The 72,089-nt window shown below is 38.9% G+C and overlaps 2 protein-coding genes across 2 annotated transcripts in view; both read right to left on the bottom strand.

Moving 5' to 3' along the window:
- Nucleotides 1-8,876, bottom strand: part of HYAL4 (hyaluronidase 4) — a 17,952-nt gene extending 9,076 nt beyond the window's left edge. Inside the window, 1 exon segment of the mRNA XM_005550649.4 lies at nt 7,923-8,876. Within this exon segment, the coding sequence (XP_005550706.3) occupies nt 7,923-8,876 (954 nt within the window).
- A 32,157-nt stretch (nt 8,877-41,033) lies between these two features.
- LOC102119956 (hyaluronidase-1-like) lies at nt 41,034-54,713 on the bottom strand. Its single transcript, XM_005550647.4, has 3 exons — nt 53,791-54,713; nt 49,097-49,186; nt 41,034-41,474 (listed from the first exon to the last, which is right to left on the bottom strand). Exons 1-3 carry the CDS (start codon nt 54,709-54,711, stop codon nt 41,034-41,036), a joined length of 1,452 nt encoding a protein of 483 aa, XP_005550704.3. The 5' UTR covers nt 54,712-54,713.
- Between the last annotated feature and the right edge of the window lie 17,376 nt (nt 54,714-72,089).

Genomic DNA, 72,089 nt, shown 5'->3' with positions numbered 1-72,089 from the left:
CTCACACTGACAACTGTCGGCTCCAAGAGCCAGACCTCCAGGAAGGCATTAGAGCAGTTCCCCAAGAGGATCCCCAGTGGAACTATCAGGCAGATTCCCCAGGTATACCTAGGTGAGATAACATGACTTCCTGCCTAGCTGAAGGGCTTAAAAGGGCAGCTTACAAAGCTGTTAATTATAACAAGCTTAAAGAAACTACCCAAGGTAAAGATGAAAGCCCAGCCCAGTTCATGGCTCGTTCGGCAGCAAACCTGAGCTTTACAGCCCTAGACTCTGAAGGGTCAGAAGGCCGTCTCATTCTAAATATGCATTTTATCACCCAGTCAGCTCCTGACATTAGAAAAAAGCTTCAAAAATTAGAATCCAGGCCTCAAACCCCACAACAGGAATTAATTAACCCAGCCTTCAAGGTGTACAATAATAGAGAGAAGGCAGCCAGATGGCCACGCATTTCTGAGTTACAATTACTTGCGCCTGCTGTGAGACAAAACCCATCTGCACCTCCAGCACACAGGAACTTCAATTGCCTAAGCTGCACATCCCTAAGCCACAGCAGTCAAGCATTCCTACAGGACTTCCTCCATCAGGATCTTGCTTCAAGTGCCAGAAATCTGGCCACTGGACCAAGGAATGCCCACAGCCCAGGATTCCTCCCAAGCCATGTCCCATCTGTGGAGGGACCCACTGGAAATCAGACTGCCCAGCTCGCCCGGCAGCCACTCCTAGAGCTCCTAAAGCTCTAGTACAAGGCTCTCTGACTGACTCCTTCCCAGATCTGCTCAGCTTGGCAGCTGAACACTGACACTGCCTGATCGCCTTGGAAGCCCCCTGGACCATCACGGACACCAAGCCTCGGGTAACTCTCACAGTGGAGGTTACGTCCATCCCCTGTGTAATCGTGTAATCGATACAGGGGCTACCCAGTCCACATTACCTTCTTTTCAAGGGCCTGTTTCCCTTGCCCCCATAACTGTTGGGGGTATTGACAGCCAAGCTTCAAAACCTCTTAAAACTCCCCCACTCTGGTGCCAACTTGGACAACATTCTTTTATGCACTCTTTTTTAGCTATCCCCACCTGCCCAGTTCCCTTATTAGGCTGAGACATTTTAACCAAATTATCTGCTTCCCTGACTATTCCTGGACTACAACCACATCTCATCGCCACCCTTCTTCCCATTCCAAAGCCTCCTTTACATCTTCCTCTCATATCCCCCCATCTTAACCCACAAGTATGGGGCACCTCTACTCCCTCCCTGGCAACCAATCACATGCCCATTACTATCCCATTAAAACCTAATCACCCTTACCCTGCTCAACACCAATGTCCCATCCCACAGCATGCTTTAAAAGGATTAAAACCTGTTATCACTCACCCGCTACAGCATGAGCTTCTAAAACCTATAAATTCTCCTTACAATTCCCCCATTTTACCTGTCTGAAAATTGGACAAGTCTTACAGGTTAGTTCAGGATCTGCACCTTATCAACCAAATTGTTTTGCCTATCCACCCTGTAGTGTCCAACCTGTACACGCTTTTGTCCTCAATATCTTCCTCCACAACTCACTATTCCGTTCTTGATCTTAAAGATGCTTTCTTCACTATTCTCCTGCACCCCTCATCCCAGCCTCTCTTTGCTTTTACCTGAACTGACCCTGACACCCATCAGTCCCAGCAGTGACTACCTGTGCTGTGCTGCCACAAGGTTTCAGGGACAGCCCTCATTACTTCAGCCAAGCTCTTTCTCATGATTTACTTTCTTTCCACCCCTCTGCTTCTCACCTTATTCAATATATTGATGATCTTCTACTTTGTAGCTCCTCCTTTGAATCTTCTCAACAAGACACCCCCCTGCTCCTTCAACATTTATTCCCCAAAGGATATCAGGTATCCCCCTCCAAAGCTCAAATTTCTTCTCCATCCGTTTCCTACCTCGGCGTAATTCTTCATAAAAACACACATGCTCTCCCTGCCGATCATCTCCAACTGATCTCTCAAACCCCAACACCTTCTACAAAACAAAACTCCTTCCCTTCCTAGACATGGTTGGATACTTTTTCCTTCAGATACCTGGTTTTGCCATCCTAACAAAACCATTATATAAATTCACAAAAGGAAACCTAGCTGACCCCATAGATCCTAAATCCTTTCCCCACTCCTCTTTCCATTCCTTGAAGACAGCTTTAGAGACTGCTCCCACACTAGCTCTCCCTGACTCATCCTAACCCTTTTCATTACACACAGCTGAAGTGCAGGGCTATGCAGTCGGAATTCTTACACAAGGACTGGGACCATGCCCTGTAGCCTTTTTGTCCAAACAACTTAACCTTACTGTTTTAGGCTGGCCATCATGCCTCCATGCAGCGGCTGCTGCCCCCCTAATACTTTTAGAGGCCCTCAAAATCACAAACTCTGCTCTCACTCATAACTTACAAAATCTATTTTCTTCCTCACACCTGATGCATATACTTTCTGCTCCCTGGCTCCTTCAGCTATACTCACTCTTCATTGAGTCTCCTACAATTACCATTGTTCCCGGCCCTGACTTCAATGCAGCCTCCGACATTATTCCAGATACCACACCTGACACCCATGACTGTATCTCTCTGATCCACCTGACATTCACCCCATTTTCCCATATTTCCTTCTTTCCTGTTCCTCACCCTGATCACATTTGGTTTATTGATGGCAATAAACCATCAGTTTATTCTGTTCCACCAGGCCTAATCGCCACTCACCAGCAAAGGCAGGCTATGCTATAATATCTTCTACATCTATCATTGAGGCTACCACTCTGCCCCTCTCCACCACCTCCCAGCAAGCTGAACACATTGCCTTAACTTGGGCCCTCACTCTTGCAAAGGGACTACGTGTCAATATTTATACTGACTCTAAATATGCCTTTCATACCCTGTACCACCATGCTGTTATATGGGCAGAAAGAGGTTTCCTCACTACACAAGGGTCCTCTATCATTAATGCCTCTTTAATAAAAACTCTTGTCAGGGCCACTTTACTTCCAAAGGAAGCTGGAGTCATTCACTGCAAAGGCCATCAAAAGGTGTCAGATCCCATTGCTCTAAGCAATGCTTATGCTGATTAGGTAGCTAAAGAAGCAGTTAGCATTCCAACTTCTGTCCCTCATGGTCAGTTTCTCTCCTTCTCATCAGTCACTCCCATGTATTCCCCCACTGAAACTTCCACCTATCAATCTCTTCCCACACAAGGCAAATGGTTCTTAGACCAAGGAAAAGATCTCCTTCCAGCCTCACAGGCCCACTCTGTTCTGTCATCATTTCATAACCTCTTCCATGTAGGTTATAAGCCACTAGCCAGTCTCTTAGAACCTCTCATTTCCTTTCCATCGTGGAAATCTATCCTCAAGGAAATCACTTCTAAGTGTTCTATTTGCTATTCTACTCCCCCTCAGGGATTGTTCAGGCCTCCTCCCTTCCCTGCACATCAAGCTCAAGAATTTGCCCCTGCCCAGGACTGGCCAATGACTTTACTCACATGCCCCGAGTCAGGAAACTAAAATACCTCTTGGTCTGGGTAGACACTTTCACTGGATGGGTAGAGGCCTTTCCCACAGAGTCTGAGAAGGCCACCACAGTCATTTCTTCCCTTCTGTTAGAGATAATTCCTCAGTTTGGCCTTCCCACCTCTATACAGTCCGATAACGGACCGGCCTTTACTAGTCAAATCACCCAAGCAGTTTCTCAGGCTCTTGGTATTCAGTGGAAACTTCATATCCCTTACCATCCTCAATCTTCAGGAAAGGTAGAACAGACTAATTGTCTTTTAAAGACACACCTCACCAAGCTCAGCCTCCAACTTAAAAAGGACTGGACAGTACTTTTACCTCTTGCCCTTCTCAGAATTAGAGCCTGTCCTCGAGATGCTACAGGGTACAGTCCATTTGAAATTTTATATGGATGCACTTTCTTGCTCAGCCCCAACCTTGTCCCAGACACCAGCCCTCTTGGCAACTATCTTCCAGTCCTCCAGCAGGCTAGACAGGAAATTCACCAGGCTGCTAATCTCTTGCCTACTCCAGATTCCCAGCCATATGAAGACACCCTAGCTGGACGATCAGTTCTTGTTAAGAATCTGACCCCTCAAACTCTACAACCTTGATGGACCAGACCTTACTTAGTCATCTATAGTACCCCAACTGCCATTTGTCTGCAGGATCCTGCCCACTGGGCTCACCGTTCCAGAATAAAGCTGTGTTCATCAGACAACCAGCCTAATACCTCCTCTTTCTCCTGGAAGTTGCAAGTACTCTCCCCTATTTCCCTTAAACTCACTCGCATTTCTGAAGAACAGTAATAGCCCTTATGAGCCTAATACATCCCTTTATTCTATTAGGTCTGTTCATTCTTACCCTACTTTTTTAACAGGGCTTTACACAGTCACCCCCACTACTTGGATTGAGCCCCAAAAACTAGTCATCCCTGCTATCTTCTGTCTAGTCATACTCCTATTTATCATTCTCAACTACTCATAAATGCCCTACTCTTGTTTACACTGCTGGTTTACACTGTTTCTCTAAGACATCACAGCTGATATCTCCTGGTGCTATCCCTAAACCACCACTCTTAACTCCTTCTTAGAGTGGATAGATGATCTTTGCTGGCAGGGCACCCCCCAATACTTTCACCCTGATGAAATTCTATTGTTTACTTTTACACTCACTCTTATTCTCATTCCCATCCTTATGCCACCCTCTACCTTTCCCCAGCTATCTCCACCACACTATCAACCTTACTCACTCTCTCTTAGCTATTTCTAATCCCTCCTCAGCAAACAATTTTTGGCTTTGCATTTCCCTTTCTTCCAGCACCTACACAGCTGTCCTCACCTTACATACAGACTGGGCACCTGTCTCCCTACACCTCCAAACTTCCTTTAACAGCCCTCACTTTTACCCTCCTGAAGAACTTCTTTACTTTCTAGACAGGTCCAGCAAGATCTCCCCAGACATTTCACATCAGCAAGCTGCCACCCTCCTCTGCACTTACTTAAAAAATCTTTCTCTTTATATCAACTCTACTCCCCTCATGTTTGGAGCCCTCACAACACAAACTACTATTCCTGTGGCTGCTCCTTTATGTATCTCTTGGCAAAGACCCACTGGAATTCCCTGGGTAACCTTTCACCTTTTTGATGTTCCTTCACTCTTCATCTCCAAAGCCCAACTACACACATCACTGAAACAATTGGAGCCTTCCAGCTCCATATTACAGACAAGCCCTCTATCAATACTGGCAAACTTAAAAACATTAGCAGTAAGTATTGCTTAGGAAGACACTTGCCCTGTATTTCACTCCATCCTTGGCTACCTTCCCCTTTCTCGTCAGATTCTCCTCCCAGGCCCTCTTCTTGTTTACTCATAGCAAGCCCCGTAAATAACAGTGAAAGTTTGCTCATAGACACTCAATATTTTCTTATACACCATGAAAATCAAATCTCCCACTCTACGCAGTTACCCCATCAGTCCCCTTTACAACCTCTGACAGCTGTCGCCCTAGCTGGATCCCTAAGAGTCTGGGTAGAAGACACCAATTTCAGTACTCCTTTTCATCTTACTTTGCATTTCCAGCTTTGCCTCGCACAAGCCTCGTCTTCCTCGTGGCTTTCTACCTACATGTGTCTACCCGCTAACTGGACAGGCACATGCACACTAGTTTTCCTTACTCCCAAAATTCATTTTGCAAATGGACCAAAGAGCTCCCTGTTCCCCTCATGACACCAACATGACAAAAAAGAGTTATTCCACTAATTCCCTTGCTTGTCAGTTTAGGACTTTCTGCCTCCACTATTGCTCTTGGTACTGGAATAGTAGGCATTTCAACCTCTGTCATGACCTTTCATAGCCTTTCTAATGACATCTCTGCTAGCATCACAGACATATTATAAACTTTATCAGTCCTCCAGGCCCAAGTTGACTCTTTAGCTGCAGTTGTCCTCCAAAACCGCTGAGGCCTTGACTTACTGCTGAAAAAGGAGGACTCTGTATATTTTTAAATGAAGAGTGTTGTTTTTACCTAAATCAATCTGGCCTGGTGTATGACAACATAAAAAAACTTAAGGATAGAGCCCAAAAATCCGCCAACCAAGCAAGTAATTACGCTGAACCCCCTTGGGCACTCTCTAATTGGATGTCCTGGGTCCTCCCAATTCTTAGTCCTTTAATACCTGTTTTTCTCCTTCTTTTATTCAGACCTTGTATCCTCCATTTATTTTCTCAATTCATCCAAAACCGTATCCAGGCCATCACCAATCATTCTACATGAAAAATGCTCCTTCTAACAACCCCACAGTATCACCCCTTACCACAAAATCCTCCTTCAACTTGACCTCTCCCACTCTAGGTTCCCACATGATCCCTAATCCTGCTCAAAGCAGCCCTGAGAAACATTGCCCATTATCTCTCCATGCCATCCCCCAAAACTTTTCACTGCCCCAACACTTCAATACTATTTTATGGTATTTTTCTTATTAATATAAGAAGGCAGGAATGTCAGGCCTCTGAGCCCAAGCTAAGCCATCGTATCCCCTGTGACCTGCATGAATATATACATCCAGATGGCCTGAAACAAGTAAAGAATCACAAAAGAAGTGAAAATGGCTAGTTCCTGCCTTAACTGATGACATTCCACCACAAAAGAAGTGAAAATGGCTGGTCCCTGCCTTAACTGATGACATTATCTTGTGAAATTCCTTCTCCTGACTCATCCTGGCTCAAAAGCTCCCCCACTGATCACCTTATGACCCCCACCCCTACCCACCAGAGAACAGCCCCCTTTGACTGTAATTTTCCACTACCCACCCAAATGCTCTAAAATGGCCCCACCCCATCTCCCTTTGCTGACTCTCTTTTTGGACTCAGCCCGCCTGCACCCAGGTGATTAAAAAGCTTTATTGCTCACACAAAGCATGTTTGGTGGTCTCTTCACACAGATGCATGTGAAACTCAGAACATCTTTAACAGATATTGGTGAGTTGAAATTTGTAATGGTGCAGAAAGGAAAAATGCCTCCATTAAAATATATTAAACCACTGGTGTCCAGCAATACCTGAAAACATCACTGCATCACACGTGAAGCCCTCCACAAGTCCCAAGGCTTCTCAATGTAGAAAGGTTACACAAAATTGTCCAAATCCAAAGATTAGGCTGGGCACGGTGGCTCATGCCTGTAATCCCAGCACTTTGGGAGGCCAAGGCTGGTGGATCACCTGAGGTCAGGAGTTCAAGACCAACCTGTCCAACATGGTGAAACCCCATCTTTACTAAAAGTACAAAAATTAGCTGGGCATGGTGGTGGGTGCCTGTAAACCCAGCTACTTGGGAGACTGAGGCAGAAGAATCACTTGAACCCCAGAGGTGGAGGTTGCAGTGAACTGAGACTGCATCATTGCACTCCAGCCTGGGTGACAAGAGCAAAAAACTCCGTCTTGAAGAAAAAAAAAAAAATTAGGATACGCACTACTTTCCCTAGAATTTTTCGTTTAAGTGGCTAGACAATTCTGCTTCCACATGTACGAGCAAACACTCCATTTCAAAACATCCTTTTTGATTATCTAACCTGCTCACTGCTGATCATTTCGATAACCTTCCAAAATGCCCAATTGTGAATATAGTTAAAGTTGGTGTGAAGGAAATGTAGTAGTTGCTGGTATCTACTTTAACCCTTTCTCGCCTTACTTTGTTCCTTAAGAGAATAATAATGAATAAGATAATCAAAATTCAGTTTTCATAAATGAAGAGTCTAAACGCATGACTAGTCAAGGAAGAATAATGCTCCTATATAACAGACCATTAATTGAAATCAATTCTTCAAAGAACATAATTAACAAAGAAATGTCCTTTTAGAGATAAGGAGGAAACTCCCCACTATTGGACAAGAAGCTTCTTACCTTAGAAAGAAAAAATAAAGGTTCATCTCTGTACCCTAGCCTTGTGTAGACAAATACAGGCAGAGCATAATCATGAGATGTCATGGTGGAGATCCTCATGGATTCATGTACCCGAAATTGGGAGAAGCGCAAAATGTTTTCACTGTCTCCAAGGGATTTCCAGACACCGATAGAAGGATATAAAGCAGCACTGCTGTTCCAGAGCCAAGAGAGCTCATTGTTCCTCAAGACTTCCTCTTCTGGGCATGACCCAGTATAGTTTGGGGCATAAACATTATAATTGTGACAATCAGGATATAAATAATAACCCCAAAGACCTTTGGGTCGACTCTTAATTCCCAATTTGATGGTTTCCTTCATGAAAGCTTTTGCGCTTTCTTCAAAGGTCACTTTAGCTAAATATTCAATATCCGTAGCTGATACATTCTTTCCCATATCGGTAATAAGCTTTCTTGACTTCTTTCTGTAGACGTCTTTTGCATTCCAGTTCCGGGCCCACTGTGGTCGCCAATATTCCCAATCTATAACAGCAAGTCCACTGAAATCTTCAGCAGGGATGTAATAATTAATATCTTGGTCAGCTTTTTCCAGATGTACTTGTAAACTTATGTTCTGTGGGAGACCTCCATTAATGGGGACCCCTTGTGATGTATACCATGGATAGTATCCCAATCTGTTGACATAAAATATAGTGACATTTTGCCCCCTGGCCTTGGCCAGTGGGCTTCCAATCACAGGAAACATTTTCAAATTTAGTCTTAAATTATATTTTATCAAACACTGATCTGTTGGAGCATTCCAAGCAGCTATAAAAGGTTTCCTTTGATAAATTGGAAGTCGAGCAGGTTTTAGACAAGAGATAGACTTTAGAATAAAAAATACAAGGAGCCATAAAGTGAGATGTACTCGTTGAACAAAACAAAGCCTTAACTGTCCTTCAGGTAACACTTTCATGGTAAGATAAAAATCTTATGTTATCTTCTGCTTTAGTGCACTCTAGAAGACCTGTGGAGAGATTTAATTTTCTGTTAGTCATAGTTTTGAGGAACAAGACTCAAATAATAAATAGATATTATTATTATATATGTCTGTTTTTAAAGTGTATCACTTAGAGGTCTCAAAGAGGCCTATAAATAAATGGTGATATAGAAACAGATGTAGAGACCTAGCTTCTATTCAGGGGCAGGAAATGCAATTCAACAGACATTCATGGAGCACGAGATCCTATGTCCAGAAAATAAAATGAATAAGATGTGGTCCTTGCCTTTAAGGAGTTCATGATCAGATAAAGATGTGAAATAATATTCACTATCATTTTGGAAAACTCATCAAATCCCAGGTATTGTCCTTAAGTGCTTTGTAAATATTTATTTTTTAAAAACTTGTAATAACTATGTAAGGCTTATAATTACATTTCCATTTTACAAATGGGGAAACTGAGGCTTAGAGAGATGAAAAGGCTTGTCTGATGTCACATTATATGGAAGGCAAGGTAATGTAAAATTTAAATAATAAAAATGCATAATAAGTACTACATGATAATTTATTGGAGCATTTACTTCTGGCAGTAAGCAGTAGGTAGGAATGGAGAGGAAAGTGATTGAGTGGCAAGAAATTAAAACCAGCCCAACTGTCCCAAAGAATAGCTGTTTTGGGTTTCTTTTGAATAAACTTAGAAATTGACTCTCCCAGGGTAATTGTAACTTAAGAAAGTTACATTTGTCTTATCAGGGTTCCTTTCTGTAAACCAACCATCAAGCCTCCCAGAAAGTTTCAAGGAACTGAAACTTACCAGATTATCACATCTAAACAATGAGACACCAGACACCTCACTCATCATGACTGCCTAACTGACCACTTGCCTGTTGACCAACTCCTCTTTCTTACCCCTCCTTAATTCCTATTTTCCCACACATAGTTACTTTTCTTCCCTACTTTATAGACCCCAAATTTTAGTTGCTTGGGGAGATGAATTTGAGACTGATCCTTTATTCTCCTTGGCCGCAGCACCCAAATAAGGCCTTGTTCCCCAGCAAGAAGTGATTGGCTTTCTGTGCAGCAAGCAACAGGACCTAGACCAAACCCCTGGTGTAACAGAATGTCTCAGGGAAGACACTGGAGTTGAAAGAGAAGATAGGGCCAGGCAGGGTGGCTCACACCTATAATCCCAGCACTTTGGGAGGCTGAAGTGGGTAGATCACAAGTTCAAGAGATCAAGACCATCCTGGCTAACATGGTGAAACTTCATCTCTACTAAAAATACAAAAATTAGCTTGGCATGGTGGCACACGCCTGTAGTCCCAGCTACTCAGGAGGCTGAGGCAGGAGAATCGCTTCAACCTGGGAGGTGGAGGTTGCAGTGAACCGAGATCACACCACTGCCCTCCAGCCTGGCAACAGAGCCAGATTCAATCTAAAAAAAAAAAAAAAGAGAGAGAAAGAGAAAGATAGGTAGGTGTTTGGATAGTACGAGAGGGAAGACGATAGTGGTTATTTTGTCAAGTTATTTTTCAGTCATCTCTTTGTAAAACTACTACAAAATTATTTTTGTAAAAGCTCATCAAAGGGTTTGACGGCATAAAACATTTGCAGTCTTGTGTGTCATTAAAAGGAAAGTGCATTGTGGTTATGCCTGATGCCTAGTGAGATTAAGGTGTCCAGTAGACATTTGTCCTTTGGTTGTGTGCTCAGGATACAGACCCCTTTCCTCAGTAGTTAATTCTGTACCATAAATACCTTGGAAGGCAAAGTCCATATTTCATTAAATAAGCCAAAATGTCCCAGCATTCCTCGCAGGTTTGATATTCGTCTATGACCGTGGTCAGCCCAATTAGATGCATCCTAATCTAGGCTTTGAATTGGGATATTGAGATTCAAGGAGGCTGAGGTTACATTGCCAGTGGTGACATAAATTCCAGTGTCAAGGAGCACCAAGCTGGGGCATCCAGAACCTGAACCTGATGCCCATAATGTTACTGTTAAGTGGAGACATTGTCCTCATGAGACACCGCCTTTCTGCTCAAGTAAGCAAGGTTTGTTTTGGTTGCTTACAACCAGGAACTCTGATTGATGGAGAAGTGATATGGTTTGGCTGTGTCTCCACCAAAATCTCATCTTGAATTGTAGCTCCCATAATCTCCCTGTCATAGGAGGGAGGTGGTGGGAGGTAATTGAATCATGGGGGCAGATTTCCCTTGCTGTTCTTGTGATAATGAATAAGTCTCATGAGATCTGATGGTTTTATAAAGGGTCGTTCCCCTGCGCATGCTCTCTTGCCTGCCTCCATGTAAGACGTGACTTTGCTCCTCCTTCGCCTACTGCCATGATTGTGAGGGATCCCCAGCCATGTGGAACTGTGAGTCCATTGACTCTCTTTTTCTTCTGGGTATGTTTTCATTAGCAGTGTGAGAATGGACCAATACAAGGCGCTTCTGTGCTTGGTAGTAAAGCCTGTGCTACATGTTGTGTGTAATTATCATGTTTAACCACCAGGTGTCACCAGCCAAACCTTATAGTATTTCTCAGGCCTCAGACACTGCTGTAAAAAAATTTTTAAGTAATTCACAAAACTTCCTCCAAAGACATTTAAGAAGTCCTAAGTAAATGGATAAACACAAAACACCAGTTTTTAAGAGCTATGGAGGTAGATATTTTCATTTATTGAATAAATATACTCCTCCATGCACAAAGCTGAATAAAATTACCCCACTTAGTAGCATGAAATATATCCTACTGCAGCTCTAAATTATGATTTGAAGAGAATAATATTTTCAAGGGAATCTAATTTTATGAGTAAGAAAAATTGTGGTACTCAAAACTTCTCCTTTTCTTTGATTTTTTTATTATATTTTGCCTCCAGGTAAGAAAAATAGATTTGCATATGCATTCCTTAATAGAAGGGGGAAGAAGCTTTCCTTTAAAATTAAAATTCAGTTCTATTAGAAAGGACTATATTTGTGTACCAAAAAAAGAAAAAATCTACTCTGCCAGACACTTCCTGCTTTGGTCTCATTCAGAACATAGTTTTCCACTGACTATTGTTTCCCCTTTGGTCAGCTCCCTCATCACCACCATAGAACATCCTGGTTCATTTATTACAAAGTTACCAAGTGATTCTCTTCTCCTATCCTGGAATGTTATTATTCTCTTTGTTCTGGTGAACTGGAGGTGCACCTTACATGGCAGATGGCAGACATAGCTCCTGATAAAATGTGTGGGTGCACGACCAAAGAAGGAAAATAAATAAGTAAAATCCTGTGCCCGTGTCTTCTGCTTGCTGTATGTCAGGTTTCTGCTTCCTTTGCAGCCAGGTCAGGGCACCGGTGTGCCCTCCTCGTTAAACATGGCTTGTTGGGAGGAGATCCCCTCACGTGACCCCTCTCAGAAACTGTTTTCCCTTCCCTGTCCCACCATGCAATCTCTGTGTGTTTCTCCTGTCCTTCCTTCACCAAGGAAACTCCCCAAACCTGCCCTTCCAAAAGCGCCCTTTGCTTCAGAGCTTCTCTAGACCTTATTCCCTCACCCCACCTATGCCATTAAAATCCCCACCGCTGAGCTCTGCCTTATCTTGACTGGTTCGTGTAGCATAGCAACCGTGTAATTATCCACAGTTAACCGTGTGTGTGTCACCAGCGATAGCAACCTTCCTTTTCTTTCTCCCTTCCCCCTTCCATAATCTGCCTAGGAAAATGTGCTCCTGTAAACAAAGCTCTAAATGACAGAATGTTTAGAAAGAGTTAGCAAGATATTGGAGGTAGAGGTGAATGAGGAATTTAACCTGGACTTGGCCCTTAAATTGTATCGCCCAGTTTTCTCTTCTTAGAAGTAAGGTCTGTCCTGGGAACATATATGAAGGACTAGTTCCCTTCCTTCAACAAGGAAACTTCTGTGAAGACATTTTAAAGGCTGCTGGACAAATGATTTTCAATGAAATGACATGCTCATTAAAGCCATAGGTAAAGGGAAGTAGCTTTCTCCTGACTCCTCCTCTGGTGAAAGAAACTGAGGAAGGTTAAGCTGCTACTAGGTTGACCTTGGCTTCATAGTTCTAATCTTCTTGCCCTGACCAGAGACAAATGTGGCAAAAGCAGCAAACAGACAGGGCCTATTTCAAGTCGGCTCAAGGACCTCACCTCATCACTGCGCCTTCCTCCTGACAGTGAAGGAGACAGTGAAGAAGGTGGCAGGAGGGGTGTTCTTGTGGGGAGACAGGACCACCATGTACAGCTACAAGAGTCTGCAAAAAAGGCTCTATCCCCTGTCCTCTGCTTCTTCCTATCTCCCTTCTCACTCCTTCCCCAAAGAAGCTTACTTGCTTGTGATAAATTAAAAGAAAAAAAAGAGCAACCCCTGGCATTCGGAAACTGTGAGTACTACACTCACAGCTAGGCAGCATAATGCTTCTCTTAAACAATGTCACAGAATACCAGTCTGGACATGTTTACTTTCAGACCACAATCAAATGAGACAAAGCCAGGCCACTTTTAAATTTTGTCTAAGATCAGAAAAGAAGGTCACTGTGCAACCCACAAAATACCAAACATCCCTCTCTCTTGCTGAATGAATGACTGCTATTCTTTACCCAGTCACAGGAACGCCTCTGCTTTCTGACAACGTCTAATCTAGAGAAAATCCCTGCCTTCTTAGACTCTCCCCCAAATCACCCAACCAAAACCTAAATAGTATGATAGTTTCCTCCTAATACCCTCTTACTGAGACACCCCATGGTTTCCCACGGTGTGCACCCTCCCTTCCCACAATAAGTAAGAAAGTCAACTGACTTAACTGCAGGTGTGCTCCTGGTGGTCTTCGGAGCACTGACACTGTATGAAGGCAGAGGCACTTAGGGTTTATTCTTATAAGAATTCAGAACATTTTTACTGAGCATTTTCTATGTACCAGGCTTCCGTCTAAGTACCAACAATACAATAGTGAGCAAAACAAACAAAAGCCCCTGCCCTCACTGAGTTTAAATTCTTGTGGGGGAGGGAGATAATAAATAAGAAGAGGAAATAAAATATTCAGTGTGTTGCATAGTGATGATAACAAAGAAAAATAAATAAGGTAGGGATTTGTTTCTAGATGGTAACAAGCCTCACCGATCCCAGGGATAAGAGGAGTCAGCCTGGAGGATGTCGGGGGAAGTATGAGGGAAAGCAGGTGCAAAGGCCCTGTGGCAGAGCATGCCTGCTGTCTCCAAGGACCTTTGAAGAGGTCAGTGACTAGGTAAAAGGAGCCAGAGAGGAAAGAGTGAAGGTCTTGTGGGGGCTTATAGGTACTCAGGCTTTTACTCTAAATGAGATGGGAAAGACATGGTAGGCTGTGAAAGAAGAATGACATTATCTGCCTTGGGCTTAACTGGATTCCTCTGGCTGCTGTGTTGAGGCAAGCCTGAAAGGGAAAAGACACAAGAGAGAAGCAGGAAGAGTGTAAGAAGCTCTTGCAATAATCTAAGACAGAAATGAGAGCAGTTCAAACCAGTTATTTATAAGATCATAATATTTTAAACAATCACCACAAAGGAAAAGGATGCTATAAATCAATAAATTAATTGCACTAAGTTGTTTTCATTTTGATTGCAACTCTAAGTGCTTGTTCTCAAACACCCAGTGCAATGTTTTTTAACTTCACACAGCGTGATGATCCATACTGATCTTTACGATCAGAGTGAATGCTCTGGAAAAGTTTTTCAAAGCATATACTCTTTTCTTAATATTCATGTATTAGTGAAACAAATTGATTTTCCAAATCTACAAGTCTTCTATTTCTTTTTTCATGATATTGGGGTTCTGTTTTAAAAACCTTTAAGATGCCAAGTGTCTGCTCCTAAAACCATGAGAGTTTGAAGAGATATCCTGAAGGTCATGGTCCCTAAGGAATTTAATAAATGCACTGTTTTATTTCCAAGCCCTTAAGGAAAGTACTGACCAAAGTGATATTTTGTTGCCAATGATGAAAAATATATATACTCATATACATTTATCGGCCTAAGAGACAGAGCAGAACTATCAAGTTCAAAGCTATGTGCTCAATTTTGCAGAACTAATTGCTAACCTATTTTCTAATAAAAGCTTATTAGAGCAACAGCCAATAATAGGCTTCTATTTTTTTCTCTGATGAACTTTTTCTCTTTGGAAACATCAGTGCTCTGCAAGCTGACTCTTTAGTATTCCAGCAGAAAAAGCAAAATATTTTAATGTTAGAGGTTTCTCAATTAAGTATTTTTCATACATTTTTCTTAAAAACTTGTTGCCTATGGGTTTACAATACAATCAACTTTATAACAGTATTTCTTAAGGCTCATAATTCATCATTAGATACTGAATTTTATGATAACACTATTTTATGTTATTATCAAAGAACACAGTGTCCCTCCATCTGAACAAATTTTAGAACTCCTATACTATCTTGATTGTATAAAATTGTTTCCTTTCCAGTCTTCTTAAATATAGGCTTAAGTTTTGTAAATATGTGAAAATGACTATTTCAGTGTCACTTTTGCTCATGGAAAATTCACTATATTATTCAATCTCAAAGGCCTTGTTTTTTATGAAGCAAGCAAATTTTGCAGTTTTAAGAAATACAACCCAAAAGAGATTAAAATTGTCTTTGTATAAAAGTGCACACTTAGTCTTTGTCTAAAAGTATTACTTCTCTTTTAGGACTTGAAATTTCTTACAGCCAAGATCAACAGATTTCTCGGAAAAGCACACTGAGTCTTAGGATCACATTTTGAATAAAATGTTCCTTCTGTCAACCTGTTTTTAACCAAGTTCCTTAAGATAACATTAAGTTGATTTATGTCTTCAGGTTTTTAATTAAAGTTGTTGAACTAAAAAGTCATCCAGTGGTCTGTGAAATGTTATTTAAGTCTTTCCAATGTCCATAGTGAAGATTACAACTTAAAATACTTCCTTCTCCATAAAAATGACCCAAGTCATTGATTAGGAGTGCTGGGATACTAGTCAGGGTTATCAGACAGAAACTAGGGATGGGGAGCTGGGGCCCCAACCTCAGGCCTGAGGACCAGAACAATATTTAAACAGGAGAGTGTTGGATCCCAGTTCCTCAGATCCTAGCTCTCAGTGTTAGAGTACAAGACCGGAGAGGAAAGGCAAACATTTGAGAGGTGAAAAACTATAGCCATATCACATTGTCTTGTCTCTGGTAAACATGGCTTAATTTCAAATTTTGCCTCAGTCCTGACTGGAGTGGCTTGAAAACTAGGTTTCCCCTGGCTTTACAAATGGCAACCCATCATCTGTCTCTCTGTACAAGCATATATATTTTAGCAGGATAAGAAATTTGAGCAAGGTGAAATGTGCAGGGATTGACCCCAACCTGAATGAAGAAAGAGTACATTCCTAGTGGAAACAGAAGACTGGAAATTTCTATCTAAATTATCAATGAATAAAATCTTTCACCAAGAAATTCTGCTTCTATGTAATTCATTGTAGCACTTCTTATAATTAGGAAGACAAAATTAATGTCTTCCTAATTCTTATAATTAGGACAACAAAATAAATGTCTACCATAAGGGAAAGGCCACATAAGGCATGGCCTTGTATACAGTGGAATGCTATGCACTATAACAAAGAATGAGGTTTCTTCTACATATTCATAAGGACATTCACCAGATACTAAAATATTCTTTAAAATATATATTTGTTTTACACCTGTGTCTGTACACAAGCTACACATTCTAATAAAGTGTGTATAGATTGTTGCCATTTTTCAAAGAAAGGAATGTATACATATATAATATATACACACATACACCTACACCACAAATTACATATGTACACGGTATAATAATTTGTATACTGAGGAATATCTCTGGAGCTGTATTTGTCCGTTCTCACACTGCTATGAAGAAATACCTGAGACTGGGTAATTTATAAAGGAAAGAGGTTTAATTTACTCACAGTTCCCTATGGCAAGGGAAGCCTCAGGAAACTTACAATCATGGCAGAAGGCAAAGGGGAAGTAAGTGCCTTCTTCACAAGGTGGCAGGAAAGGGAAGGACTATGAAGGAGGAACTTCCAAACACTTAAAAAACCATCAGATCTCGTGAGAACTCACACACTATCAGGAAAGCAGCATGGGGGAAACCGCCTGCATAATCTGATCACTTCCCTCCCTCCACACATGGGGATTACGGGTCCCTCCCGCAACACATGGAATGATAATTTGAGATGAGATTTGGGTGGGGATACAGAGCCAAACCATATCAGGAGGGATACTCATGAAAGGTTACATTGCTTGCTTCCAGGGGGGAAAACAGGGTGGCTAAGTGAGAGAAGTGAGCAGGGGCAAGATTTATTTGAGAAGGAAGTTCTGTTGGGATTTTGTACTACGTTTTTGTAACAACTAATTCAAAACCATCAATCTGATTTTAAAAACTCAAAGTTCTTTGGATATATAAGAGAAGATGCAAATCGATTCTGACTATAGTATAAGGAATCCAGTTTTCCTAAAGAAAGTTACATCTCACTTGGATATTGTTATGAAGATGATTTTTATAATTTTATTTGAGAAATTGTATGCTTATCTGCAATCTGACAAAAACATCCCTTTTCAGGAAATAATAATGATTTTTTTAACTGAAATGAACACTATCAGCCAAAGCTTTAAGTTAAGGCTCTATTCTGACATTTGATTATCAAAAGCTGATTGTTGATTGGTTACTATCTATGGCAAAAGAAAACTAACAGTGGTTAATGGTTTAGGAGGTGTTTCGTAGGAACACTGATGATAAGCTTGAAGAAACTGATTAGTATTATTATTCTCCACAAAATGTAATGCATAATACCAGTGAATTATTTAATACTAGTGGAAAATATACTTTAGAGTAATAGGCCTTCTCTGACTGTAAACAAGGCAAAACTCTAGTTACAAAAGATAAATGTATGCGGAGAAACTGGGTATGAAAAAATGATTGTTCTTTCTTTCTTATTTCTTTGACTATATATGAGTTTTGGTGATTTATTCAGCATAATGTTAAATAACTCAGGAAGCTAGATTGTTTGTTACTTCTTCAGCATCAGATAACTTTTTTCCTTGGAGTTTCTTAAAGACTTCAATTCAATTTTATTTCATCACTCATACCTTTTTGATGAAGACTAACTTCTGATCTTATTTTTTATTCTTCAATGTCTATGGCATTATTCTTATTTCTTTTTATTCTTCTACACACTTTTCTTTTCTAAATCCTTCTCAAATCTGATTGCTTTATTTGAATTATGTCGAGCTACCCTGGTGTGTTTAGAACACAAAATATCTCAGTGCAATTTAACAGAAGCCAGTAAAAAGTGCAGGTTAAAATCTTATACTCTGGAGCCAGTTACCATAAACAGCACACTAGAAAAGGTTTCATTGTTTTTCCTATTCAATTTTTATTTCTATTGTTTTAACTTGCCTTCCCAGCATATCACAATACTGTCTTTTTGGGCAGAGAAGTGCAATGATAATAGTAATGGCCTTTTATCTATCTAAATATAGTATTGATGTCTATTCTCTTCTTACAAACTAAAGTCTCAACTTTTGAAAATTATATTTATGAACTAGAACTTAAATTCTAATTTATAAATATGGGACAGGATCTTGCACACTACCCTTTCCCCATGCATCTCTGCACCCTTGCCTTTCTCTGGTTGACATTTTCACATAAGACAGATCTTCTAACCTAGACAGCAATCCCACTATACGGCTCAATGGACATAAGACGTCAATATGTGGCGCTGACTGCCACATAGTTGATTAAGTCATGCCTGAGTTTGCAGTGCCTTTTGGTATTGCACCTAATGTTTTCTACCTATAATATCTCTGTCAATCTTCATTAAACTTGACTATGAGATTTCAAGCCCATCAAATTAAGCAATCTGAGAAGATTTTGGCTTATAAAGAGCTGGTTGGATTATGTCTGTATATAATTTTCTTCACTTTTTGGTTTACATCTTACATGATTAGCTACATATACATTTCTTTTCTTTTTTTGAGACAGAAATATGCTGAAGTGTAGTGGCACAATATCAGCTCACTACAGCCTCGACCTCCTGGGCTCAAGTAATTCTCCCACCTCAGCCTCCTGAGTAGCTGGGACTACAGGTGTATGCCACCAAGCCAAAGCTAATTTTTATATTTTGGCAGAGACAGGATTTCACCATGTTGCCCAGGCTGGTCTCGAACTCCTGAGCTCAAGTGATTCACCTGCCTCAGCCTCCCAAAGTGCTGGGATTACAGGAGTGAGCCACCACATTTGATCTATATAGACATTCCATATCTCCATTTAAGAGCCTAGTCTTCCACTTCAGGTACACCCTCTGGATAAATGATGATGTTCTTGATGTTGCAACTGAATGTGTCAATCAGCCTGATCATTACCAAGTTTTAATAACAAATAGTATATGTTATCATGTGACCAACTGAATTATGTTTTGTTTCTATTTAAAAAAAAAAAAAAAGAAAGAAAGGCAGCTGGCAAGACGGCCCAATAGGAATAGCTCCGGTCTGCGGCTCCCAGTGAGATCAATGCAGAAGGAGGGTGATTTCTGCATTTCCAACTGAGGTACCTGGCTCATCTCATTGGGACTGGTTAGACAGGGGTTCAGCCCATGGAGGGCAAGCAGAAGCAGGGTGGAGCATCACCTCACTCAGGAAGCACAAGGGGTTGGGGAATCCTCTCCCCTAGCCAGGAGAGGCCATGAGGGAGTATGCGGTGAGAGACAGTGCTATGCGGTGAGAGATAGTGCTATCCAACCCAGATACTATGCTTTTCCCATGGTCTTCCCAACCTGCAGACCAGGAGAGTCCCTCAGGTGCCTACACCACCAGGGCCCTGGGTTTCAAGCACAAAACTGGGCAGCCATTTCAGCAGACAACAAGCTAGCTCCAGGATATTCTTTTTTGTACCCCGTGGCACCTGGAACACCACCGAGACAGAACCATTCACTCCCCTGGTAAGGGGGCTGAAGCCAGGGAGCCAAGTGGTCTAACTCAATGGCTCCCACCTCCATGGAGCCCAGCAAGCTAAGATCCACTGGCTTGAAATTCTTGCTGCCAGCACAGCCATCTGAAGTCAACCTGGGATGCCGGAGCTTGGTGGGGGAAAGGGCGTCTACCATTACCCAGGCTTGAGTAGGTGGTTTTCCCCTCAAAGTGTAAACAAAGCCACTGGGAAGTTCGAACTGGGTGGAACCCACCATAGCTTGGCAAAGCCACTGTAGCCAGACTGCCTCTCTAGATTCCTCCTCTGTGGGCAGGGCATCACTGAAAGAAAGGCAGCAGTCCCAGTCAGGGGCTTATAGATAAAACTCCCATTGCCCTAGGACAGAGCAACTGAGGGAAGGAGTGGCTGTGGGTGCAGCTTCAGCAGACTTAAATGTTCCTGCCTGCTGGCTCTGAAGAGAGCAATGGATCTCCCAGCACAGTGCTCAAGCTCTGCTAAGGGACTGACTGCCTCATCAAATGGGTCCCTGACCCCTGTGCCTCCTAACAGGGACACCTCCCAGCAAGGTTCAGAAGACATCTCATACAGGAGAGCTCTGGCTGGCATCTGGCAGGTGCCCTCTGGGATGAAACTTCCAGAGGAAGGAGCAGGTAGCAGTCTTTGCTGTTACGCAGCCTCCTGGTGATACCAGGCAAACAGGGTCTGGAGTGGACCTCCAGGAAGCTCCAGCAGACCTGCAGAAGAGGGTCCTGACTGTTAGAAGGAAAACTAAAAAACAGAAAACAATAACATCAACATCAACAAAAAGGACACCCATGCAAAAACCCCATCCAAAGGTCACCAACATCAAAGATCAAAGGTAGATAAATCCATGAAGATGAGGAAAAAACAGTGCAAAAATGCTGAAAATTACAAAAACCAAAATGCCTCTTCTACCCCAAAGTATAACAATGCCACACCAGCAAGGAACAAAATTGGATGGAGAGGGAGTCTGATGAATTGACAGAAGTAGGCTTCAGAAGGTGGGTAATAACTAACTCCTCTGAGCTAAAGGAGCATGTTCTAATGTAATGCAAGGAACCTAAGAACCTTGATAAAAGGTTAAGGAACTGCTAAATAGAATAATGAGTTTACAGAAGAACATAAATGACTTGATGGAGCTGAAAATCACAGCACGAGAACTTTGTGAAGCATACACAAGTATCAATAAAATCAATCAAGCAAAAGAAAGGATATCAGAGATTGAAGATCAACTTAATGAAATAAAGTGTGAAGACAGATTAGAGAAAAAAGAATGAAAAGAAACAAACAAAGCCTCCAACAAATATGGGACTATGTGAAAAGACCAAACCTATGTTTGATTGGTATACCTGAAAGTGATGGGGAGAAAGGAACCAAGCTGGAAAACAAACTTCAGGATATTATCCAGGAGAACTTCCCCAACCTAGCAAGGCAGGCCAACATTCAAATTCAGGAAATACGGAGAACACCACAAGATACTTCTCGAGAAGAGCAACCCCAAGACACATAATTGTCAGGTTACCCAAGGTTAAAATGAAGGAAAAAATGTTAAGGGCAGCCAGAGAGAAAGGTCAGGTTACCCACATGGGGAAGCCCATCAGACTAACAGCAGATCTCTCTGCAGAAACTCTGCAAGCCAGAAGACAGTGGGGCCAATATCGACATTCTTAAGAAAAGAATTTTCAACCCAGAATTTTATATCCAGCGAAACTAAGCTTCATAGAGAAGGAGAAATAAAATCCTTTAAAGACAGGCAAATGCTGAGGGATTTTGTTACCATCAGGTCTGCTTTACAAGAGCTCCTGAAGGAAGCAAAACATATGGAAAGGAAAAATGGTACTAGCCATTGCAAAAACATACCAAAATGTAAAGACCATCAACACTATGAAGAAACCACATTGATCAACGGGCAAAATAACCAACTAGCATCATAATAATGGGATCAAATTCACACATAACAATATTAACCTTAAATGTAATTGGGCTAAATGCCCCAATTAAAAAACACAGTCTGGCAAATTGGATAAAGAGTCAAGACCCATCGGTGTGCTGTATTCAGGAGACACATCACACATGCAAAGACACACATAAGTTCAAAATAAAAGGATGGAGGAATAAGCCAAAAAGGCAGGGGTTGCATTCCTAGTCTCTGATAAAACAGACTCTGATAAAACCAACAAAGATCAAAAGAGACAAAGAAGGCCATTACATAATGGTAAAGGGATCAATTCAACAAGAAGAACTAACTGTCCTAAATATATATGCACCCAATACAGGAGCACCCAGATTCATAAAGCAAGCTCTTAGAGACTTACAAAGAGACATAGACTCCCACACAATAATAGTGGGTTACTTTAACACCCCACTGTCAATATTAGACAGATCAGCGAGACAGAAAATTAACAAGGATATTCAGGACTTAAACGCAGCTCTGGACCAAGTAGACCTAATAGACGTCTACAAAACTCTCCACCCAAAATCAACAGAATATACATTCTTCTCAGTACCACATAGCACTTATTCTTAAATTGACCACATAATTGGAAGTAAAACACTCCTCAGCAAATGCAAAAGAACATAAATCATAAGAAACAGTCTCTCAGACCACAGTTCAATGAAATTAGAACTCAGGATTAAGAAACTCATTCAAAACCACACAACTACGTGGGAACTGAACAACCTCATCCTGAATGAATATTGGGTAAATAATGAAATGAAGGCAGAAATAAATAAGTTCTTTGAAACCAATGAGAACAAAGACACAATGTACCAGATCTCTGGGACACAGAGAAAGCAGTGTTTAGAGGGAAATTTATAGCACTAAATGTCCACATCAGAAAGCAGTAAGGATCTAAAATCAACACCCTAACATCACAATTAAAAGAACTAGAGAAACAAGAACAAACAAATTCAAAAGCTAGAAGAAGACAAGTAATAATTAAGATCAGAGCAGAACTGATGGAAATAGAGACATGAAAAACCTTTCAAAAACTCAATGAATCCAGGAGCGGGTGTTTTGAAAAGGTTAGCAAAATAGACCACTAGCCAGACTAATAAACAAGAAAAGAGAGGAGAATCAAATAGACACAATAAAAAATGATAAAGGGGATATCACCACTGATCCCATAGAAATACAAACTACCATCAGAAAATACTATAAACACCTCTACACAAATAAAATAGAAAATCTAGAAGAAACAGCTACATCCCTGGACACATACATCCTCCCAAGACTAAACCTGGAAGAAGTCAAATCCCTGAATAGACCAGTAACAAGGTCTGAAATTGAGGCAGAAATTACTAGCCTACCAACCAAAAAAAACCCAGGACCAGAAGGATTCACAGCCAAATTCTACCAGAGGTACAAAGAGGAGCTGGTACCATTCCTTCAGAAATTATTCCAAACAATAGAAAAAGAGGGAATCCTCTCTAACTCATTTTATGAGGCCAGCATCATCCTAATGCAAAAACTTGGCAGAGACAGAGCAACAACAACAAATTTCAGGCCAATATCCCTGATGAACATTAATGCAAAAACTCTCAGTAAAATATTGGCAAACTGAATCCAGCAGCACATCAAAAAAGCCTATCTACCACAATCAAGTTGGCTTCATCCCTGAGATGCAAGAGTGGTTCAACATATGCAAATCAATAAACATAACCCATCACATAAACGGAACCAATAACAAAAACCACATGATTATCTCAATAGATGCAGAAAAGGCCTTCGACAAACTTCAACAGCCTTTCATGTTAAAATTCCCAATAAACTAGGTATTGATGGAATGTATCTCAAAATAATAAGAGCTATTTATGACAAACCCACAGTCAGTATCTTACTAAATGGGCAAAAACTGGAAGCATTCACTTCGAAAACTGCCACAAGACAATGATGACCTCTCTCACCACTTCTATTCAACATAGTATTGGAAGCTCTGGACAGGGAAATCAGGCAAGAGAAAGAAATAAAGGGTATTCATTTAGGAAAAGAGGAAGTCAAATTGTCCCTGTTTGTAGATGACATGATTGTATATTTAGAAAACCCCATCGTCTCATCCCCAAATCTCCTTAAGTTGATAAGTAACTTCAGCAAAGTCTCAGGATACAAAATCAATGTGCAAAAATCACAAGCATTCCTATACACCAATAATAAACCAACGGAGAGCCAAATCATGAATAAGTTCCTATTCACAATCGCTACAAAGAGAATAAAATACCTAGGAATCCAACTTACAAGAGATGTGAAGGACCTCTTCAAGGAGAGCTACAAACCACTGCTCAACAAAATAATGGAGGGCACAAACGAATGGAAAAATATTCCATGCTCGTGGATAAGAAGAATCAATATCATGAAAATGGCCATACTGCCCAAGGTAATTGATAGATCCAAGGCCATCCCCATCAAGCTACCATTGACTTTCTTCACAGAATTAGAAAAAAACTACTTTAAATTTCATATGGAACCAAAAAAGAGCCTGTATAGCCAAGACAATCCTAAGCAAAAAGAACAAAGCTGGAGGCATCACACTACCTGACTTCAAACTATACTACAAGGCTACAGTAACCAAAATAGCATGGTACTGGTACCAAAACAAATATATAGACCAATGGAACAGAACAGAGGCCTCAGAAATAACACCACATGTGCAACCATCTGATCTTTGACAACCCTGACAAAAACAATCAATGAGGAAAAAATTCCCGATTTAATGAATGGTGCTAGGAAAACTGGCTAGCCATACACAGAAAACTGAAACTAGACCCCTTCCTTAAACCTTATACAAAAAAATAACTCAAGATGGATTAAAAACTTAAACCTAAGACCTAAAACCATAATAACCCTAGAAGAAAACCTAGGCAATACCATTCAGAACATAGGCATGAGCAAAGACTTTATGGCTAAAACACCAAAAGCAATGGCAACAAAAACCAAAATTGACAAATGGGATCTAACTAAACTAAAGAGCTTCTGCACAGCAAAAGAAACCACCATCAGAGTGAACAGGCAACCTACAGAATGGGAGAAAATTTTTGTAATCTATCCATCTGACAAAGGGCTAATATCCAGAATCTACAGAGAACTCAAACAAATGTACAAGATAAAAACAAACAACCCCATCAAAAAGTGGGCAAAGGATATAAACAGAAACTTCTCAAAAGGTGACATTTATGCGGCCAACAAACATATGAAAAAAAGCTCATCTTCACTGGTCATTAGAGAAATGCAAATCAAAACCACAATGAATTATCATCTTACACCAGTTAGAATGGCAATCATTAAAAAGTCAGGAAACAACAGATGCTGCAGAGAATGTGGAGAAATAGGAACACTTTTACACTGTTGGTGGGAGCGTAAATTAGTTTAACCATTGTGGAAGACAGTGTGGAGATTCCTCAAAGATCTAGAACCAGAAATACCAATTGACTCAGCAATCCCATTACTGGGTATATACCCAAAGGATTATAAATCATTCTACTATAAAGACACATCAACACGTAATTATTGCAGCACTATTCACAACCGCAGAGACTTGGAACCAACCCAAATGCCCATCAATGATAGACTGGATAAAGAAAATGTGGCACATATACACCATGGAATACTATGCAGTCATAAAAAAGAATGAGTTCATGTCCTTTGCAGGGACATGAATGAAGCTGGAAACCATCATTCTCAGCAAAATAACACAGGAAGAGAAAACCAAACACCGCATGTTCTCACTCCTAAGTGGGAGTCGAACAATGAGAACACATGGACACAGGGAGGGGATCATCACACACAGGAGCCTGTAAGGGGGCAGAGGGCTGGGGGAGGGACAGCATTGGGAGAAATACCTAATGTAGATGACGGGTTGATTGGTGCAGCAAACCACCATGACACATGTACACCTATGTAAAAAATCTGCACATTCTGCAGATATTTTTTAAAATATAATTTTAAAAAATTTTGTTGAAACATCAAATGTAGTATTTAACTAATCATTAATTTGCATGTTTTTTTAAAAGATCATTAGATAATTTGTTGTCTGCTTTGTTTTCCTATTCACATGGTGTGAGAACTGTGTTGCACTTGGATCTTAGTAAAGTAAGTTGAGTTCCTGCATTAATTCATAGCAACATATATTAACCACAAATGTGAAGGAATACGTTTTCATACAAATACTTTTTAATTCCTTAAAAATAAGTTTATTTGTCCAAGACTGCTAATTGCATGCAGTCTAATTACACAAACCTTATAACTTCAAAATGTTTCACAATAGGTTTTAATTTCCAGATGTAATCTTGAGAGAATTTCCTAATACAATAAGGAAATTTGGAAATGTTCCAATCATAGATTTTGGGTTAGACTAAGGATGCAATAAGGTCATTCTGGAATTCTCTTGACAAAGGCAGAGGAACTCCAGCCTAGGATTGTAGCCAGTTCTTGAACCACCCAGTATATTGTATCAAAGAAATATTGCTCCTTGAAGAATGAGATTTAGATTTTTCACATATTCATGATAAGACAGAGCACAGGATTCATGCATTTGGGCCTATTATGAACATTAGACCCATGTTTAGTACTTAGGTAAAGAGACTTCAGTCTATAAACAAGACAACTAGAGGTTGTTCTTGTTAGAAATTCACAGTATCTGTAATTCTATTATAAGTAGAGTGGCGCAGTGGCTCACGCCTGTAATCCCAGTACTTTGGAAGGCCGAGGCCGAGGACTGCTTGAGCCCAAGAGTTAGAGACCAGCTTGAGCAACATGGTGAAAACCTGTCTTTACAAAAAAATTAGCCAGCGGGTGGTGTGTTCCTGTGGTTCCAGATACTTGGGAGGCTGAAGTGGGAGGATCATCTGAGCCCAGGAGTTCAAGGCTGCATTGAGCAGTGATTGTGCCACTGCACTCCATCCTGAGTGACAGAGTGAGACCCTGTCTCAAGAACAACAACAAAAATCTAAGTATTCATATTTCAACAAGAGCTCTTCTTTCCATCATCAAACTAATTCTAATTTATAAGCAAGGCTGAAATAAATCATGTGACTAAGCTCTCTTAGATATTGCTACAATTGTATTGCGTTTATCAGTACAATAAGTATCTCAAGTAACAAGGATTCTAACATGTGTCACATTTGTTGGAAGAATTCCCAAAGCTTTGAAACAAACAGGTAAATCCAGTGTCACTCTAATTCTACCTGACTGGTATGTAAGAGGGTTGCATGCTACTATGTAAGATAAAACATATGAGAAATATAGAAAGGAAAGTTTTGTATAAACAGGTGAAATAGAGAATCAAGTTTTTTGTCTGTTTGTTTGTTTATTTGTGATAGAGTCTGGCTCCATCGCCCAGATTGGAATGCAGTAGCAAGATCTCAGTCCACTGCAGTCTCCACCTCCTGTGTTCAAGCAATTCTCCTGCCTCAGCCTCCTGAGTAGCTGGGACTACAGGAACGTTCCACCATACCCTGCGGCAAACCAAGTGTTATGAAGATGAATCAAGTCAGCATGTCTATGAAGGAACAAAATTTTGTCTTAAAAGGTTTCCCTTTTGTTTTGTTTATATACATTGTTTTAAAAAAGAAAGCCTGGACCAGTTGCCATGGCTCACACCTGTAATCCCAGCACTTTGGGAGGCCAATCACTTGAGGCCAGGAGTTCAAGACCAGCCTAGCCAACATGGTGAAACCCTGTTTGTACCAAAAAATACAAAAATTAGCCAAGCGTGGTGGTGGGTGCCTGTAATCCCAGCTACTTAGGAGCTGAGACAGGAGAATCACTTGAACTCGAGAGGCAGAAGGTGCAGTGAGCCAAGTTCACACCACTGCACTCCAGCTTGGGTGACAGAGAGACCCTGTCTCAAAGAGAGAAAGAGAGAGAGAGAGAGATTGTGCATTAGTTATTCAGGTACTCAGGATCTAGAGATAACAAGTTTTATTAGCTCATAATTTTTCAAATTTTCACTTTATATACCTACATACAGTCATATACATAGCCACTAAACAGCATTTTCCGCATCATTATTACATTTCTCAACTTTAAGATTTCTCTTTAATAGGTTGAATGATTTAAGATTTACCTTTCTTGTACTGTTTTGGTACTTGTTCTTTCTTTTCTGGAAAATCTAAATCTATCCATATGTACATATATGTATACGTTTATTTATCTTCTCTCCAATTACTAAGATTTGTCTTTTTTGAAATGCCAGATGATTGTTATCTCTAAATATTCGGCCACTTTAACAATATTTGGAAAGAAAATGTACAACCCAGTTTTACAATCAAAAATCATCCACTTTCTGAGCCCTTTTAAATGTTGCATGCTTCCTAAAATCTGCAATACTTATTCCAACAAACAGTCCTCTTGCATTGACCATCATAGTACGTATAACTATAAAATTAGGTATGAAAAACATGCTTCATTAAAGATGTTGCAAAAGTAAAATCTTTGTCAAAATAAGCACTTATACTTTAATGGAAAACATTTATGTTTATAAAGTTAGCTTGACGAATGCTTCACATCTATTGATTCAAAAAAATATTAAAGTTGTGGCTCTCTCATAAAGTCATGTGTTCTTATGGCTTATTTGTAGTTAATTGACTAACCTGCCTCATGGAATACATTTTGATGTGATCACAAGTTCAGGTTAGTGATGCAATCACAGAAACTATGTGCACAAAAAAAAATGAAGAAAGCCTTGAGTAGTCACTAAAGTGGGAATTATTTTCAAAGGTAGATTTATAATAAATAAAAAGTTAACTGAAATTTAGCTCATAACTATCAGTGACAAATGTGTATTTTAGGCTGCTTGGTTCATAAAAACAAACTCACATTTCAAAAGGTACTGCATTTGAAAATTAAGTAAAGTTAGGCTGCAAAAGAAATTGAACATTCCAACAAATTAATATTGGCTTTTTTCTAACTCTTCAAATTTCTAAAACAATTAAAAAATTTTTTACAAACAAGAAAAAAAGTCTATTTTACCTTTGCTTTTGTTTGCTGCTGGTCCTTTAGTCACCTTGTGCAAATCAGAGGTTGAATGGCAAAGGATGCCCCGTCCACGGTTCAAACATGTTATTACAGGGGTGACTCAGTCCTCCAAGTTAAACTGGAGGCTTGCATTAAATCTCTTTATAACCAAAGTCAGGTCTCTTAAAAGCATCTTGGTATACGTGCCCATCGCTTTCTGAAAATACCCAGTTTAAATTCACTAACTTAAGATGGAAGAAAAAAACTTTGACTCTTTAGTTGGAAAATAAGGAAGAAAAGAAAACTGTATACATAAGACTTCCAGAATAAAGAGAAAAAAGGGGGTCAAGTGCTTTGTGTACTAAAGCATGTATTATTATCATTATTTTTTAGACAGAGTCTCACTCTGTCACCTAGGTGGAGAGGAGTTGTGCAATCTCAGCTCACTGCAACCTCCATCTGCCAGGTTCAAGCCATTCTCCTGCCTCAGCCTCCCGAGTAGCTGGGACCACAGGCGCCCGCCACCATACCCGGCTAATTTTTTTGTATTTTTAGTAGAGACAGGGTTTCTCCATGTTATCCAGGATGGTCTTGATCTCCTGATCTTGTGATCCGCCTGCCTTGGCCTCCCAAAGTGTGGGGATTACAGGCGTGATGATAATGGAATCATTGACTCTTTTTAGAGAATTAGGTATCATCCTGAGTAAATACAACATGAATTTACTAGACCTAATGGCTCAAGATGGTGAACTGAACATGTCTATTTATTTACTGTGTTATTTTCAGCACCTATGATTAGAAAAAAGTACACTATAAAGCTGGAAATGAAAAGGGGTAACATGACTCAAAGACTGAAAACAACTAGAAGTATACCTCAGAAATTTTTTTAAAAGTGGAAAGACAAAAACAAACAAAACCCATAGTAGAAAGTTATTCTAGGAGATCATGGCAGACAAGAGGCAGAACTAGACTGCAGCTCTCACGTGGACAGATAGAGCAGTGTGTGGAGACTTGCATCATGAACTTTTGCTCCAGTACAACTGCAGAAATTAACCAGGAAAGCTGAGAGAACCCACAGACCCTCTGAAGGAAGCAGATTGCTCCTGGAGGACCCAGGAGACACCCCAAATACAGCCCAAGCTGGGGAAGTGGGAAATGGAGATTGTCTGCCCCCAAACACACACCCTCAGTGGGGAACCTTGAGGTCTAAATCACGGGAGAAGATTCTGACCTTACCTGGAGCTGGGTCAATTTAGAGAGCTGAGTGAAATACAGAGGTAGAGGAAGCAGCAGGAAAAGTCCTGTGGGCTCTCTGAGTCCCCTGGAAAGCTATTTCTGCCTTGTCTCATAGGGGTCCTCAGGGAGAGCTGCCAGAGGTATTTGGAAAAGACTACAGGGAAAAGGAAACTTCCAGCTGAACTTTGTAACAATTCCAATGGAATGTGAAGTCTTCTGTCCAGACCTAGGGGGAGAGTGTGAATCTGGTGTGCGGACTCCACAGACAGGGAGGCACGAAAGCCAGGTTTGCTTTCACAGCTACGAGGCTGGTAGTCTGGGGCAAGTTCTCAGCCCTGCTTGCCCACTGCTTGGAAATAGACTCGGTGCTGTTTGAGAGGGCAAAGTGGGAGTGAGACTGGCCTTTTGCGTTATGTGAGAGCTGGGTGAGGCCTATGACTGCCAGTTTTCCCCCACTCCCTGCATGACAGAGCAGAAGAAACCCTAATCCTCCTGGGACTATAACACCATTGGCCTGGGAACCACACCCCCATCCCCCACAGCAGCTGCCATAAGACCCACCCAAGGAGAGTCTGAGCTCACACACGCCTAGCCCTGCCCCGACCTGATGGTCCTTCCCTACCCACCCTGGCAGCTGAAGACAAAGAGCACGTACTCTTGGGAGTTCTAGGGCCCTGCCCACTGCCTGTTGCCCCTATGCTACTACAGCTGATGCTCTCTTCAAAGTGCCACCTCCTGGCAGGAGGCCAATACAAAAATAGTGCATTAAGCAACCAAAACTAAGAACCCTCACAGAGTCCATTTCACCCCTCTGCCACCTCCACCAGAGCAGGTGCTGGTATCCACGGCTCAGAGACCTGCAGATGGTTTACATCACAGGACTCTGTGCAGACAACCCTCAGTGCTAGCCTGAAGCCTCGTAGACCAGCTAGGTGGCTATATCCAGAAGAGAGATAACAATCACTACCACTCAGCTCTCTGGAAACCACATCCATAGGAAAAGGGGGAGAACACTACAGCAAGAGAACATCCCGTGCATCAAAAAAATCTGAACAGCAGCCTTGAGCCTTATACCATCCCTCTGACATAGCCAACCCAAGTGAGAAGGAACCAGAAAAACAATTCTGCTAACATAACAAAACAACTTTCTTTAACAGCCCCCCCAAAAAAATTACACTAGCTCACCAGCAATGGCTCCAAACCAAGAAGAAATTCCTGATTTTCCTGAAAAAGAATTCAGAGGGTCAGCTAATCAAGGAGGCATCAGAGAAAGGTGAAGTCCAATGTAAGGGATTTTTAAAAAATGATACAAGAAATGAGGGGAGAAATCTTCAGTGAAATAGATGGCATAAATAGCCAGGCACGGTGGCTCACCCCTGTAATCCCAACACTTTGGGAGACTAAGGCAGGCGGATCACTTGAGGTCAGGAATGCAAAACCAGTCTGGCCAATATGGCGAAACCCTCTCTCTACTAAAAATATAAAAATTAGCTGGGCGTGATGGCATGCTCCTATACTCCCAGCTACACAGGAAGTTGAGGCAAGAGAGTCACTTGAACCCGGGAAGTAGAGGTTGCAGTGAGCTGAGATCACACCACTATACTCTAGCCTGGGCAACAGAGCAAGACTTCATCTCAAAAAAACAAAACAAAATAAAACAAAACAAAAAGGGAGGGGGAAGAAACAGCATAAATAAAATAAAAAACTATTGAAACTGGAAGATGGCCAAATAGGAACAGCTCCGGTCTGCCACTCCCAGTGTGACTGACACAGAAGACGGGTGATTTCTGCATTTCCAACTGAGGTACCTGGTTCATCTCATTGGGACTGGTTGGACAGTGGGTGCAGTCCACGGAGGGCGAGTTGAAGCAGGGCAGGGCGTTGCCTCACCAGAAAAGCACAAAGGATTGGGGGATTTCCCTTTCCTAGCCAAGGGAAGCTGTGACAGACTATATGAAAAAAACAGGACACTCCTGCCCAAAAACTGTGCTTTTCCCAAGGTCTTAGCTGTCAGACCTCTGAGCCCAAGCTAAGCCATCATATCCCCCATATCCCCTGTGACCTGCATGTATACATCCGGATTGCCTGAAGCAATTGAAGATCCACAAAGGAAGTGAAAATAGCCTTAACTGATGACATTCCACCATTGTAATTTGTTTCTGCCCCACGCTAACTGATAAAAGTACTTTGTAATCTCCCCCACCCTTAAGAAGGTTTTTGTAATTCTCCCCACCCTTGAGAATGTACTTTGTGAGATCCACCCACTGCCCACAAAACATTGCTCCTAACTCCACCGCCTATCCCAAAACCTGTAAGAACTAATGATAATCCCACCACCCTTTGTGAACTCTCTTTTCGGACTCAGCCTGCCTGCACCCTGGTGAAACAAACAGCCTTTTTGCTCACACAAAGCCTGTTTGGTGGTCTCTTCACATGGACGCATGAAACATTAGCAACCTGCAGACAAGGTGATTCTCTCCCATGCCTGGCTCAGTGGGTCCAGTGTCCACAGAGCCTTGCTCACTGCTAGTGCAGCAGTCTGAGATTGACCTGTGAGAAGGCAGCCTGGCTTGGGGAGGGGCATCTGCCATTGCTGAGGCTTGAGTAGGTAAACAAAGCAGCCAGGAAACATGAACTGGCCAGAGCCCACTGCAGCGCAACAAGGCCTATTGCCTCTAGACTCCACCTCTGTGGGCAGGACATAGCTCAAAAAAAGGCAGCAGACAACTTCTGCAGACTTAAATGTCCCTATCTGACATCTCTGAAGAGAGCAGTGGTTCTCCCAGCACCGTGTTTGAGCTCTGAACACAGACAGATTCCCTCCTCAAGTGGGTCCCTGACCCCCATGTAGCCTATCTGGGAGACACCTCCCAGTAGAGGTGGACAGACACCTCATATAGGTGGCTGCCCCTCTAGGACGAAGCTTCCAGAGAAAGGATCAGGCAGCAATATCTGCTGTTCTGCAGCCCCCGCTGGTGATACCCAGGCAAACAGGGTCTGTAGTGAAACTCCAGCAAACTCCAACAGACCTGCAGCTGAGGGACTTGACTGTTAGAAGGAAAACAAACAGAAAGGAATAACATCAACATCAAGAAAAAGGTCATCTACACCAAAACCCCATCTGTAGGTCACCAACATCAAAGACCAAAGGTAGATAAAGCCACAAAGATGGGGAGAAACCAGAGCAGAAAAGCTGAAAATTCTAAAAATCAGATTACTTCTTCTCCTCTAAAGGATCGCAGCTCCTTGCCAGCAATGGAACAAAGCTGGATGGAGAATAACTTTGGCGAGCTGACAGAAGTAGGCGTCAGAAGGTCAGTAATAACAAACTTCTCCGAGCAAAAGGAAGGTGTTCAAACCCATTGCAGGGAAGCTAAAAACCTTGAAAAAAGACTAGATGAATGGCTAACTAGAATTAACAGTGGGGAGAAGACCTTAAATGACCTGATGGAGCTGAAAACCATGGCACAAGAACTTTGTGACGCATGCACAAGCTTCAATAGCCAATTTGATCAAGTGAAAGAAAGGGTATCAGTGATTGAAGATCAAATTAGTGAAACAAAGTGAGAAGACAAAGTTAGAGAAAAAAGAATAAAAAGAAATGAACAAAGCCTCCAATAAATATGGGACTATGTGAAAAAAAAACAAATCTACGTTTGTTTGGTGTACCTGAAAGTGATGGGGAGAATGGAACCAAGCTGGAAAACAGTCTTCAGGATATTATTCAGGAGAACTTCCCCAACTTAGCAAGGCAGGCCAATATTCAAATTCAGGAAATACAGAGAACAACACAAAGATACTCCTCGAGAAGAGCAATCCCAAGACATATAATTGTCAGATTCACCAAGGTTGAAATGAAGGAAAAAGTGTTAAGGACAGCCAGAGAGAAAGGTCAAGTTTCCAACAAAGGGAAGCCCATCAGACTAACAGCGGATCTCTCAGCAGAAACGCTACAAGCCAGAAGAGAGTGGGGGCCAATATTCAACATTCTTAAAGAAAAGAATTTTCAACCCAGAATTTCATATCCAGCCAAACTAAACTTCATAAGTGAAGGAGAAATAAAATCCTTTACAGACAAGCAAATGTTAAGAGATTTTGTCACAACTAGCCTGCCTTACAAGAGCTCCTGAAGGAAGCACTAAACATGAAAAGAAACAATGAGTACCAGCCACTGCAAAAACATGCCAAATTGTAAAGACCATTGATGCTATGAAGAAACTGCATCAATCAATGGGCAAAATAACCAGCTAACATCATAATGACAGGCTCAAATTCACTCATAACAATATTAACCTTAAATGTAAATGGGCTAAATGCCCCAATTAAAAGACACAGACTGGCAAATTTGATAAAGAGTCAAAACCCATCAGTATGCTGTATTCAGGAGATCTATCTCACGTGCAAAGATGCACATAAGGTCAAAATAAAGGGATGGAGGAAGACCTACCAAGCAAATGGAAAGCAAAAAATAAAAGTAGGGGTTTCAATCCTAGTCTCTGATAAAACAGACTTTAAACCAACAAAGATCAAAAGAGACAAAGAACGCCATTACATAGTAGTAAAGGGATCAATTCAACAATAAGAGCTAACTATCCTAAATATATATGTATCCAATAAAGGAGCACCCAGATTCATAAAGCAAGTCCTTAGAGACCTACAAAGAGACTTAGACTCCCACACAATAATAATGGTATGATTGCATGCCTAGAAAACCCTAAAGAATCCTCCAAAAAGTTCTTAGAGCTGTTAAAAGAATTCAGCAAAGTTTCTGGACACAAAATCAATGTACACAAATCAGTAGTTCTCCTATAAACCAACAGCAACCAAGCTGAGAATCAAATCAAGAACTCAACCCCTTTTACAATAGCTGCAAAAAAAAAAAAAAATTAAAATACTTAGAAATATACCTAAGGAGGTGAAAGACCTCTACAAGGAAAATTACAAAACACTGCTGAAAGAAATCATAGATGCCACAAACAAAAAGAAACACATTCTGTGCTCATGGATGAGTAGAATCAATATTGTGGAAATGACAATACTGCCAAAAGCAATCTACAAATTCAATGCAATTCCCATCAAAATACCACCATCATTCTTCATAGAACTAGAAAAAAGAATCCTAAAATTCATACGGAACCAAAAAAGAGCCCATACAGCCAAAGAAAGACTAAGCAAAAAGAATGAACCTACAGCATTACATTACCTGATTTCAAACTATACTATAAGGCCATAGTCACCAAAACAGCATAATACTGATATAAAAATAGGCACATAGACCAATGAAACAGAATAGAGAACTCAGAAATGAACCCAAATACTTACAGTCAGCTTATATTTGACAAAGCAAACAAAAACATGAAGTGGGGAAAGGACATTCTTTTCAACAAATGATGCTGGGATAATTGGCAAGTCACAAGTAGGAAAATAAAACCGTATCCTCATCTCTCACATTATACAAAAATCAACTCAAGATGAATCAAGGACTTAAATCTAAGATGTGAAACTATAAAAATTCCAGAAGATAACATTGGAAAAATCCTCCTAGACATTGACTTAGGCAAGGATTTCATGACCAAGAACCCAAAAGCAAATGCAATAAAAAAACAAAGATAAATAGGTGGAACTTAATTAAACTAAAGAGCTTTTGTGTGGCAAAAGGAACAGTCAGCAGAGTAAAAAGACAACCCACAGAGTGGGAGAAAATTTTAAAAATCTATACATCAGACAAAGGACTAATATCCAGAATCTACAACAAACTCAAAAAAATTAGCAAGAAAAAAAAATCTCATCAAAAAGTGGGCTAATGACATGAATAGACATCTCTATCTTCTTTCAAAAGAAGATATACACGGGCCATCAAACATATGAAAAAATGTTCAATATCACTAACGATGAGGGAAATGCAAATCAAAACCACTATGTGATACCACCTTACTCCTGCAAGAATGGCCAAAATCAAAAAATAATGGAGGTCCATGTGGATGTAGTGAAAGGGAACACTTCTATACTGCTGGTGGTAACCTAGTACAACCACTATGGAAAGCAGTGTGGAGATTCCTTAAAGAACAAAAGTAGAACTACCATTTGATCCAGCAACCCCAACACTGGGGATCTACCCAGAAGAAAAGAAGTCATTGCACGTGTATATTTAGGGGAGCACAATTCACAGTTGCAAATATGTGGAACCAACCCAAAAGCCCATCAACCAACAAGTAGATAAAGAAATTGTGGTATTTATATATGACAGAATACTCAGCCTTGAAAAGGAAAGAACTAATGGCATTCGCAACAACCTGGATGGGATTAGAGACTATTATTCTAAGTGAAATAACTCAGGAATGGAAAGACAAACATGTATGTTCTCATTCATAAGTGGGAACTGAGCTATGAGTATGCAAAGTTATAAGAATGACACAATAGGCTTGGCATGGTGGCTCACACCTGTAATCCCAGCACTTTGGGAGGACGAGGCAGGGCAGATCACCAGGTCAGTAGATTGAGACCATCCTGGCTAACACGATGAAATCCCATCTCTACTAAAAATACAAAAAAATTAACTGGGCATGGTGGCGGGCGCCCGTAGTCCCAGTTACTGGCGAGGCTGAGGCAAGAGAATGATGTGATCCCAGGAGGTGAGCTTGCAGTGAGCCTAGATGGCGCCACTGCACTCCAGCCTGAGAGGCAGAGCGAGACTCCGTCTCAAAAAAAAAAAAAAAGAATACAAATTGGGTTCAGTGATTACAGCTCGGGTGATGGGAGCACCAAAATCTCACAAGTCACCACTAAAGAACTTAACTCATGTAACCAAATACCACCTGTTCCTCAAAAACCTATGGAAATTTTAAAAAAAAATTAAGAAAGAGAAAGTTACTTTAGCTCTATGAGCTGCTCCCTCCATTAGAAAGAGAAGCTCTAATATTCAAAAAACGGAAATGGGTGGAGGCCAAATTATCAGATCAAGGAAAATATTTATTTCAACATGGCAGAACCAGTTCGACCATTTAACTTACCAGAGCATGTACTGCAAGCAGTAGAGACATTTGACCTCCAAGACATTTAAGTAAAGAGAAAGCTCTTCCTACACAGGTTCAGAATTTGTATGTTGAACCAAATATAAAAGCAGACCTAAAATGAATATATCTAGATCTTTCCAGTGGGCATGGAAGGGAAAAAAAAAAAAGGATAGGCTGCTCAACCCAGGAAAGAATTACACTCCTTTTCCATGATAATTTTCTACTTATTTTGATAATAATTATGGGGGTTTCTACTAACCTGCCTGGTTTCTACTCATCTGCTACAGATGCACTCTTACTTGTCAGTATGTCCCAACCACTTTCAGAATCTACTGTCCATCCTTTCATTCAATGAAATAATCTGTTGAGTAAATATGCCCAACAAATGCATGGGTGGTGGGGGGTGCAAAAATCCCTATGACAGATTTTTCAATTACTCTGGTCCTTTATAAATATAAATGGATGACCAAAGATCACAAGATCACAAAACATTTGATACAGACCAAAAGTATAAAGGAAATTAACAAAGGGAACATTCTATTCTCAAAGGAAATGGAATAGAATAAAATGTGTAACAATAGAAACAATTTTCAAAAATCTAATTAACAGCCTCAGAGAGATTTAAGAAGCTGTTGAACGAAACCAAAATAAGAGTACTATAACAAAGGAGCAATCATATTACACACACAGAAAAAGGGTTCTTTGAAATTAAAACAAATATCAAAATATGGTGGTGTCTCAGTTCATTTAGCATTGCTATAGTCAAATACCCGAGGCTGGGTAATTTATAAAGAAAAGATACAGGCTAGGAAGCTCAAGATCATGGCCCTGGCTTCTGGTGAGGGCTTTCATGCTGCATTATAACATGGCAGAGAAGGTCAAAGGGGAAGGAGACATGTATGAAGAGGCAAAACTCAAGGGGTAGCCTGGCTTTAAAACAACCCATAGTCAAGGGAACTCATTCACTCCCATGAGAACTAATCCAGTCTTGCCAGAGCAAGAACTCAGTACCACAACAATGCCACTAAGCCATTTATGAGGGATCCATTTCCGTGATCCAAACACCTCCCATTAGGTGTCACCTCCCAATACCACCACATTTGGGATCAAATTTCAACGTGAGTTTTGGTGGGGACTAATAAATCATAGCCAAACCATTGCAAGTGCAGAAGAAACTAGTATTCTAGAAAAAGAGGTGAGCAAATCCATACTACAAGGCAAAAAAGACAAAGACTTAGAAATGTGAGAGGAAAGCAACACAGGGTTCAGATGTAAAAAATCCAAGATCTATCTAATAGTCATTTTATAACTGAACAGTGAAAATTAGCTAACTATTTGAAAAAAAAAATTGAAAGCAAACTATCTTGAGACAAAGATGAGAGTCTAAATTAGAAGATAAAGTCAAAAGACTTTGTAAAGAATGTCTCCAATATAAAAATAGCCATGACATGAATCTACTAAAGACCAGAAAGACTGATTATAACATACTGCTTGTGAAATGAAGACATAAGTTCCTTCCGATTCAAAAAATTGTGGGTCACATGGAACAGTAAGAGACTGGGAAAAACAAGTGTCCCATGAAAAAGTTTACGTCCAGATAAAGAGTGCTGTGTTTTTTGTTTTTATTTTTTTAACAGTAATGGGAGATAAGAAACAATACTGCCCTAAAGAGCAGACAAAAGTGTCATTTTTCAGGTAATTTGGGACAGAAATAAGCCCTCTTTGTGTTTGTGATAGACATTACCTATCATCTTAGAAGATAGGTTTTATTTGTTAAAGTGAGTTGTGGTATTTATAAGATGATATTTTGCTTACAGGTGTACCTTTTACTAATTTCTCTTGAAAAATTATCATAGGCATAGGAAGAGTTTAAATTTTAATTTTTTTTATTTTAGAAAAAAAAATTTGTCTTAGCATAAGACATAATTGATGACACTCATTTTTATGAGACCACTGACAAAGTATTATAGTCTGGAAGTCCAAAATTATTCAAGTTAAAATAAGCTACAACAAAACCTGAATGCTTTTCATGATCCGTTTTTAACTTGAGAAGATTTTTTTTTTTTTTTTACAAATTTTGAAGACTCCATTGCAATAAGTGTGGCAGTTTCTTTGGTTTTAGTTTATTTCGCTTGCTATTAAAATTCAGTAAAATAAAATTCAATAATCTTTTCTTATTTAGAAAAAGTTAAATGATTATCTATGGGTAATAGGATTGCAGTGTTTCCTAATTTTTTCTATGTATTTATGTGTATTGTCTCTTTTTCTTTCATCTACCTTGAATCTTCTTATGCCCTGATTATTTTGAAGGCACTGTAAGGTTAAACAGTGGCCTGATATGTATCCTGTCTTTGAGGTATTCATTGACTGTTGGACAAAATTGGCTATGCCTCTCATTCTTTTCTTATTTTCTTCATCTTCAAGATGTTAATAATATTATTAATATTGCCTGCCTTATTCGAGTTCATTGAATATCAAAACCCTGACATAATAATTGTTGAAGAACTTATCATCACTGTAAGGATAAAAGCAGCTATTTTTTTTTTCTCTTATAAAGTCTCAATACCAACTTTACTCATTGTAAAAATTATGTCATGCCTAGGCACAAGAATCTAATTACTCAAAGTACAGCCTTACTGGAGCAGGACACCAATAAAATAGGAAAAGTTATCAAATAGCCCACAATTGAGTTTACTATATTTCACTGCCCCTTAAACTTTTACTTCTCCCCAAAAAATGAATGAATAATGAATGAATGTACCAGCAAATGAATCAAAATAGGAGTTCAAGTGTGATCTGCCTATCAAAGCTCTATATGTATGCCAGTATGAAATATATGTGGATGTGCAATATTTGGAAGGCCTCAGACTGGGAAATATCTTCCCTAAACCAAGGGGAGAAATAGCATTGGGGACATTATAGTATCTTTTGAGTCTTTATGATAGAAGATGATCTGGATTACAACCAGATCAGTTAAGTGACCACGTGAACTACATGCATTGAAAACTGATGAATTACTTAGATACAGTACTTAGATACAGACCAACAAGTATCACATAAAAGGATTTCTCATATAAATTCTATTTTATGGGAGTCTAATACAATTTATCTTCTGATATTGATGATTGCTATATGAATTTCCAAGGGTGCTGGTGATACTTGGGTAAAGTTGAACCCCCCACAGCATTCATATAGGTTCGCTTTCACCCATATAACTTAGCATCCTGTGATCACTTATAATATTTAGGGATCCCCAATTACTGGAGTGCAAACAGCGATTTGCTTTTGCATCTGCTATTCCCTATTCCAAGAATGTATTTCCTAGGATATATTTGTGACTGCTCCTGCCTTCAAGATATCCCATCAGAGAGGCTTTGACTCTCTTATATTTCCAGTGTTCCCTCAAACTCCCTAATCCTTTTACCCCTCATTATTATTCTCCAGAGCACTTGCAACCACCAAATATATGTGTGTTTGTTAGTGTATTGGGTTAAAAAAAATTTTTTTTGAGACAGGGTCTCACTTTGTCACTCAGACTAGAGTGCAGTCACACAATCGTAGCTCCCCACAGCTTTGAACTCCTGGGCTCAATGATCCTCCCACCTCAGCCTGCAAAGTAGCTGGGACTACAGTCTACACCACCACACTCAGCTATTTTTTACATTTTTTGTAGAGATGGGATATTGCTATGGTGTCCAGACTTGGTTATTGCTTATTTATCATTGTTCATTTTCCCACAAGTATTTAAGCTCCCTGAGAGCAGGTATATTCAATTTATTTTCCCTATTGCCTTGCATGAGGTAAACACCCAGTAAATAATTGCTATTTCAATGAATGGCATCAATGACTACCTTTTTTATTTTTATTTTTTACTTTAAAGTCAATACATATTTTGGGAGAGGTTTGAGGTTGAAAAAAATCAACACTTGCTACTGTTTAGTATTTCAAGGAAAAACTGGCATTGTAGTAAGGGCTAAAAAAATTTTTAGCAGGATCACAGGAAAAGCCATACTGAGAAAAACTAATAAATTGAAGTTAACAGTAGGAGCCTTATTCATCTCTCTTAGGAGATCTGAAGAGTGATCCTGACAAGATGGTCCATGCCAGCCGTAATAGCAGTGACACACAAATCCATTCTTCATGGCTGTTATTGTCTTCTGTTTATTGTGTTCAGAAATGATGAATCTGAAACTCTTGTTTAGAACATATTTCTTACCACTGCTTTCAGGCATATGCAGATAGAAGGAGGACTCAGGTGTTTTTCGAATACATCTTCCATGATTGTTACATAGACTCTGACTGCAGAGCTTGGCTGCCGATGTCACATTCACAGCATAACGGCCCAAAGGCCCTCGGATAGATTGTTGCATAGATAAGCAGTTCTCCTGTAGGAAAAACAGAAATCTACTTAAAGCACTCTCAAAGTGTGCTTCCATTATCCAGGCAGTATTAATGCCTGAAGTTTTGCATTTGGTAAGGCTGAGGAGGAAGAGCATTTCTGTGGATTAGCTATTTAAAGGAGGGACAAGCCTTTATAGGGTCATGTGAGCATGAGCCATGCCTTCAATTGGGAAGACTATGAACCAACCAAATTCATATCATTTCTAGGTGAAGATGATCTCACAGTGTCCCAGTAGAGACTGGTCCTTAATGTAAAGACATATTTGTAGTAATACTTTTAAAAGATATCATTAATATGGGGATGGTTTGTTAAAATTTAACTTCACTTGTGAAACATTTTCAATGCTGATACTCAATATATTTTAACATTAGGTCAGATTTTTCAAAAACTACCAAGTCATCCTATTCTTCTCTCTACCTCTAATGAGATAATTCTCCTAAAGTTGATGAGTTCTCATCCACATTTTTATAACTTTACTAGGGGTGTGTGTGTGTGTGTGTGTGTGTGTGTGTAATTATGAACAAGAGGGGGTATTATTTTGTGCTTTTGAATCATTTACATACATATATCATGTAGGATATTTTTGCAACTCGCTTTTTGAACTTAACATTTTCCATTTTTTATGTTGATGCATGTAGCATTATTTCATTTTAATTGCTGTTTAGTATTTCATAATATAAATATAACATACTTTACTTGTCCATCAGTCAGTTTTTAGGACGTAGAATATAAAAGATCATTATTTACACAAAATGCTAGTGTTACTTGTACATTGTATATAGGGTCCAATGATAGTAGGTAAGAATGTCTTCCCACAAGTCTACCATTGGGTATTTCATTGATGTGTCCACAGAATTGGGCTTTAACTTTAGGACACATTTCTGTACATTAATGATCATATTGTGCAGTTAGGATGGGCAAACCTAATTGAAATGATGTTATCAGCTAACCCAGAAGAGCCTGGCTGGAATCTTGATAAATGTCTGCCTTGATCCACACAGGTAGGACCATGGAAAAATTCTAGTAAATTAATTAGTAACATAAATTGAGTTTTCTATTAGCATTTAATTATTTATTTTATCAATATTTAAACTCATGCATAATTTAAAACCAATTAAGCTTAGAACAGTGGGATATTTTCTCAGTGAGAGGAGGCCCCAGAACTGTGACTCCATCTGGTAAAGATTTGGGAGATTCAAATTGAAAGTCATAAGGCAGAATAAAGCTCTTAATTGACAGGTAGTTGAACAAGGCCAGCACTTTGGCAATAGTAAATTCTGAAGATCATGTAAGCAATATTATTTGTTACAGACACATTCAATCTGCGGCAGTCTCATACTATATTTAGAAACACACGCTGTTTTTAGTCAGGACAAGACTCCTTGTCTGAGGCATCTGAGGAGGTTTCTAAGAAAGACACAGTAAAATAAAACATCAAACAATTGAAGCAAAGGAAAGAAGAGAAAAGGGAGGCTGGGAAGGAAAAAAGAGGAAGGATGAAAAAGCAACCAAGAAAGACAGAGGTCAGGAGGAGTCAAACGAAGACAACATAGAACACTGGCAAATATAATCAACTTCAACTTGGGCATTCCCTGTTCTGTCACAGCCGTCCTCCTTGCTTCCAGAAGATCACATCCCTGTTTTGTCCCCAACCTCACTAGATGTCCCTTCTCAGTCTTCTTTACTGGCTCCTGTTCATCTTTCCTACATTTAACACTGGAGTGCCCCTGGCTTAAATCTTAGACCTCTTCTCTTCTATAGCTGTACTATTTCACTGAATAAACTCATCCCATCTCATTACTTTAAATACAATCCCCAAATATGTATCACCCAGACCTTATCCCTGAATTGATTGTGTACCCACCTACTTACTTGACATCTCTGCCTGGATGTCTTACAAGCATTTCAAACTTAACGTACTCCAACATAATCTACTGACCCTCTTCCCAGAGTTCCCCATCTCAGCATAAGCCAACTTCCTCTTTCCAGTGCCTCAGGAGCAAAACCTTGGAGTTATTCGTCACTCCTTTTCCCGCTTACAGTTAATCCATCAGCAAGTCCTTTTCAGTCTACCTTCAAAATATATCCTGAATTCAACCCTTGCTACCATTCTGTTTCAGGTCACTAATAGCTCTCGCCTGGATGATTACCTCCCAACTAGTCTCACACAATCTGTTCTAAATACAGTAAGCATACATATGTTTCTCTCTATAATTAAGTAAAATAAGAATCAACAATAAAAGAAGTAGACACAAAAATCCTAGTTTTTTACAGATTAAAAATACCCTCCCAAGTAGCAATTTGGTCCAAAAGGAAATCTTTTAAATTACAATTTCAAATTAATTAGAAAAATAAAAACAACTGGAATACTACATGTTAAAATACGTTAATACATCCAAAGTAATTTTCAATGTCAATGCCTAGTCATAAGTGCTTTTGTTTACTGGGTGATCCAATTATCAAACCAGAAACAAGGCATTTTGGCATTGGCTTTCACCTGGACTCCCATTCAGCTATACAGCAGTGTGCACTAGTAGCTGATGGGGTGCTGAGTGGCACGCTTTCCACTTAAGCTTTTTTCTATGCTTCCTATTCCCTCAACTTTCTGCATCTTCTCAGTCACTTTTCCACTTTTAGAAGCTCCACCTTAGTGGCTACCTGCTTCATTGAATCAGTGCATTTCCTATCTCTGTCTATTATCAGAAGCTGGTCACCAATTTCCTAGAACCCAGCAAGTGATATTCTACCTATTATGGCAAACTTTCTTGACTTTCGGTGTATCTGGAGCATTCACTAAATTTCTGAAATTAGCTTCTAATTTTAAATCTTTATCCAAAGAAATGTGCACCTTTTTGTGGAAGTTTATCCTCTACTCTGTCTTTGGATCTGAAAGAAATGTCCTAACATTTTAAAGCATGCTAATACTAGATTCAAAAGTAATACTTTTTATTGCAACAGCTTTGATTATTTAACATAGAGGAATAAAATAATAAATTAAACAAGCATTCAATTCAAGAACTTAGAAAAATAATTTTTTAGAAAGCAATCTCATGAAAAGAAATAATAAAGATAAAAGTATAAATTTTTGAATTAGAAAATTGAATTGATAAAGAGTGGGTCTTCAAAAAAAGAAAACCATCAAACACTTATATCTGACAAGCCTAACTAATCAAAAAAAGAAGAGTCATGATTGATTGATTGATTAAGTGGTTGAACTCAGTCTCCAATTCATTGATAATGCATAGCTTGAAGCATCTACCCATTGTTTCACCCTTTGTGAAATGGTTGGTTCTTGAGGCATGGTCAGCCCTCATCATAAAACTATTAGGTGTGATTATATCCACCCTAAACAAAGATATTCCCAGATTACCACCCAGAAACCAAGGACAAAGGCCAGATCTCTCTTTGGGAAAAGCCAGATTCTTTATAACCCATTGTCTCTCCATCTCACTACCTCCTCTTCTATTTTACTATGAAAGTTTTGATTATATCAACCTTAATTATTGCTTCTAGAGTTGGATTTGTCAGCCTTTTGGATGTGATTCCATGACTATTTCAGCTGCTCTAAGGAAAGATGATCTGTATTTAAAGATTCACATCAGGAATCTAAAAGAGAATTTTGTCTATGTGACAGCTTGGATTTAATCAGACCATCCCAAATACATGCTTCAATTAGGAGAAACCTGTTAAACCATTTATATGTAATGTGGTTAAAAAAAGACAGGAACTTTACATATAATTTATAAAAATGTGATATACTACATAAACAGTAAGAAAAATAAAAATCATATGACCATCTTACTAGATGCAGAAAAAGCATTTTTTAAAAATTTAACACCCCTTCACAGTAAAAACTCTTACAACAATAGGTATAGAAAGAATGTATCACAACATATAAAGGCCATATATGACCAGCCCATAGCTAACATCATAGTCAATGATGAAAAGTTGAAGCTTTTTCTCTAAGATCAGAAATAACACAAGGATACTCACTCTAATCATTTCTCTTTTATTCATTTTAGTTTAATTATTTTCCTTTAAGAGATGGAGCCTGTCACCCAGGCTGAAGTGCAGTAGCACAATCATAGTCCATTACAGCTTTGAAATCCTAGGTTCAAGTCATTCTCCTGCTGTAGCCTCCTGAGAAGCTAGGACTACAAGCACACACCAACACACCTGGCTAGTTTTTTCTTTTTTACTATTTGTAGAGATGGTGTCTCATTTTGTTGCCCAGGCTGGGTTTGAACTCATGGCCTCAAGCAACCTTCCTGCCTCAGCTTCCCAAAGTACTGGGATTATAGGTATGAGCCATCTCATCCAGCCAACTCTGACCACTTCTATTCAACATAGTACTAGAAGTCCCAGCTAGAGCAATTAAGCAAGAAATAAAAATGAATCTGAATTTAAAACTATCCTTGTTGCAGATGATATAATTCTATATATAGAAAATCCTAAAAACTACAAAAAAATGTCATAAGTAATAAAGAAATTCAGTAAGGTTGCAGTATACAAAACCAACATATACAAATTAATTGAATTTCTATTCATTAATAGTGAGCCATCTGAAAAGGAAACTAAGAAAACAATTCCATTTACAATACCATTAAAAATAATAAAATCCTTAGGAATAAACTTAACCAAAAAAGTGAAAAACTTGTACATCGAAAACTACATAATATTGATAAAAGGCGTTAAAGGAGACATAAATAAAAGATAACTTATGTTTATGGACAGAAAAACTTAATGTTGTTAAAATGTCCACACTGCCCAAACTGATCTGCAAGTTCGATGCTATCCCCATCAAAATCCCAATGGCAATTTTTACAGAAATAGAAAACAAAAAACTAAACTTTATATGGAACCACAAAAGGCCCAGAAGAGCCAAAGTAACCTTCAGAAAGAACAAAACTGGAGGTTTCACATTTCCTCATTTAAAAATACATTACAATTCTACAATAAATAAAACACTATGTTACTGGTATAAAGGAAGATATACAAGTCACAAGTCACAGGAACAGAATAGAGAGGCCAGAAGTAAACCCACACATATATGATCAACTGATGTTTGACAAGAGTGCCAAGAACACAACAGAGAAAAGATAGTCTCTTCAACAGATGGAGCTGGGAAAACTAGATATCCGTATGCCCAGAAACGAAATTGGATCCCTATCTTACACCACACACAAAAGTCAATTCCAACTGGACTAAAGACTTACTTAACATTAGACCGAATACTCTAAAATGCCTAAAAGAAAACACACGGGGAACGCTTCTTGACACTGGTCTTGGCAATTATTTCTTAGACATGACACCAAAAGGACAGGCAACAAAAACAAACATGGACAAATGGGATGCATCAAACTGAAAAGCTTTTGCACAGCAAAAGAAACAGCAGTGTGAAGAGATAACCTATAGAATAGTAGAAATATTTCCAAACCATATATCTGATAGAGGTCAATATCCAAAATATATAAGGAACTTCTATGACTCAGCAAAAAATCCAAATAACCCAATCAAAAATTAAGCAAAGGACCTGAACAAACATTTCTCCAAAGAAGACATACAAAGAGCTAACAGGTATACGAAAAGATGCTCAAAATCATTAATTATTGGGGAAATATAAATCAAAACAATGAGCTGTCACCTCACACCTGTTAGGATGGGTATAATTTAAAAAATAAAAGATAGCAAGTGTTGAAGTTGTAGAGAAGTGGGAACCCCCAAATCCTGTTGATGGGAATGTTAAATGGTACAACAGCTATGGAAAACAGTATGGAAATTCCTCAAAAAATTCTAACTATAACTACTATGTGATTCAGTATATATGCATATACACTTCTGGATATATAAAAGAAGTGAAATTGCAATCTCAAAGAGATGTCTGCATTCCTATGTATATTGCAGCACTATTCACAGTAGCCAAGAAATGGAAACAATCCAAGTGCCTGTTGACAGATAAATGAATAAAGATAATTCACTATATACATACACTGAAATAGTAGTCAGCCTTTTAAAAAGAAGGAAATAATGTCCTTTATAACAACCAGATGAACCTGGGGGGGCATTACTCTATGTGAACTAAGGCAGTCACAGAAGGACAAATGCTACATGATTGTACTTAGGAGGTATCTAAAATAGTAAACTCGTAGAATCAGAGAATACAGTAATAGTTGTAAGGGGCTGAGGGTGGGAGAAATGGGAAGTTGTTATTTAAAGGTTGCAACTTTTCAGTTATGCTAGATAAATAAGTTAGAGATATGCTAGTTCAGTTCCGCTAGATAAATAAGTTCGAGAGATCTCCTGTACAACATAGTGTCTATAGTTAATAATGTATTAAGCAATCCAAAATTTAAGAGGGTAGATTTCATATTAAGTATTCTTATAACAAAAGAACAGAATAGATTGTTAATTTTTTTTTTTTTTTTTTTTTTTTTTTTTTTTTTTTTTTTTTTTTTGAGATGGAGTTTCACTCTTGTTGCCCAAACTGAGAGCGCAATGGCGTGATCTCGGCTCAGGGCAACCTCTGCCTCCCGGGTTCAAGTGATTCTCCTGCCTCAGCCTCTTGAGTAGCTGGGATTACAGGCATGCGCCACTATACCCAGCTAATTTTGTATATTTAGTAGAGACGGAGTTTGTCCATGTTGGTCAGGCTAGTCGCAAACTCCCGACCTCAGGTGATCCACCCGCCTGCGCCTCCCAAAGTGCTGGGATTACAGGCGTGTGCCAACGCGCCCAGCCAGAACAGAGTAGATTGTTAATGAATCTTTATATACAAATAGATTTTTCTCCCACATGCATTTCTATAACAGGTAATCAGCAAAGTAAATAATCATTTTGGGGCCGGGTACGGTGGCTCACGCCTGTAATCCCAAGACTTTAGGAGGCCGAGGTGGGCTGATAGCTTGAGGCCAGGAGTTTGAGACCAGCCTGGCCAACATAACAAAACCATGACTCTACTAAAAATACAAAAAATAAGCCAGGCATGGTGGCACATGCCTGTAGTCCCAGCTAGTCAAGAGGCTGAGTCACAAGAATCCCTTGTACCTGGGAGGCAGGGGTTGCAGTGAGCCGAAATTGCGCGACTGCACTCCAGTCTGGGTGACAGAGTGAGACTGTCTCACCAAAAAAAAAAAAAAAAAGAAAGAAAAAATTATTTATCATTTTTGGAGCATCTGCCCTCCTTAGTGCAAATGAAATAATTTTTCATTTTTAAAATTTATTATTTTTTGTTTGTCACATATATATTATGCCATGTAATCTACCAAAATCCTGCAGAGGAGGTTTTATTTTAGTCCAGTTTTTTAGTTGGAGAAGCTGAGACTCAGAAATGTTAATTAACATGCTCAAAATTACACCCCTAGGACATAAACATCAGTTTCTCACTTAGCTGCCTGATTAGAATGATTGCGCTCTTTCTACCCTTCTACTAACCACAATGGCTGGTATGGAGTAGATGCTCAATGTTAGAGCCTGTACTTTTTGAATTTCACTAAGGTCATGTAAGCAGATAATCAGCAACCATTTGACTCTGATGCAAAAAAAAAATTTTTTTTTAACCAATCTCAAAAGTGTATTCAAGTTGCTGACAGAGAAATCATTGCTTACCTTTGAAGCAGAATATTCATATCCTCCCCACAATATTACTCCCGCTGCCCCCAATGCAGCACTTTCGCCAATTGTATGCACTAAGTCCTCCTGGAAAAGAGAGGTATCAGGAGTAGTTTCCACCAAGTCAAATTTTGTCACTGATAATGCAATAATAAGACTAAACCCCTCAACTGTGGAAAGGAACACATTAATAACGATATCTTTGTTTCTAAAACAAAGGACTATACCACAGGGTAAATACTGCATGATCTCAGATAGAATCTGAAAAAGTTGATCTCACGGAAGTAGGGAGTAGAATGGTGATTACCCGAGGCTGAGGTGGTTAGGAGGGAGAGGGGATTGAGGAGATGTTGGTTAAATAACATATAATTACAATTAGATAGGAGGAATAATTTCAAGAGATCTATTGTATAGCATGGTGTCTATAGGTAATGACAATATATTGTAGTCTTGAAAAATGCTAAGAGAGTGGATATTAAGTGTTCTTAAAAATAACTGTGAGGTCATGAATTTGTTAATTAGCTAGATTTAACCTTTCTACAATGTCTATGTACCTCAAAACATATTGTATATGATAAATACATACTACAATTGTATGTGTTGATTAAAATATAAATTTTAATACACAGAAAAAAAGCATGTCTTTTAAATAAAGCTATCATACAAAAAAATAAAACAAAAGACTATAGAAGAATTGGAAAAGGTGATTACTGCCTTGGATTCTTACATTTACTTGAGAAATATTTGCAATGTTCCAGGCAATATTCTAAACACCGAGAATATAAAAGTGAAATAGATTTCAATTCCTGTTCTTGAAGGAATGCTTTTTAGTCTAATGGTTGAGACAGACATATAAACAAGTGACTACAATATAATAAGATAATTTTCATATTAGTAGTACTCACAAGGCACATATAAATTAGAAGTGCCTAATACTTCATGGAAGAGTCTGGGAAGGCTTCCTTGAACAGGTTAAATTTCAGATGACTCTTGGGAATGAGAATCAGTAGACTCTTGAGAATGAGTATGAATTCACAAGACAGTCTAGAGAGAGCAGAGTTTTATATCCACAAGGGAGAATAAGAGCAGAGACTCAGATCCAGGCAAAATCACCGTCCATCCGGAGAACTCCCAGCACTTCCTTGTGGTAAAGCGTACAGAATTTGGTAAGTAAGAACATATGAATTTCTATGTATAAACAGAATCCAAATACAAACATAAAAATGCTGTTTTAAAGTGTTAAGACAACTGGCCAGGCGCAGTGGCTCACGCCTGTAATCTCAGCACTTTGGAAGCCCAAGGCAGACAGATCACTTGAGGTGAGTAGTTCGAGACCAGGCTGGGCAACACGGTGAAACCCTACCTTTACTAAAAATACAAAAATAGCCAGTCATGGTGGTGCTTGCCTGTAATCCCAGCTACTTGGAAGGCTGAGGCAGGAGAGTCTCCTGAATTCAGGAGGCAGAGGCTGCAGTGAGCCAAGATCCTGCCACTGAACTCCAGCCTGGGTGACAGAGTGAGACTCCATCTCAAATAACTAAATAAATGCAAAAATTTAGTGCTGGAAAGACACAAACTTGCAACTTTGATTCTTTTTTCTTTTTGCATATAAAGAATGCATTGGAGGCCCGGCATGGTGGGTAATCCCAACACTTTGGGAGGCTGAGATGGGTGGATCACCTGAGGTCAGGAGTTCGAGACCAGCCTGATCAACATCGTGAAACCCCATCTCTACTAAAAATACAAAAATTAGCCAGCGTGGTGGCACACGCCTGTAATCCCAGCTACTTGGGAGGCTGAGGCAGGAGAATCACTGGAACCAGGGAGGCGGAGCTTGCAGTGAGCTGAGATCGCACCATTGCACTCCAGCCTGAGTGACAGAGCGAGACTCCATCTCAAAAAAAAGAAAGGAATGCATTGGAGGGGAAGGTCAAGATAGTACAGGCAGGAACACCAATTAGGAGGTGATAGAAATAGTTCGGTGAGAAATGATGATGCCTCAACAAAGGTAGTGTCAGTCCTTGTAAAGCAGAGGGAACAGATTGAAGAGTTATTTGGAAATAAAGATGGGTAAGTTTTAGTTACCTATTGGATAATGAAAAGAGGAGAAGGGAGGCAGCCAAGTGACTTTCAAATTGGGTGACTATGTAGATTACAGTTCACCAAGATAAGAAACTGAGGATGTTATGCTAATGAATATAGGCCAAGAGCAAAGAAGTAGGAAATAGGGAGAGATGGGAGATAAAGGGGATGACAGATGGAGCAATCTGCATTCTTTTCTCCCCTACAAGGTATGGAGAGTCAGAGATCCAGTGCAAAGGTGGAGTGCTCACAGACTGCAATGAGTCAATTGTCACACCACTGTAAGCTTTCCTGCGTGGTAGGAAGGTTTCAGCAATACTGGTATTTATGTTCTGCAATTTGTCTAAGTAATACAATAAGAAATGAAATCTTTCTTCCGTTATACTGACTAGTATCACATTCCTTAAACCTAAATGTAGTCACTTATTTTAATTGAGACACTCCTGAAGGCAAATACCAACCAGAACTGGTTTTTAAAACATGCATTGGAAAGTTATGTTACTTAGACGAAAGGTGAGAAAAACCCATACTGTTTTTTGATATGTGATACATGGAAGGCAATAGGAAAGCATTAAAACAATTCAATATAATGCTCAGGTGATTCTATATATTTTGGTGAGTGAAGAATGCAGTCTATTGATGTCTAAAGTAGAGCTCAGAGGTGATACTTAACCTATAATTTACTTTAAAAGTCTAATGTACCCACAAAAATTAAAAATAAAAAAGATTAAAAAGCCTAAAAGCACAAAAAATAGGAAAGCAATGAAAAGCTTTTATGAAAATGTGTCTCATCTCATTCTCCCGTTTTCTCTCAAGGTGAACTCTTTGACTGCATGAATTATTATTATTTTCTACTGTTATTACCAATAACATGTAATTCCTGACACAATGTAGGCACTCAAGAATTTCTGAATGAATAAATATAACTCAGGTTTTTTTCTGAAAAGGATTTAAGAACGTAAAATGATTTGAGAAAGCTGGCATCACTTGAGGAATATCTTAGCAAGAAGACTTTGGTAGGCATGACTGATATCCTAAAATACCTGGACAACTGGCTTTTGAAAGAAGGATTTGATGTATTCTATGTTGCACCAGAAGGTAGAATTAGAACTAGTGGTATGAAATTACTGGAGGCAAAGTAGATTAAATATACTCAAAAACTTTCTAGGAATTAATATTTCCCCCAGACGGCAGTTTTCCTTCTAATGTAAGAAGCGCCCCCATCAAAAAGTGTTAAAGTAGAGGCAGGATGAGAAAGCGTTTTTATTTAGGTAGGAGATGGGTTAAGTGCCCATGAGATTCTTCCAAATTTTTGTCATAATGCTATGATTCTTTTCCTTCTAAATTTATTGAATGATACTGAGTAATCCTGCAATGTCAAGTCTAATTAATAATATTTGGATTTTATTCTGAAATATTTAGGAAGAATTGCTACTGCTTTTCAATGGTTTTAAATGGCCTTATCTCAAACCTAAGTGGTCTACGAAAGCTGTGTATTGTCTATACAACAGCTTTGCTTCTGTGTTGGGTACTGCCATAAAGAATTGTTGGCTGTCAGGTGTGGATGGAGATTTGAAGGTTTTCTTATCTAGCCACCCAACCAATGATTGAATCCTTACGATAATGTCCTATGTGACAATCTAGTTCAAGTTTGAACACTTGCCATGTCTTCAAACTTATTATCTTCTAAACAAGCTCATCCCCACATCTGTAGGCTTCCAGCTTTGTGTTCAGTCTAAAGACAGTATCTGTCTCCTTATATAAACCAGTTTTAATGCCTTGACAATAACCACTCGATTGCACTGTAGACTCTTAAAGACAAAATCAAGAGAATCTATGTAATTTTTTCAGTTAGCCTAGCTAATTAAAACATACAAATGCAATATAATGAGAAATGTAGCTGGTTAATAATTTACCCCGAGCTCTATGTTGTACGTTTTTGATTTGGAAAATTGCCTTTTCATATTAAGAAGTTCGTTCTACGCCGGCTGTGGTGGCTCACCCCTGTAATCCCAGCACTTTGGGAGGCTGAGGCGGGCAGATCACGGGATCAGGAGATCGAGACAATCCTGGCTAATATGGTGAAACCCTGTTTCTACTAAAAATACAAAAAAAATTAGCTGGGCATGGTGGCGGTTGCCTGAAGTCCCAGCTACTCCGAAGGCTGAGGCAGGAGAATGGCGTGAACCTGGGAGGCGGAGCTTGCAGTGAGCCCAGATAGCGCCACTGCACTCCAGCCTGGGCGACAGAGCGAGACTCCTTCTCAAACACAAAATAAAAAATAAGTTAGTTCTAAAATTTCTCTCTGGTTAAAATTACTCTATCTGTTACATTATTTAAATCAAGTTTAACATCTGTTCTGTAGGAAACTCCTGTGAATGCTAAGCTGGTAAGAATCATTATCCAAAAGTGTTAAGTGCACATCTAATTGTCAGTGACATTTTTCAGCACTGAGTTGACATTTGAAGAAATATACATGCTTAAAAGAGAATAAGATTGTGTTGCTAAGGGAAAATAAATATCCTAAAACATTTATGTGGAGGCTTTATATAGTTATTCTACAAAATTTCCATTTAAAAAAAAAAATGTGAGTGACTGCTTTTCCTTACCTGTGATAGAGCTTCAGTACTATGCAAATAAAATGGTCTGGAAAAAATAAAAACCGGCAAAACATAGTCATGTCTAGCCATTTCAGCAATCCTCATGGCTTCTCTCACCCGATAGTGAACAAATTTCAAAGCATTTAAGCTTGACTTCAGTATTTTATCCAAATATATTGAAGGATAAAGCGCTGCGCTTTTCTTCCACAGCCACAGGAGTTGGTCATTGCGGAGAATTTCATCATTCGGACAATTACCTGTGTACGTCTCTGGATTTATTCTGTAATCATAATTGTAGCAGTCTGGGTAGAGATAAAAGCCCCATAAACATTTTGGTCTCATTTCTAAAGCCAATGTGAGAGTAACGTTCATGAAATTTTTTCCAGCATTTTCAAATTCCTCTCGGGCAACTGTTTCCACTTTCATTTCTGACCAATAAGGATGATGGTTTCTAGTGAAGGCTAAAGAGTGGTTGTTATATATTATTCGGCTGCCCCGATTTCTATCCCATTGGGGTTTCCAACTTTCCCAGTCAATAACAACAAGTCCTTCTGATCTCCACCAAGGGACTGCTTCTCCGATGTCATCAGCAGCTTTCCTAAGATGTTCAGAAAGGCTCACGTTCTGCGGTATTCCTCCATTAAAGGATTTTCCATCTTGAGAGAAGTAAGGGTAATACCCTAATTCGTTTGGATAAATTATGGCAATTTTTGACCCACTCTGAGTCTCTAAAGGATTTGATATAATGTTAAATACTTGAAGATTCATATTCACGTTGAAGAAAGGCATACAGTACATTGTTGGGGCTGCCCAGAAAATGCTGAAAGGCTGGCTGTCGATCACCGGAGGCATTGCTGGTTTGAGGGCTGCCTGAGTTAACAGGATGAAGAGTGGCAGCACTCCTAACCATGCCACCCATGGGTTACACATGGCTTGAGGTTTTCAGCATTACAGCAGTCTCCTTAAAAATAATAAGCAAAATATCATACATAATGGAGTCAAATGTCTCTTAAGTTTTGTGGTATACAGTGAATAGACCAAATATTTTAAAATATCTTTCAGGTTTTATTAACATCTAGGCCAATATAGATATTATAGTCTATATATGGATATTATAGGCCAATGTAGTTTCATCGCAACAAGGGAGGATGAGTGGGGCTTTTTTTTTTTTTTTCACTTGAAATGTGAAAAAAAATCTAGTCAATAAAAACTATAAAAAGTTTCACACATTCGTCAGCTACGCAAACTCTAGCTGCTAGCCATTCTGGTTTTAATTTCCTACGATTCTGAGTACGCTAACCAAACCTTCTTGTACTGACAAGCCTTTGCTGGGTGTAAGAGGAACTAGAAAAGAAAGGCTGAATGGATTGTCATATCTCCTTATTGATTACTCGCAAAGTGACTCCAAGAACATGCCCACTTGAAAATTAACAAATATTGGAATTTTAACTAATATTAAATAGAACAAAAAGAAATAACTAACTGTACTAACAGTAATACTTTACATGCAATTTAAAATGCACTGGCCTCAATGTTTGTTTTTAAAACAGAGAGCAGTTACCCTTGGAAACAGCATAGGCTGAAATAAAAAAAAAAAACAAGTAGAAATTTAATTACCCTTTGTTGATTATGGATTTTGGTGCTATCATCTTCTCTTAGATATATAAACAAGCCTAAAATCCTGTTAGTTCTTTAACTCCAGTGGTTTTCCTATAAAGAAACTGGATTGTATATTCAGCAGTTAAACCCTAAATAAACCTTGTCTCTTTAGGCCCCTCTAACTAGTCCGTTGGGACAAAAACTGCCAAAGAATCTTCCCAGAATACAAGGACTATCTAATAGTTGATGCATTCCAGCCAACAAGATCTCATCCTGAAAGCAATATGGTTGCAGTTATATATCAAAATTATCTTATCGTATGGATTTTTTTAAATAAAGGAATTTATTTTAAACAGATTTTTCTCTGATATAATTAAACTCAGTTTCTTTTTAAGAGTCATACATTGTTTCTCATGTAGTTCTTGGTGTCTTCATTTAATGTACTAAATTCAGGAAAGACACCAACCAAAATTGTAAGCTAACTCTCACAACATAGCATCCAAAGTTTGTAAAGAAACTTGAGTAAGTCGTAGGCTCTCTGTACACTGAATTTTTAAGTTGACAAATGTGAATAATAATTTACTCTTTTAAATAAACTGGATATTACTGAGATGATTGCCTTCATGTGGAGTGTGTATTGTAGCACCAGATGAATCTCTAAGCTATCAGAGATGGTTTCTCTCCCATCACTCTTCTCCAATCATGAGATCTTAATTTGACTCCCATTCACCCACAAAAATATAAAAGCAAATCTTCTTCATTCTTTATTTGTTGTTCAGGGAAAACGTAAGAATATCTACTCTCCATAAATATTATTCTTTACCTCCCTCTGGTCATGACTGCACATTGGGTACATATGCCTAATAAACTGACACCCTTGGGAAAAAAAACACCTTTTTAAAATGTCATATCGCAATAAATTTTTTAGAGTCAAAGGGCCTAAAAATACAAAATATCGTGCTTTAGTAAAATACAGTTACAAATTTCCTCTTCTAGGAGGTTTTCATTATGTTTTCCGCGTATATAAATGATACACAATCATCTATTTTTGTAGCTAGCCTATGGAAAAATTATTTTGGCATTATTTTGGTTCCTAGTCTACATTTTATAACAAACTTCTACTACAGTAACAAAAATATGCATTATAATTGTATGCATTTTTAAATATAATGAATTCTTTCTACATGCTACTTACTGAGATTTTATGTTTTTCTAGCCATTTCTATTATTCAAGGTATAAAACTAGATCTACATTTTTCCACTTATAAAATATATATACTAATACATACATATACATATATACATACATACATACACTTGAATGTTTATTCAACAAATCTGATATGTTTCAGGCAAGTAGCTAGGTCTAGCGAACCAGTGGAGAAAGCAACATAATTTTACACATTGTAAAAAGGTATAGATACCAGCCAGACGCAGTGGCTCATGCCTGTATTCTCAGCACTTAGGGAGGCCAAGGCAGGCAGATCATGAGGTCAGGAGTTTGAGACCAGCCTGGCCAACATGGTGAAACCCCGTCTCTTCTAAAAATACAAAAATTAGCCACGTGTGGTGGTGTGCACCTGTAATCACAGCTACAGGAGGCTGAGGCAAGAGAATCACTTGAACCTGGCAGGCAGAGGTTGCAGTGAGCTGAGATTGTGCCGCTGCACTCCAGCCTGGGTGATAGAGTGAGACTCTTTGTCTCCAACTATATATGACATTCTGGAAAAGAAAAAATATGGAGACAATAAAAAAAATTAGTGGTTGCCAAGGGTTGGGGAGAAGGACAGATGAATAGGTGGAACATGGTGGATTTGGAGAGCAGTGAAACTATTTTGTGTAATACTTTAAAGGTAGATACCTGCCGTTATACATTTGTCAAAAGCCATAGAATGCACAACACAGAGAGTGAACCCTAATGTAAACTATAGACATTGGATAATAAGAACATTTCCATGTATCAGTTATAACAAATGTCCATATCATCAGCTATAACCAATGTACCACTCTGGTGGGGATGTCAATAGCAGGGAAGGTTGTGATGTCAGGGAGAAGAGCGTATGTGACAAGTGTCTCTGCTTTCTGCACAGTTTTGCTAGGAACCTAAAAGTGCTCTAAAAAGTAAAGTCTATTTGAATGAAAAATGTTATAGATACAATTGCATTCACTGCTACTATGTTTGTAATAGAAAATCCTAAAAACAATATCTATGTGATCAACAAGAAGTTTCTTAAATATACTGTGAACTATATTATGGTAATTCCACCAAATACTATAATATGAAGTAATGTGTTTTTTTTTTCCCCAGTTTCTTGTTGTCTTTCAACTTTTTCATTCATTTTGCCATGAAACCCCTCACAAGAAGAAAGTCAGCTTTAAAGAGCCAATTTCAGATTGACACCTGTCAAGTAAACATTTTCTGCTTCTCTTGCAGCCACTGATACCCACACTTCAACCATGCAGGAACCAGAAGCAACCTAGTATTTGGGAAAAAGTACTTGGCAAGGGATAGAGAAGTGAAACACACCTTGTCTTTTTTCCTGGCATATTTTCTTCCATCAGATTTAATCCAGAAGAATGAAAAAAGAGATAACTTTTACTAAACTTTGAATTTAACTTTATAAACTTAATTAGTGACCAAAGTGATAAAATCTGGTTGTTGAGACTAAGGATCTGTAGGTGACATAACTTTGAGGGGTTTGGTCTGCTGTTCAGTTTGATCTGATGGCATACGCTTCAATAAGCTGGGGTTGTTCAATAAATTGTTAACGGGAAGGACACTTGCTCCCTCCCTGTCCAATAGGATGTGACAGGTGAGAGAGAACACAACTAGCAGGTAAGAGAGATGCAGAAGAAAAGGTCCTAGAGATGGATGGTGGTGATGGCTGCAATGATATAAATGTACTTAATGCAAGAAAGAATGTTGCAAATGCTGGGCGCAGTGGCTTACACATGTAATACTAGCACTTTAGGAGGCCGAAGGGGGCAGATTGCTGGAGGCCAGGAATTCTAAACCAACCTGGGCAACAAGGCGAAACCTTGTCTCTACAAAAAAAAATACAAAAATTAGTCAGGCATGATGGTGCATGCCTGTAGTCCCAGCTGCTCGGGAGGCTGAGGTAGGAAGATCACTGGAGCCCAGGAAGTGGAGGTTGAAGTGAGCCAAGATCATGCCACAGTACTACAGCCTGGACAATGGAGTGAGACCCTGTCTCAAAAAAAAAAAAAAAGAAAGAAAGAATGCTGCAAGGGAAGCAGTGCACTTGGAGGACAACCAGTTTTCTATTATAGCAAGAAAATACAGAGAAGACTCAGAGAAGATGAATTTGATCGAGGGGATTCTCTTGACTGGAGATTTTAAGTTACAAAGAATATAATGAACAGGTTTTCAAAGTCAGGGGGTGGCATGATCTTGGCTCCATTAGAGGGTGTAAAGCAGAGCACACAAAAGATGAATAATAACCTGGGAATTTGGGCTTCTTGTGTAAAAGGCATGATGGAATGAGTTCTGATGGATTCCTCAAGGAAGATGAATAATCGGTTTCAATTATATCCTCCTTCTTGTCAGTGGTGCTATGGTCTTAATGTTGGTGTACCCTCAGAATCATATGTTGAAACCTAATCTCCAATGTGATTATATTAACAAGTGGGCCTTTGGGAGATGATTTGGAAGGCTCTGCCCTCATAAATAGGATTAGTTCCCTTATTACAAAGGCCCCAGAGAATGGCCTTACCCCTTCCACCATGTAAGGAGACAGTGAAAAGGTGCCATCTATGAACCGAGGAGCAGGCCCTCACCAGACACCAAACCTATTGGGACCTTGACTGTGGACTTCCTAGTCTCCAGAACTGTGAGAAATACATTTCTGTTGTTTAAGCCACCCAGTTTAAGATATTTTTGTTATAGCAGCCTGAAAAGACTATGACCATTGGTATCTTAGACATTCTGTAGTAGGAAGATCTAGAGAGAAAGGGCATCAACTTTCTCTCTAGATCTTTCAGAGTTCTATGAGGTCTCTTTTCAGTTCTGCCAAGGACAGTGTCCAAAATGACCATGAGGTTTTACCATGCTTTCTTTTCTTTATACATTTTCTGCAACTGAAATGTGAACCTATTGAGATGGTCTAAACCAGAAAATACACACACACACACACATACACACGTGATAATATATATAAAATATGTGTGCGTGCGTGCATGTGTGTGTGTGTGTGTGTGTGTCCATATTCCTGTGCAACTGGGAACTTCATTCTTTCCACTCAAGAATAGCAAGTTTTATCAGGGAAATACATTCTTATGTACTATGAAATCATCAATCACTAAGTTCATTATGATAAAACATTTTTAAACCTAGGACCCAATAAAAAAAAAATCACATTGGAGTTTGCAACAACTTTTAATCAACAAAGGTATATATATACACACATATGTATACACACACATATATATACACACACATATATACACACACACACATATATATATGTATACCATAAAGCCCTTTGTAATGTGTTATGGAGCATTCCAGGCAAAGACGAGAATTTCTTTCATGGAGGGTCTTGTTTGCATGAAAGCTTAAGCCCTGGCCGGGCATAGTAGCTCACACCTGTAATCACACCACTTTAGGGGGCCGAGGTGGGAGGATTGCTTGAGCCCAAGAGGTTGAGACCATCTTGGGAAACACAGTGGGAGCCTGTCTCTACAAAAAAAAATTAATAATAATAATAATAATTAGCTGGATGCGGTGGCATGCACTTGTAGTCTCAGCTATTCAGAAGGCTAAGGCAGGAGGATCACTTGAGTCTGGGAGTTTGAGGCTACAGTGAACTATGATTATGTCATAGCATTCCAGCCTGGATGACAGAATGGGACCCTGTCTTTAAAAATATATAAAAAATAAGCCAGGTGCAGTGGCTCACGCCTGTAATCCCAGCACCTTGAGAGGCCAAGGCAGGTGGATCACCTAAGGTCAGGAGTTCAAGACCAGCCTGACCAACATGGTGAAAACCCGTCTCTACTAAAATACAAAAATTAACTGGGTGTGGGGGCACACACCTGTAATCCCAGCTACTCAGGAGCCTGAGGCAGGAGAATCGCTTGAACCAGGGAGGCAGAGGTTGCAGTGAGTTGAGACTGTGCCACTGCACTCTAGCCTGGGCAACAGAGTGAGACACCATCTCAAAAAAAAAAAGAAAAGAAAAGAAAAAAAAGTAAAAATAAAATTAAGCTAAATTTTTTTTTAAAAAGGAATGTTGAGCTCTAATGATAATATCCAGCATCAATCAATTTTTTTCAAACCTGCAGATTATTTATGGTTTTAGTTTTCTCAAAGAATAGTAGTAGCTTTCATGAAAAGAAAAAGAAGAGAACTATTGGTTAAAGCAGACTTGATACAAAAAAGCAAATCCTTTCCATTTCCATACACATTTTATTTATTTATTTATTTATTTATTTATTTATTTTTATTTTTATTTTTTTTTGGATGGAGTCTCACTGTTGTCACCCAGGCTGGAGTGCAACGGCGCAATCTTGCCTCACTGCAACCTTCACCTCCCAGGTTCAAGTGATTCTCCTGCGTCACTCTCCCAAGTAGCTGGGATTACAGGTGCCTGCCACCATGCCCGGCCTATATTTTAAAATAGACTAGTCATTTCTACCAAAAAGTCTGCTGATTATTTTACTGCAATGTCTGTCTTTTAACTGGTGTGTTTATGTAATATAATAATTCTATTGCATAATGTAACAATTAGTACAGTGGATTTTGTGTCTATGATCTTACTACTTATTTCCACTTTGTGTCTTCTCTTTTTTATAAAAAAAACTCATGCCTTTCTTGCTCTTTCACTTTATCTACTGCCTCCATCGTTCTATTTCTTTTTTATTATGCTGTCAGTGGTTGTTCTGGGACTCATAATGTAACTTAAATTATCAATGTCTACCTACCTTCAGTATTACTGTTATTCACACTTTACATTTCATACCTATCACTTTCTACTTTCCACTTTTCAATTCTCACTTCCCCCTTCACGTTTTACACTCCACATTTCAAAAATGTAATAACTTTACATTAATATAATTCCATTTATACCTTCCTTCATTTAAAGACATAAGAATTGGAAAGGAAAAGAATAAAATTCATATCCAACAACATTATTGCTTATGCAAAAATTCAAAAGAATCTACAAATCACATGAAATAATAGGAGAGGTGAACAGATTGTTGGATATGAGTAATATATGAAAGTCAGAAGTATTTCTACTCACCAGAATAATTGAAGAGAAGAAAAAAGAAGATTCAAAACTTGTGCAAGACTTCTACAGGGGAAAGTTATTCATCTTTATTAAGATTATATTATAGGAGACCTAAATAAATGGACTTACAACTTTTTCACCCTTACCCTTCACTACATAGCATAATCTCTTGATTTACACTAATTTAACCTTTCCAAATCCCCTGGGGAAGACAGACTAGTAATTACGGAAGGGCTTATCTCTGAGATCCTGCTTAGGAGACCCCACCTCCACATCTGGAAGTGAGAATAGGTTACATTTACAACTTGTGGAATCATTGTGCTTAAGATGAAATTTTTAAAATGTTCAATAAGAATTCATTGATATAAAGAGATCTACTGAAGGACTTCCTGTGAAATAACTGTGGAATAATGTCTAATCTATAGCCAAGGTTCCAAGGTTTGTAGAGAATCTAACATTCAGATTCAACTCAGTAAGTATCAGCAAAGTTCACCACCACATTCATGGCACAGTGTTTGATGCTAAAGATGGACACAAAATCCTGCCCAAGAAGTTCAAAGTCTAATGTGTGGGGGCCGTGTGTGTGTGCACACATGGAATGTATGTGTGGTAATGTATGTGATGGGAACGGGAAGGAAGGAAACATATACATCCTATTTAAAATACCAAGGAGAATAGCATGAGTGCTAACTTTTTCTTTTTTTAAATTAGCTGTTACAAAATTAATGATCATTGCACAAAATACTGAAAAATATACACAAAATTAAGATTAATTTTATTCTTATTACTCAAAAAGTAATCTTTTTCCTGTATACCCTAAAGTGTTGATTAAATGAGAATCTTTTCCCTCCCTTCCTCTAGGACTCTTCAAGATGAAAACTGAAGAGGACAATCAGGGCAAAAGGCCAGACTTCCATATGAGGGGTCTCAGAGCACTGGAATTTGTAGTATTGTTACACCTGTGAATCAGTAATCCCCAATGGTGGGTAAAGTCAAGAAACATATGTGCATAACCACACCCACCATATACTTCACACTATATATGCCATTTGCTACTGTGTTTATTCACATAGGTTGGGTGGCGGCTTGTGAGAATAATCAGCTTTGTTAGAGAGGGGAGAAAAGCTACATTTTCTTAGCATATATAGTATTGTGGGAGTAAATTGCGAACTCTAGTATGAGGATAAGACAATTATATAGATAACCTATATATTATGTGGAGTAAAATCCGTTCCATAAGCTAGACATACCCAGAATGCCATGTGAGTTCAAAACGTGGAGCTATCAAATGTGGTTTAAAAGATCTGGATAAACTTTAAGCTGGAGGTGGTATTTAAGGCTTGAAACACAAGCAGAATTTCAACAAGCTGAAATTGCAAAGGGACTACAGATGGAGGAAATGGCAAGAGGAAAGATGCAGAAGCAGAAAGAGAAAGAGCATGTACAAATGGTAACAGACACTGATTTGCGGGTGTACATATCTTCACATGCAGATCTGCTGCAGGCAGTTAGGAATTTTTCTAGAAGTATAAAATTGGGCATCTTCTGTGTTGAAGTGATGGTTGATGCAAAGGAGGAAAATATCTACAAAGCAGAGATGAGATAGAATTTTGAGAATCACCTACATTTAAATTGAAAAAGGAAAATGTCCAATAATAAAAGGAAAAACAGTCTTGAGAGAATTGGAAGGACAGTACAGTGTACCTAAAGATAAGGAACACAAGCATTTAAGGAAGGCAAGCTGTGGAAGATGAAAACCAAGAAAAGGCAACTTTGCTGAAGCAATTAGATGCTGATTAAAGACATCAGTATACAAGTATTAAAATATTGAAGGGGTTTATGAGTAAATCAGTCTAGTGAAGGTGGCATTCTTTTTTACACTCAAATGATGGCTCTGTGGCCCCCTTCTTAAAAATTTTTTAAAATTTTATTTTACTTTTTAGAGACATTGCCCAGGCTGGCCTCAAACTCTTGGACTAAAGCAATCCTCCTATCTCAGCCTTCCAAGTAGCTAGGACTAGAGATGCATGCCACCATGCCAATGGAGTCTGTGGCCTCTTTATCTCTCCCTAGAGATCCTTCAGCTAGAGTAGAGAGAGGATTATTTCTCAAGAAGGGAATGCTTGGATGGTACAGCCTCTCAACTTTGTGGTACTTAACTGAATTTACTCCTGAAAGGCTAAGGGAATAGAACAACACCAGATTTAGAATTGTAGTAAATAATCAGGTATATGGAGGCTAGTGTCTTTCAGTCCTGAGACACCAGCAAGGTCACTCATGACAGATTTTAAGACATAAGGTTGACCTTACGCAGTAGTGTAATATAGTAGTATACAATTGCATATGTTTCATAATCTTAAAATATGTATCCTATTTGAAATGGTACTACATCTCTTAAAAATTATTTATTAAGCTGTCTTATTTTTACAAGCAGTTGAAAGTATTTGTTAATACTTAGCTTTTCCTTTAGTATCTTTTGTTTCTGTCTTTAAAATTTAAGATTCAGTGCCAAAAAAAGATTTATAGGGTGTTAAAAAGTAACATATACCCAAGCTGTATTCTTTTGTAGGGAAGTCTTCAAAAGAAAAAAGAACAAACAAAAATTTCCCAACTTGGGATCTACAATGTGGGTTAGATATTTAAATTTATATTAATAATAAATGTAGCCAAAGAATACACAAGACAAAGTAAATGGAACTTCATTTGTTGTCTAATACAAGCACTGCTGATGTGTGCCAAAAGGCATAAGTTCCATTTAAATCAAATTACCTTGATTTATTAAAAGTTGAACAGAGGATTGTCAGGAACAGACAAGTCATCCTTGATATGGAAAAATGAGATGAAAGCTCTCCTTTAAAAAGATCATCCTATCGGAAGATTATTAAAAGATTTACAGTAGAGGGGACTATGGTGAGGAAAGGGGTACGTTTAAATTTAACTTTCCAAAAGTCCAAATGGACATTTAAGTTAGAATATGAAGCAAAAAAAAACCTTTTCATATAATATCAGAAACTTCTGCAACAAGTATCTGGGGAAATCTTTCTTTTTGGAAGCATCAGGCATTACATTGGTTACTTTGGCAATAGTTGTACTTGGAGATTATATGTTCAGTTTCTTCTCATAAACTCATCAATCAGAAAAGTCACTCCTCCTCCCCTGGAGAGGAATAAGAGAAAAGACAAGAAAAGATAAAAGTGTTTTCCATACTATTCTAGAAATTCTCTACCCTCTAGGACGAAAAACCATGGGGGGAAAAAATGCACTCCCCTCACACCTGTTTATAGTTGACCAGGCAGTCTGGTTTGCTGGGGAGAATCACAATTTACACCTGTTGCCCTCGTGTGATAATTAGTAGTGCACATTTTAATCCCCAAACTGTCCCAATTTAGACAAAAAATTATATGAGCAGCCTAAATATGTAGCAACGGTAGACTCAAGAGATGTATAATACTGAAAATAGAAGTTTCATAATAACTTCTACTTAGCCTACAAAATGGAGGATGAGGATACTGAAAAAAGATTATAAAATCAAACATGAAATGAAATTGATGAAATCAAATAAATAAGATACATTTACTTACCTTATTTTTTGTAGAGAACGTTTTAACTGCTTAGAAATAAGAGTACGTTTTTGTATTTTTTAAATTTAACTTTAGAATTTAAGTCATCTTCAATAAGTCAATTTTCACTTTTTCATCCGTTCTCCTCATGAGAGAAAAAGCCTCAGGCAATTTACGGTTTAAGCTAATGAGTACCTTAAAATAGTTTACCTATTTTTGAGCGAATATTAAAGTACATGGATAGAAAACAGATCAGTATTCATTTTCTGGATTAATAACTCAATGCTATTCCCACTCCCACTCAATTCTACATAAATTTAAAAGACAATCATTTTAAAACATTTTTAGTAGATTTAACAAGATTTATTTAAGTGCCTCAATAAGAAAACCAAAAGTGAATCAGAAATAATATGAATAATGCCTAAATTGACCATATTCTCATTGGTAATTCTTTGTATTTTTAGTAGAGACAGGGTTTCACCACGTTGCCCAGGTGGTTCTCGAACTCCTCTGCTCAAGCAATCAGCCCACCTCGGTCTCCAAAAGTGCTGGGATTACAGACGTGAGCCACCAAGGCTGGGCAAAACTTTCATTTTTAATTAATAGTGATTTCATGTACCAAATAAAATAAATTTTATTTTGAAATTATATTGAGGCTGGGCACAGTGGTTCATGCCTGTAATCCCAGCACTTTGGGAGGCCAAGGCAGGTGGCTCTCCCGAGGTCAGGAGCTCAAGACCAATCTGGGCAACACAGTAAAACCCCATCTCTGCTAAAAATACAAAAAAAAATTAGCCAGCGTGGGGACACGTGCCTGTAATCCCAGCTACTCGGGAGGCTGAGCCACGAGAATCGCTTGAACCCAGGAGGCAGAGGTTGCAGTGAGACGAGATCAGACCACTGCACTCCAGACTGGGCGACAGAGCTAGACTGCTTCTAAAAACAAAAACAAAAATCAAAAGACAAAAAAAAAAAAAAGAGAGAGAGAGAGAGAGAAATAAATTACATTGAGATTTTAAATGGCTATTACACTAGATGGAATTGTTAAAGATGCAAGAAAATGAAGTGATTGCATTCTAATTAAATCATAGAAGATGATATACTTATTTGATATTTTAGCTACCAAAAGAAAAACTTCTATTTTTTAATTTTTTTTATTTTTTTTAAATTTTGAGACAGAGTCTCTGTTGCCCAAGCTGGAGTGCAGTGGCGTGATCTCGGCTCAGTGCAACCTCCACTTCCCCAGTTAAAGCGATCCTTCCACCTCAGCCCCACCTCCAATAGCTGAAACTACAGGCGCGTCACTATGCCTGGTTGATTCTTTGTATTTTTAGTAGAGACGGGGTTTCACCATGTTGCCCAGGTGGGTCTCAAACTCCTGCGCTCCAGCAATCGGCCCACCTCAGCCTCCAAGTGCTGGAATTATAGGTGTGAGCCACCAAGCCCAGGCAAGACTTCTATTTTTAATTAATAGTGATTTCATGTACCAAATAATGTATTCAAACAAAAATTCATATTGGAATTGAAGTAAATAAGAGACCTTGTTTAAAATGCAGTCATTCCTTGGTAGAAAAACATGTGTGATAAAAAGAACAAAAGAACAAAAAACATGGAACCGAAATGAGTAAATGAAAAATTATTAACAATAATGTTAGCAAAATGTTGCTAACATTTAAATATATATATTTTTTATGTTTAGTAGAGAGATGGGGTTTTACCATGTTGCCCAGGCTGGTCTTGAACTCCTGACTTCAGGAGATTCACATGCCTCAGCCTTCCAAAGTGCTGGGAGTACAGGTATGTGCCACTGTGCCCAGCCTCAATATAATATAATATAAATTATGTATATATAATATGTAAATTAATATATATAAAAATTTAGAAATAAGAATAGGTTTTTGTATTTTTAAATTTTAATTTAATTTAATTTATATAAATTTATACATAATATAAATTATTATAAATGTATAATTTATATAATTTTAATTTATAACTTTATAAATTTATAAATTACTTTTATAAAATACCATCCATAGTATTATATTTTCAAAAAGATTAGAAAAATGAGCCTACTGATAAAAGAATAGGGAACTGAAAATATTGGCTTAAAAGGAGCTATGAAATTAATTTTTTTCTGATTGCCTTTTAACCAGAAAAATTAAAGGGAAATCTACAATGAAGAAATAAGAATGTCTTTACATAAGGCTATGAGGAGAAGAAAGAGAGGAAAATATATTAAATATGAATCCGTCAGAGAGAAATGACATTACTTTATCAATACTAAAAGAGTTTGTAATGAGTCTACTGATATATACAGTTAACTCTGATAAATGTGGATGCCCTGAATTATTTAATAACCTCTTACAAGTTTCCCTGCTTGTATGACTGCCCCCTTCAGCCTAGTTGCAAGCGTAGTGTTCTCTTAAAAACTTAAGTCAGATCATGGCACTCCTTTGCTCAAAGCTCTTCAATGGCTCTCCATTTCCTTCAAGGCCCTATCTAATCTGGTCTCAGTTACTTCTCTGACTTCCTTTCCTGTTTCCCTCCCCTAGACCATACTCTAGAGTAATAGAATTTTCTGTTCCACACAGTCACTCAGAGACTCAGGATGCTGGAGCTGCCACCATCTTGTAGCTGCTTAATCCTAAACATGCTGCTTCCTTGGGTATTCTATTAAAGGGAAAGAGAAACTTGAGAAATCTGCATGGACTTTTCACTACTTCAGTCTGGAAAGGACACACTTACATCCACAAACATTCTATTAGTCAGAACTTGCCCTATCCACTCATTTAATTGCAAGAGTGCCAGGAAGGGAGCAAATGGCATGTTTGATCTGTTTCTGTCAGCCCTTTGAATGTGATTCACACACCCAACTACCTGTCCCACTGCTAGTTTCAGCTTTGTCTTTCCTAAGGTTGCTTTTAAGTTCGTGATAATATGATTATCCCTTTTTAGAGATGGCTTTACATTTTGTGGTTTGAAAAGGATAGTGCAAGATCTTTATAAGTCTTTATTTAGGACTAAATTATGGTTCTAAGATCATTGTAGGTTATTTCTCTCTCTCTCTTTAAATGAAGCAGTGTTTATGGGATGAAGGAACACACCCACTCTTTTCCTTATTAAGAATAAAGCACTAAGCAAGTAGAAGGGTGGAGCCTCTGATAATTGCATAGTTTCTATAACCACAACTGACCTGTAATCACTTGACCTTACTTCTGGCTTAAATACACAAGAGTGACTTAAAAGTTAAACATCTGACTGTGTTACAACTAGCTCAATAACTACCACTGACAGGTGTCCAATTACAAGATTCCTATTGCATTACAGAATGTTGAATAACAGAAACTTGCCAATTTGAATATCAACACGGGGTACTTAAAACAATATAAACATTTCCTTCAGAAGCCAGGCCACACCTTTAGGAAATGTAAGGAAGTAGCACCCTCTGGTGGGTAAAATAAAAGGAAAATTTGTGGAATTGCTTATTGAGGAATGTGTAATTGTGGGCACTTTTTAAAATTATTATTATTGCCATAGGTGTAATTAAGTTTTCAAATATAAGCTTTTTGAGAATTTGGAATTGAGACCTGGGGAACAAACTGCTTTTCTTAGAAAACATTGATAAACAGAAAGTGTATGACTTTGCAAATTGCCATTTTTGATTGATAGCTACTCATATGAATTCCAGGTGAGTTAAAGCAGAGTCTGGTAATGATGAGAAGGTTATTTATAACCTGAGACTATTATCATCAAGGAGCCACGTGCCTTAGTAATTTTAAAAAGTTTACATATGCTAAGCCCCAGCCTTAGTGTGGGACTCCAGTCTCCAATTTACTTAGTACTTATGATAAGCAGAGACCAACAGGGGGCCCTTTTCATATCTACTTGATCTATTTGTTAGCCAGTTTCAGAAATAATAGTCTTTATTTTTGTTTTGTTTTTGCAAAGGCAAGAAAAGTAAGTTTTTGGCTTTTCAGTTTTCAAGTGTCTGGGCCCCATTTACTTAGCTGACATTTTTCTCAGAACTTTAATATTGCTTCCCTGAGCAATTAAGTTTGGAGTTTTATTTGACTAAAAGGTTACTTAGTTCAACAGAGTAGCAATGTGATGGACCTGTTCTGGAATTTTACCCTGACACTTTATTATAGCTTTTTCTGTGATGTTCAGTAGCAATGAGAGAATAGAAGACCTTTTCCATAAAAAGAGAAGGGTACACGAATAGTCATAGCAAATACATGCTAAAACTTCATAGAACCTGTTACTCATCCATTTATAATTGAGTCTCATTAAGTCAGGCTTCTTTTTAACCTTTTACTTTAAGGATACTTTTTACCTGACTTTGCCCCCAAATGAATACCAAAACCATATGTATTTTATGGTATGTGAATATATACAGCAAGAAGTCGTAGTCAGTAGGCTTCTGTGATCAAGAAAGATGAGCATAGCCCAGAGATTGAGAGCACAGGCTCTTGATCCAGATCCTGACTTTTTTTTTTTTGAGATCTTGTTGCCCCCTTAGCTATCACCTCCCCACTTCCAAGAAACCACTGATCTATTTTCTGTCTTCATAGATTTGCCTATCTTGGACATCGTATATGAATGGAATCATACAATATGTGGTCTTTTCTGACTGGCTTCTTTCATTTGATATAATATTTTCAAGGTTCATCCATGCTGTATTATGTAGTATATATTGGCACTTCATTCTTTTTCATGGCTGAGTAATATTCCATTGCATGTATATACTACATTCTGTTTATCCATTCATCTGTTGGTGGACATTTGGGTTCTTTCTACCTTTTGGCTATTATGAATAGTACTGCTATAAACATTAGTGTACAAGTTTTTATGTGGACACATGTTTTCACTTATCTTGGACATATACCTAGAAGTGGAATTACTAGGTCATATGGTAATTCTGTGTTTAAACAGACTACCTGATTTTTAGGCCTGGTTCTGTTGGTGCTTGCTCTATGGTCTTGGGCAAATTATGCCTCAGTTTTTTAATCTATAAATGGAATTGACAGCATCTCATATAGTTGATTTAAAGATTAAATAATTATAACTTGAAAGGTTCATAGTATACTTATAAACACCATATAAGTGTTTCTTTTAAAAAATTTTTTACAGATTCTCTTCTTTAAAGATTTTGAGAGAATCCCTAAATCCAAGTGACAGAAGGAATTGTCTCAGGAATTTGGCCAGGTCTGGATGACTCTTCCTGTGAGGCTCCATGGTTTTCTGTTCCCATGATGTCTAATCCACGCTATTCTGTGTTTGAATTGTTGCTTGCCGCCTTCAGTGCCTTCTGGGGATTTGCAAATAGTGCTTATTCTTTGCATTGGCAAAAGTTCAAAGTTCACCTAAATACAAGCTTTACAGAGGCTTCATTTCCTGCAATATAGTTTGCAAACAATTGGCTTCCTGCTTTCTCATAAACCCTGAGGAAGGTTTTTATTTATTTGGTTGACCCCTATACTCTTAAACCAAGCATCCTATCCTATGTGTCTGTGTCAAACAGTGCTCAAAGAACCAGTTTTATTCTGCTCCATTGGGGTAAGAATCTTTCACATGTTGGGCCCAAGCTATATGGATCCCACCATGATGCAGTACTGTGACTATTCCTTGGTAACTAAACACTCCACTAGTAGCATTTCTGATCAACTCAGTCATACTTACAACTGCATAGGTTTCACTGATAGTGTATCAGTCTGTTCTCATGCTGCTACTAAAGACATACCCAAGACTGGGTAATTTATAAAGGAAAGAGGTTCAATTGACTTAAGTTCAGCATGGCTGCGGAGGCCTCAGGAAACTTACAATCATGGCAGAAGGGAAAGCAAACACACCGTCCTTCACAGGGTGGCAACAAGAAGTGCCAAGCAAAAGGGAGCAAAGCCCCTTATAAAACCATCAGATCTCATAAGAACTCACTATCATGAGAAGAACTTGAGGGTAACTGCCCCATGACTAAATTATCTCCCAACAGGCCCCTCCCATGACACATGGGGATTATGGGAACTCCAATTCAACATGAGATTTGGATGGGGACACAGCCAAACCATATTATTCCACCACTGGCCCCTCCCAAATCTCATGCCCTTGCATTTTAAAACACAATCATGCCCTTCCAACAGTCCCCCAAAGTCTTAACTCATTCTAGCAATAACTCAAAAGTCCAAGTCCAAAGTCTCATCTGAGACAAGCAAGTCCCTTCTGCTTAAGAGCCTGGAAAATCAAAAGTAAGTTAGTTACTTCCTAGATACAATGGGGGTACAGGTATTGGGTAAATACACCCATTCCAAATGGAAGAAATTGGTGAAAACAAAGGGGCTACAGGCTACGTGCAAGTCCAAAATTCAGTAGGGAAGTTATTAAACCTTAAAGTTCCAAAATGATCTCCTTTGACTCCATGTCTCACATCCAGGGCATGCTGATGCAACAGGTGGGTTCCCACTGCCTTGGGCAGTTCAGCCCCTGTGGCTTTGCAGGGTACAGCTCCACTCTTGGGTACCTTCAGGGCTGGCATTGAGTCTCTGTGGCCTTTCCAGGCACACAGTGAAAATTATCAGTGGGTCTATCATTCTGGGGTCAGGAGGACAGTGGTCCTCTTCTCACAGCTCCACCAGGCAGAACCCCAGTAGGGACTATGTGTGGGAGCTCTGACCCCACATTTCCCTTTTGCACTGCCCTAGCAGAGGTTCTGCATGAGGACTTCATCCCTGCAGCAAACTTCTGCCTAGACATCCAGGTGTTTCCATACATCCTCTGACATCTAGGCAGAGGTTTCCAAATCTCAGTTCTTGACTTCTTTGCACCCACAAGCTCAAAACCACATGTAAGCTGCCAAGGCTTGGGGCTTACATCCTCTGAAGCAACAGCCTGAGCTGTACATTGA

This window comes from Macaca fascicularis, chromosome 3, assembly GCF_037993035.2.
Source record: "Macaca fascicularis isolate 582-1 chromosome 3, T2T-MFA8v1.1".
Lineage (NCBI taxonomy): Eukaryota > Metazoa > Chordata > Mammalia > Primates > Cercopithecidae > Macaca > Macaca fascicularis.
Note: the sequence above shows the minus strand (reverse complement) of the source record. Positions and strands in the feature narration are given on the sequence as shown.

What these genes read in the sequence shown, in the direction of transcription:
- LOC102119956 (XM_005550647.4), bottom strand. Translation starts at nt 54,711, where the DNA reads ATGTGTAACCCATGGGTGGCATGGTTAGGAGTGCTGCCACTCTTCATC. An exon ending in GTACTGAAGCTCTATCACAG is followed by an intron (nt 49,187 to 53,790) that starts GTAAGGAAAAGC and finishes TCTCTTTTCCAG; the next exon opens with GAGGACTTAGTGCATACAAT. An exon ending in ATGAATATTCTGCTTCAAAG is followed by an intron (nt 41,475 to 49,096) that starts GTAAGCAATGAT and finishes TTTTTCCTACAG; the next exon opens with GAGAACTGCTTATCTATGCA.